General features: G+C 46.5%; 2 protein-coding genes across 2 annotated transcripts; both read left to right on the forward strand.

Annotated features, from left to right (window-relative positions):
* Positions 1-11,589: 11,589 nt before the first annotated feature.
* Positions 11,590-20,723, forward strand: LOC149352505 (uncharacterized). Its single transcript, XM_089577179.1, has 3 exons — positions 11,590-11,719; positions 16,377-16,902; positions 20,276-20,723. The coding sequence occupies exons 1-2, from the start codon at positions 11,708-11,710 to the stop codon at positions 16,887-16,889; spliced, it is 525 nt and encodes a 174-aa protein (XP_089433305.1). The 5' UTR covers positions 11,590-11,707; the 3' UTR covers positions 16,890-16,902; positions 20,276-20,723.
* Positions 20,724-48,523: 27,800 nt separating this feature from the next.
* On the forward strand, positions 48,524-49,400 carry LOC149352506 (uncharacterized). The gene is made up of 2 exons (XM_089577180.1): positions 48,524-48,694; positions 49,008-49,400. The coding sequence occupies exons 1-2, from the start codon at positions 48,524-48,526 to the stop codon at positions 49,398-49,400; spliced, it is 564 nt and encodes a 187-aa protein (XP_089433306.1).
* The last annotated feature ends 18,100 nt before the right edge of the window (positions 49,401-67,500 follow it).

Here is a 67,500-nt window from a genome sequence, read left to right on the forward strand (position 1 = left end):
GGCGAGCGCGAGTCCAAGCCCTCACTCGGGAGTTCGGCACAGCATACCCCACAAGACGCCATCAACATCAAGCAACGGACGAAACAGGCTGAATTCATATCACCAGCTTGATCTGGGATGTGAACTCGAGCAAGACCGCGGAGAAGGCCGCCATTGCATTCGCGATACAGAACCTACACCATAAGTACGCTAGTGATGCGGAGAAAGATGTATACGCAGTGAAACAGACGCTATAAAAACCGTCATCACCGACTCGTAGGCAGCATGCCGAGCATACGCATCGCGCATCCTACCAGCACATGCAAGGCACATTCTAGAGCACTGCCACGCCAGCTGCTTCCTTTATTCGCATAGTTTGTGTCCAAGGCCATACCACTCTCCCTGACATTGAGCGCGCACACGCGCTAGATCGAAGTCTGACCCGCCAGGCACCAGCGGAGGATGAGGCTAGAACATCAGGTCTAGCCCGGACTGCAGACAAATAAAATGATGAGGACAAGAACCCCTGCGGGGCCTCCAAGCCCAGAAGCGCTCATTTTCACGAACACAAAGACATCCACCACCCCACAAAACCCTCAGTAGGGCCGAAGTCATCGCCTGGGGCCAGCTGCAGACTATCACGTACCGTAAAATTTTTCACAAGCACGTTTTCTTCTCCACGCAAAACTCCGAATGCTCTCCGCAATTCACCTGTCCAACGGGATCCTGAACTGAGGACTCCGCCTATCATGGACGGCCATTAGTAACTTTAAACAAATGTTTTATGACCCCCCCCCCCCCCTTTACTAAAATCTGCAGTGACAGAGCGGTGTTCAGATTTTCGTAACCCTCTTTAATATCTAAAAATTCCATCCACAGCAGTAGTTCTTGCGGCCATTCCGATGCATTAGGAGACTACAAACAAGTTATTCTTTAATCGACAACCTTGTCTAAAACCGTTCCACAATACCTCAGCTTCTTCAGTCCATCCTTGGAGGTGATTTCTGATGGCTTGCATTGGTATTCTATAGAGCACCGATGTCACCGTTAAAGGTCCATAGGATTTAGTGGGATCTTTTTCACCTTTGATCTGTGTATCAGTCTAATTTTATTCTATCTCCAGCTTGCTGGGATTCCTTTAGATTTCAACATGTCTCTTAAAGCAGCGTACAGAGTCTTGCTTCTTCACAAAGCAATGAGACTAGACTAATTTATATTTCGTCTAAGCCTGCGCTGTATGAAAAGGGACCCTTCTCGCCTGCTTTTTGCAAATTTAACTGGTCTATGTCAATGACAGAATTTTCCTCTTCATCACTGCAAACCTAACCTCTTTTGGTAACATGCTGCAGTGCCTACGGAGCCGAAATCGAACCGTCTGCGCTGTTTAACAACAGCGTGCACTTTGCTTTGTCGCTCGGCGCACGAAATTTTATTAGCTTTATTAACTTTACTTGAATAAAGAAAATTACCAAGGGAATTAGTATAATGATTTAAATTACTGACATCAGTCGCGGTTGACAGTTTATTCCTTAAAAGATTATCTTTTTTTTCAGGTATCATATTTTTGTAAAGTTTTAAAAGTTTTCACTTGCAACGCCTGGTGTAAATCTGCAACCAGAGCTCATGCAGCTAATGAGGGCACAATGATGTGTCAAAAACGACGCAAGAGATGATGCATCAGCTCAACAAGGAGAGATAAGTAACCAATCAGAAGTGAAAAAGAGCAAATTCGAAAGCTAGAATCCAAGAAACGTATAATTAAAATTACGACTAGGAACAAGTCAGTCGTAAAACTTGCCAAGAAAAAAAATCAGAAACCGAACACCTCGCAACTTTAGCCCCTATATTTATCCAAAAGAAGCAAGCCCTAAAAGAGCCTTTACTGCAACGAACTCTATAAACAAAACCCTCGAAGAAAAAAATTGTTTTTTGACGAAAGGAAACAGCCTGCTTCTGAAGTTATCGTTGCCATTGTGACAGGCTTTAATGGCCAAATATTTATAAATTTATTTTTAGCCATTGCTAGGAATTCGTTTTTCTCAAAGCTGCGAGCACTTCCAGAACTGTTGCAGTGCGGGCACAGAAACCAGTTTGCCTGTGGTCCGGTAATTATAATTAAGACTAATGTAATTATAATCACTATAACTTAATCCACAGCAGGAAAAAGGTTTCTTCCATATCTCACCAATTCACACCATCCTGTGCCAGTTGCAGCCCCCTTATCCCCGCATACTTGTTACTATCTGCCGCCCCCTCCTACGCCTGTCTTCCCTTGGGTTCCAGTCCGTTACCCTGAACTATTATCGGTTGTTTTGCGTTCGCATTACATGCCCTGCCTGCTCCCACTTCTTCTGTGCACCGGCACAAAAGCAAAAAGTAAAAGTAAACAAAGAGAAAACAACAAAATTTGGCTTTGCTGGCTCGACCAAGAATAAAAGAGCTGGATAGCGGGCATTACACATAAAAACAGATTTACGTATCATTTCAAAAGCATGAATTCCCATTTGATCTCCCGCATGCCGGAGGTAGCCGGTTTTGCAAGTTTGTATTATTCAGCACTGCTCAAGACTCGTTTATGCTTTCGGCTGGCGCAAGTGCCACAAACCATCCTGCTTTTTTTTTTATTGATGCAAAATCATACAGGACCGTTAGGCACTTAAGCGGGGGGGGGGGGGGGATACATAACAAAACATGGTAACGAAAAAAAAGCAGTAAGTCATACAGATCTCGCAAAAATGAATGAAGAAAAGTGTGTACCTCGGTCTTGAGGTACCTTTGCATTCTAGAGACACGATTACCACAGAAAGCTCCGCAGACATCTCTCAGAAGCGACAGCAGCGCGGTTACGTTCTCTTTCAAAACTTCATGTCAGGGCCAAAGCGGTCTGCACATCTGTCCGATTTGAATTATAGATGGACCCATCAGCGCAGGCATTTTGGACTGCGAACGTTACGCAGAGCATCAAACGACAGCCCGAAGAGTTTTTTTCTGTTAAAATTGAGACATCCAATATATACAACTGAAATTTGTGGTCTGAACCGCGGTCAAAGTAGAAGGAAGCCGTTCCAAGAGACAGGACTAAAAGTCGTGTTGCCATAACCTGCGAAGCCGAGACGGTTGCCGCAACGCCAAGATTTGGAAGTAATAATGAAGAGTGAAAGACGAAAATCTGACCTAAAATAATATTTTTATGTTTCGTTGGTCGAGCATAAATGTTGATGGATTGCTTTCGAAGGCACATCTATTCTGAGCGGAAATATGCGGAAACGTACCACGTTAGCTTAGTGGCTTTGATGTTCGGCTGGAACCCAAGGTCGCCGGTTGGAATCCCGGCCGCGAAGGCCACATGTAGTCAAAACGCAAGGCCGTCCATGTGCTGTGCGATGTCAGTACACATTGAGGAACGCCCAGATAATCGGTCATTCCGGAGCCCTCCACGACGGAGTCCATCATAGCCCATGCGTCGTTTCGGGATGTTAAATTCCAATCTCGTGAATACTGGAAATATGCGAAAAATTAAGACAATAATGTGACAATGTTCATGGCGTGCCTTATATTAAGTCCTGCAAAACAACTTATACTGTTAGTATTAGTGCGAAAGCACTATTACGAAGTGCAAACCCCGAGCAAGATCTTGCGATGTTTGTAGGTTCGTGCCAAGTGAACGAAATAAATGAAATAAATCAGATTAATATCAGTGACTTGGATTCGAGTCCGCGGCGGTGCGAACAGATCAGCTTCGCTGGCCGCTGCGCGAGAGCACTAGGCTATCGCAGCAGCCGAACGCGCGCCTCCTGCTAAACTGCAACACTCTCTCGCGCTGTGCATTGCACATCGTCTTCTCCATCAACTAATGCTACTATCAAACTATTTATGCTTTGAGCTGTGTGGCGGTAGTGACAGAAAGATGTGCGCTGCATGCGTTGGCGTGGACAAAGTTGTGGCAAAAATACAGCATTGGCGTATTACGCGTTTGCGTTAACAACATTGGTGCAGAAACACGGCACTGGAGCATAGGCCGCTGTCGTAAATTGGGTAAATTTGCAAATGACGATGAAAAGTTGGACACTCATAACTGGCACTCTCGGTCAGTAGACACCTCAATCGCGCTTTCCGGTACGTGGCGATGGTGCCTGCCTGCAAAAATCCGTGCTTTCGCACAATATTTCGCGCTCAGTAATGCTAAACCATGGCTCTTTCTTGCCCCAGCTCTTCGTGGGAAAGGCTTTAAGGAAAAATATCCACATGTTGTGGACACGATGTTCAATAACTATTTTTCGCGGCCACTACACATAGGCAGAAGTGTTTTAAAAATTCTGACTAATTTTAAGATGTTGCTCAATTTATTTCATAAACTTTTAAACTGCTAGTGATGCGCGCAAATTTCTATCTATAAAAAAACTAGAGTTCCATAGGAACCACAATAGCAATTTTTTTTTGTTGCAAGAAATTTATTTCGAATATATTTTTCTGGTTTGGAACAAAGAGCTCGAAGTTCGCACGTGTTTTGAACATGCTGCGCATCCACGCTCACGCTCTCGGCGCGCGTTCGAGAGTCCAGGATCTTGCTCTCCTCAGGGAATTTCGTGGGTTTGCTCCAAAGCGCAGCAAAAGCGTTCGAAATAAAGATATTTCTTTCTAAGAAACTGCACACTCTGAATCCTTATTCGACAAAGTACAATTTCCTGATGGACAGTTCTGGCACGCTTCCAGTCTACGAAGACGTAATTCCGCTATCTTTAGAAAGTGATCAGAGTAATGTTCGCTTGTCGGAGTAAAGCGCTTATATGCTGATTATTGCGTGTTGTACCATACTACCCCTTCTGTTCAGGATCACAACCTCTTAAATGATTCTTTTGCCAGCGTAGCAGATGTAAATTAAGTTCAGTAAAACGATCTTTGTGCCTTTTGTTAGAGAGAGAAAGGAATTTTAATGAGGAAAAGGTGGAGAGGTCGGCCGGTGGTAACATGGCCCTGGCCTGCTATTCCACAGTGCCTTTTGTTAAATGCTTGTCTCCTTTCCTTTTCACATATTTGTTTGATTGTGTGCCCCTAAATAAAGTAACCGAATACAATTAGCTCGGACTGCTTTTCACTCCCAACATGTATTGGTCGAAGCACATCAATCTGCCATGCAGTAAAGCACTTCAGAGACTCGGGCATCCAGGCGCACATTACATGCAGCACCACGTCATACAAAACGTTTAGCTTACAAGACACTAATCCGACCGCTTATGGAATGCGGTGTGGTTGTTTAGAATCCATATCAACAATTGTCCTGCAAGAAAATTTCATCATGCCACTTTCAACATGCCGGTATTCCGAGTGCCTCAGGCATATCTACATGCTGGTTAACTCGCTGCGCCTCGCGGTAATGAGCACCTAAAACAAATTTTTCTACACCTCCTAGTTTATCAACTAGGCGCCATCATAGTTTAAATATTTATCCCCTTTACGCACACTCTGATACATATAAATACAGCTTCTTCCCACGTACCATCGAAAGCTGGAACTCCCTGCCCGGCTAAATTTGTTCACTTGCATTACCGCAATTTTTGACTGCCATTGAATGTCACTTACACCTATGCTTTGTTCATTTTATATTCTGTCTTGTTTATGCTTTTATGCATGTATGCATGCTTGAATCGGCATATATACACAACTGTTTTTACCATACATCCTATATCCCCACTTCTGCAATAGCCCCTGTGCGGCTGCAGTATGTATAAATAAATGAAAAATAAATATTTGTCGCATAAATTTTCCTATATAGCATACGAAAGCGGTGATGCAGTTGCGCAGTTGTGGCAGAAACGATCATCGCGTTCGACAAGAGAGAGAGAGAGGGAAAGGCAGGGATACGTTCGACAAGTCTCCCCCTTATTTCAGGGAGATCACCTTCACCTGGGTGAGGCCAATTTTAATCACATCAGCCCACAAACCAAATTCTCGTGAGTACCTACTGACTAGCCCGCCTTTATAAGGTTTGCACATGGCAGCGGGACCACGTGACAGTTTTAGCAGCTGCATTGAATGTTGAGCAGTTAGGGAATCCCATCCATATTTATCGCTATTCCAGACGCCTAAAACAGTTTTGGAAACCTTTAGCTACAATCAGCGCGGGTATTCTCGCAGCACAAGCTATGAGAAGCCAAGAAAAATACGTTCATCACGACCGCTAAACAAAAATTGCGGCTGACATAATTTCTAGCCATTCGTCAGGGTACTATTTCTAACCTTACATCCAGAAAATCCGGCGCCAAGGAAAGGAGCCATCAATATGAGAAAATTCTCCGTAAGTACAGCCGTTGAGCGAATACCGCTTCCACCTTGAACTCACCGCGCTCTGGGTTGTGCGAGAACTTGCTTGGACGACAGGCTTTAGGCTACGTACTCTTGGAAAGCAAAAGGGTTGTACACAACTGGAGCTTCCGTTATACATCACTGCGGCGCCATTTTCCGCCATTTTCCGCCAATGCCCCTCTCTAGATAGGCGACGGGCTGACTCTTTTTATCTGGAAGCATGTATGTCAGTTTGTTCGTCGCGATCCGCATCTGTCCTCCTTCGCGAAAATGGCGAGAGACGTCACAAAAGCAACGCGCGACGCAACGGTGCGCGGTGCGTGGCACTTTCGCTCCCTCCAGTAGGTTCCGCATTGCTTAAACGCCAGTTTTAAGCGGAAAGTGCTTTTATATAAGTACCATTCTTGTGGCTTCAGTGCAGAAGATATCAAACCTGCGAAGGAGCGTTTGAAACAAGGGTTTACCGGCTGCCTAGCATTCCTACATTCCCGTCTCAAAATTTTCCGGCTCCACACACGAGAAATTAGGAGAAATAAATTTGCGCGGAGGAGCAGTTGAGCTTTCTCCCTCTCGAAAGCCACAGCGAGGTCAGGGTTCGGCTGTGAGCACCAAGTGCATGGAAGAAACCGACGACGAAGACCTTGGTGAAGTGGGAAAAGTAAACTCCAGCGACTACTCAAATTACGAACTGGAAAAAAAACGTGGAATACATGTGTATCGTCACCATTTCAGTAGTAATTCGTTTTAAAATGATAGAAAAGGTGAAAGTGAAGAATCTTTTACAAAATGTTATCTGTGAACCCGCCTACTTCTCGCTGAGAGAATAGGGCGTTCGAACATGCAAGGAATATCCTGGGAGAAAAGGCAAAGTTGATGAAGTGCAAGCGGAGAATGAACTGAACACCGAGTTGCTGCCTGCGAGAAACAAGCAGTGACGATATTAACAAGAGCGACATCAGTGAATTCTCATATGGAAGCAAGGCATCAAAAATCAGAATGCAAGCTATTTAACAGCAAAATATCATCCAGCGGAACTCTCTCCGATGGACAATGATTGTATGAGCAATGACCAACTTTTAACCAATACACGAACTTCTCCTTTCTTTCGAGTCGCATATCCTTCAATGTCATGGCCAGCGGCTCCCGTTTCTTCGTGTTTGAAATGTACACGTCCCTCAAGTATTTTCAAAGAGAATCTAGTTCGATCATTAAATTACTGATTAAGCCATATTTATGTGTGACAAGCACATTTTTTCCTTTTTTTTCTATCCAGCTTTTTTCTTGGCATATAATATCTAAACACATTTCAACATTAGCAGAAAAATAATTAAAATATGCCTTTTTGTGCAAGCTGGTTGATATCTTTCATATCAGAGGGATCTGTACAAGTGTTTCGAAGGACTCCTTTCTGGACGAACTTGCACATAGAAGTATTAATATGCGAAAAAAAAGCGAACCATCCATGTTCGGCGAAAGAGTGTCACATCGAAGCCCAGTTACGAGAATTTTCGGCAGGGCATCGATTCAGGTTCTTAACTTTTACGTAATTTTCTGGCTTATCCAAGCTTTGTTCTAGATAAGGATGGCAAATCTGGCACAATGAAAAATTAATCTCTGGACTTAATGGGGCTTGACATTTCTTTTTATGTCTCTTTAACACTGGATATATAAAAAGGGCCACGCTGATTATCACTTGTTCTCATCAAAATCTAATACTAGCTTTCTGAATTCATTCTATGACTCTGAATTGAAAAGGAAGTTTTTTTCTTGTCCGGGGAACTTTCATATAACTTTCATATTGCCCTCCTGCTTGGTCTTCAATGACTGCAGTATGTTTTAAATAAAAAAAAATAACTAGGTTCTGCTGTATGAAGAGAGCAATATTGCTCATACGTAATTTAAAGAAACTTCGATCTTTTACGCATGCCGACTCTGAGCCAACACAGTATGAAGCCACAGTATGTTCGTCCGAATGAAGGAGATGAATTCTTGGTGAGAGGAAACAATGGTTCAATTGCTTAAGTGCAAAAATATTATCTTTATATACCAATACATACCAGGTTTAATGCGAACAGAGAACAATTCCTAAAACTAGGGAATTTCAAATACATATGTATTTCAAATCTCTTCAGGAACAAACTGTGAGCCCCGGTTGACGTAAGTTCCTATAAAAATAATCCTATTTAGATATATAATTAACGAAAAGTCACTACATAATTTTTAACTAGAACTGTCTGCAGTTTAATGCAAACGCAGAGTTCGGAGCATGGACAATACAATGCCACATCAGTTTTTGAAGGAAGAAAAAGGCGTTCTGTAATGCTGTGCAGCGCAAGTTTGTCAAGCATTTTTCAGCACATAACCGCAACTGGACATCACAGCACATAACCGCAACCGCATTGGAGATGAGCATTGAGTGTTCTGAACACTGTAGATAAAACTCTGTAAGATAAAACTCCGCAGCATAGTGCAGAAGCAAGTACTTCACTGTTTCGCACGATTTTGTTTTGTAAGAATATTCACACATGCAGCGAATATTCGTAAAAATAACCGATTCGTATTTAATACGGTTCAATCGCTATCCAATTTATATTTCATTCGCGTTCTAAATACAGTATTCATATTAGATTAGGTTTTGAAGAAGTGCTATTCGCACATCCCTAAAGATGTGCCCGATTCTCTCGCACGGCAGCGCTGTAGACTATTACTTTTTCTTCATTTAAAAAACTTGTGTGGTGCTGTCTTGCCCATGGCATATGACTCCCCAGTGGCGCTAACTACCAGACTGTGTAAATATAAAATTAATTAGTGTACTCCAGTTCATGTTCGCCTAATTATGACAATTTCTAAAGTAACTGACGTCCGCAGCTGCTGACAGATTATTTATAAAAAAAATTTACATCGTATTTCAAACTCTCTATTTTTCGGAATTATCGAAAATATTCGCTGAAACATCCGGTACATGACGATATTGTGCATTCTGTATACTGAGGTCTATGTTATTTTTTGCTCAACCATTGTCGCTGCCCGGAGTTCACTAATCAATTTTGTTTTAGCTAAGAAGGGTAAGGGGGTGTAGGTTGACAGCCTGCGTAGCAATCTTGCCATTGTTTCCGTTTTAGTGCTTGAAAGTTTCCTTGCCAGGTTACATGCTTTCACGAGTAGGTGCTCTGAGGCGCACAGCGATACAAAAGCGCAGGCATGTGGGTATAAACTGAAGGTGTGGAGTATGTGACTCTTTGAATCTGCTGTGAGATAGTTGCTGATGCCGTGATGGTTGGCGTCCGCTCATAAAACAGGCCAGCGGCACATGTTGGGGAAGGTTGAGAAGTGAAACCTATGCTCTTTATTTTTTAACCATACCAACCTATTTTGGCACTTACTGGGTAGTGTAGTTTCTGTAACCGTTATGCATTAACATTTTTATTACGAGTTGACGACATAAAAGGCATCCCAGTGTGGACCATGTTTTCCAGACGTCCGCTACAGATGTGCTATACAAACTAACGCAGCTTAGTCGCAACTAAGCAGGGCACAGTCATACGCATGCTATTTGTGCGGTCGTTCTATGAACTTCGTGCGAATCGTTAATATACAGAATGCTCAATTAGTGACAGCGAACTGCAGCTTTAAGCTATTTTGTGCTCTTTCTTTTTTCGAGAACTGCAGCAGAGTTGCAGCCTGTCCATTGAAACGCATGTATATTGCTGCTTAGCTCCTTTCCAGTTGCAAACCGCCGCGGTGGCTCAGTGGTTATGGTGCTCGGCTGCTGACCCAAAAGACGCGGGTTCGATCCGGGCCGCGGCGGTTGAATTTCTTTGTAGGAGAAATTCTAGAGGCCCGTTTACTGTGCGATGTCAGTGCACGTTAAAGATCCCCAGGTGGTCGAAATTTCCGGAGCCCTCCACTACGGCGTCTCTCATAGTCGTAGTCGCTTTGGGACGTTAAACCCCATAAAACCAAACCAAACCTTTCCAGTTGCAGTGTAACTTGGGCTCATGCTTGAAGTGATGACCAACCTACAGTGAGACCACAGTTTTCAGTGTTCGCGCGTTATCACCACGCAGATCAATTATCAACGTGGACGCAACTTTGTGGACCTGAACTATCCCTAAAACACGCTGCCCATTTCTGCGTTCCAATAAAGGAATTGTGCTAGCTCCACGTTGTTAAAACACTGTGTTCGAAATGACCTGCAAGATTTCTCGTCTCCTGACGAGGAGCTGGTTATTAAAACTGCATGTGTTCAGAAGCGCCCTCGAGATTTCTTGTCTCATGGCGATTTTTGGTAACATAACTACAAATGTGCATGTGAACTTGGGAGAAATCACATATGTGCAAAAGTGCACCATGAAGGCGTCTAGTTGTTACTGGAAGCAGAGAACAGAATGATTCATGGCAGAATCTCCTAGCTCAGCGCCGACTTTCGTTTTGAGCTATTTCAGCATGACGCCTCCGAATTAGCAACGTTGGATCTGGAGGCTCGCTCGAACGTGCAAAACACGGCAAGCATCCCTCTATAGTCAGTGAGGCCTGCGGAGGAAACTACGTCGAATGCGTACACGGCAGCTGAAGCAAAATAAGAGCCATGCCTCGGTGTCATGCAGCACACATTACAACGACATAAATCAAAACGCTTGTATCGCGCGATAACCTTCGCTCAGCCCCCCAAAAATTTCACGCGCCTCAGCGTCGGGATCACCACCACGCCCAACACTTTACACTAGACCTAATGAACGTGAGCAAGAACATTAGGAAAGCTGCATAGCTCCAGAAATGGAGATGCACAACGTTCGATCGCGGCCCTGCCTCGCAGGAGTGATATTCTCAGGGGAGGAATACTTGCATGCACACAAGACAGCCACCGAGTCTAGGCACGTAAGCAGCAGGAGGACCACACCCAGCGCGCCCAAGCCCCAGCAACGTGCTTGAGGAGCTCGCGTCGCGGCAGCTGCCCGGGAGCAGCAACGGCAGGCCATTAAGGAAGCATCCCCGCGAGGAGCAGCGCGGACGAGACTCGCCGTCGGTGTGGGTCAACGATGGCTGTGAGGAGCGCAGGCGTCGCTCTCGGAAGACCTTGACGTTAAGGTCAGCAAGGTGTGACCGGCGGTCCGTTACCTTCTCGCCGGCATCGGAACGTGAGACGCCTGCCGTGGGACGCACATCCGGAAAGGAGAAAGGCGCCCATGAGGAGGGGGAAGAGCACGTTGACCGCCGGATGGCGTGGATGCGGCTGTGGATGGCCATGGTGAAATCTCCTTTCACTTTCATGGCGGTAAAAAGAAGGCCCGGGAGAGGAGGAAGAAAAGCAGGGGCCGGTGTACGGACCCCAACAAGTATATAAGCACGGAGCTCGGACAGAGCTGAGCAGAGCACTCGTCCTATTCGTTGTGGTAGCAACGGTGGACCAGAAACCTCGAGAAGGATGAAGCTTTTGGTGAGTCTGCTCCTTTCTTCCCGCCCTTTTGTGGTCGCAAGACATGTCTGCCTAAGCCGATGTGTGGGATAAGTGAAGGAGAGAGTAATAGTTCTATTGAAAACATGTTTAAAGCTCCGCCATTCAACCGCCAATCGCCTCCTGATTAATGAGTAATTAGCCGACATTTATGAAGGTTATTCTTCCAGCACACGTAAGAGTATTTTCTGGAGCACACTAGGCCTTCCACAAAATTTTTATAAGGTTGCAATTATAGCGAGTAACAGTGTGAGCAGCAGCGAACGCCTGGGTAATGACAACAATTGAGCGTTTTCTGATGCATTTAAATAAATCACGCTTTGCTTAAACTCTATCAGTTCTTCCCCAGAAGCACAATGGATGGTACTCTGACCGCCATTCGCTGATCTTCTGGATTTTCTCCCCCTGGGGTGGTTATTTAACTGGTCTTGTCGAGTTCAGTTTTAGAATCTACAAATTGTGAAAAGAAATGAGGTATTTAAAGCTGAGGAATATCCTCGCACTGTTAGATTTAATTCAGACTACCCTTCGATTGCATGGATTGCATTGAGAGACAGGCTTAGAGCAGTCCAATAGACCGGCGCAGTATAGTAAGTATTCCCTGCTTCTATGAAGGGCAGCTGAACTTCCATTTCATCGTTTTAAATGAACCGAGAAATGTAATAGAGGAATTGCTATATGCTTGAAAGGCGAAACGTTCCTGGATGCTTTTTTTTAATCAATAGCGCACAAATAGAAGAACCTGCGCCAGAAGAAACATAACGCTCCTGAATACTTAAAGAACAGCGCCTGTTTAGCAAGGCTAAGTATAGAATTTAATAAATAAGAGTAATAGTCAGTACCCTGAAAGTGACGTAAGTCGGCCATTCAGTCGCGCATTGCCCAGAAACGCTGGGCGCAATGTAATCGAATAATGTTCAGGGTAGGCCAAATTCCAGTTATCTACTTGGAATTTCATTTAAACGGACACAGATGACAACTTTATCAAAGAGCTGTTTTCAGTAATTTATTCTCTGGTTCATTCTGGCTATGTTGACGTTTGCCCTGGAGCAAAAAAATGCATTTATCGGCAAAATAAATGAATTTGGAAAATTTCGTGAAACCTGGTTCAAACTCATGATGTCTCCATCGAAAAGCACCAGTTGCCACCGTCTTGAATTGGGTGGCGCAGTAGCCAAACCTGTGGAATCCGAGCCCAAAAATCGTTGTTCACACGACCATTTTACTGGCGAAATCGGCCGGTCATGGGGACGCCTGTGTTCCGTTTTTGATCATTACTAGCTTATAAAAGCTCCGTTTTCGATGAGTGGCCGTTTGTGATTGAATGCCGTACTATATAGATGCAGCCCAACTTCAGTGTGTCCACAGAGTCCCTTTAAGATATATAACTGAGTTGAGATTTCCCGCGAACGATCTGAAAATTCCTCTGCGTGTTGCCGGGTGATACATAAAATTACCTTCCTGAAATTAGGCTTTCGCAGCTTTTATCATGTACCTGACTTCTGGCTTACTTGTAGGCCTTCTCAAAGTTTCAGGCAGTAAAGCTTCAGTAGCGTGCACACCGAATAACGATTCATAAAATCAGCATATCACCGCAGGGTGGGCTCAGTGGCGCCTTGAAAGAGCAGAGAGCTAGAGTTTCAACGATAGAAAGGTGTGGAGGAGCACCGGAGGACCGTATTCTTAAATACATATACGTCACCGAAGGAAAGGGTAGTGCCGGCGGGATGAGGAACTGCAGGCTGCGCAGCCCTGCATTACGTAGTGAAATGCGCAAAGCCGTCGCGCCATCTTCATGTCAATGGCGGAACTTGAATCTTTTGTAGCCTTGTTCGAGCTACACGCCATAGCTGCAGATGGCAGCTCTGACGATGACGACAGCGAGCAGCGCATGCGAAGGAATGTAGGTCACTGAACCGCCTTGGAAGCAAGCCGCGAAAGCGAGCTGCGAGGGGTGTATCTCTTTGCAGCGCCATCTCGAGAAAACAAGTTTAGGCTATCCTCAAGCCTGCAAATACTGCCGGCAGATGGAGCTGAGTACAACTGCCCCAGCTAGTATTGAGTTAATATCCACCTGTCATCAACCGGAAATGTGGCTGAGGCCGAAAGCTAAGGTGATATTTAATTCATCAAAGACGCCGAACATGACTCAGAAGATTTGGCATTTGTGTTTGTGCCCTAGCGTAGAAATGCCAAGGCTACAGTCCACTGAGAGTTTGAAATGCCCAGGTAGGAAAAAAAAGAATAAACCTACTAATATATTGCAAATATGTAAGGCATAAAAAACTATCTAATAAAAGCAGAGCCACGATTGATACATTTGCGTATAATTCCTCCATTTAGGGAATGATATTAGCCCTTATTTAATATATATTATAATGGTATGGCGGTTGTCGCTCTACTCGAAATTTTCCGGTCCTAGCAAAAGTATTGCGATTATAGGCGCTGTGAAATAATTTACTGCGCCCCTCCTGGTAGGCTACCTGCGGTACAATTTGCGCGGACAGAATGTGGATGTGATGGGAATGTGACTGGCCCCTAGCACGGTCCATACGATCAACCGCACTTTGAAGGCTCCAAACAGTTTAAACCAATTGCTTTCTAGAGGACATTGCAGAGAAAAAGTCTTCGCTCTAGGACCATTTTCCGGACCCGTTTACGCAGTCAGCTAATAAAACAAGAGCTTCTATAGATGGTCTTAAATTTTAACTCCCCTGTTTAATAGTCCCTCTTTTAATTCTTCCGCCCTAGATATTTAAAAGAACTGGCCAAATGAAAGTAATTTATGAATTCATTCGACATGAAAGATGAATTCTCTCAAATGAACATGAAAAGCTGCCATGCCACCGGATTTCGCTACTTTCGGCTTTGCAAAACTTTGAAGAGCCGTGGAAAAAAAAGATCTTACTAACCTGCAGGCATCTGGAACACTGAGAACGGAACACAGGCGTACGAGGGGCGCCGAATCCAACCCGGTTGCCTCAAAACGTCTTGGAAAAAACGTCCACGCAATCAATAACTGTACGTTAAGAGGTTGCAATTTGTTTCGGTAAACGACCCGACTTTCGCGGGCTTTAATCGAGGGTGGTAGTTAATAACTTTTACAGCTTTTCAGAAATTCACTAGAGCTTTGAGTTGAAAAAGCGTAAGCAAGTCGTACGTATGTTCTTCGCGGTCTGTTCATTCCATAAGTACATCAGGCATGTAGCCAATAATTTTTCGGGAAGGGCCCAAGATAACTTCCTGCACTGAGCGGGTGAGGGAAGGGATACTAGAGGTACACTTCCAACACGCGCACTGCCAAGATAACTGGAGGGGTTGAGCTGGACTTCTGAGGGGGGCTCCACAGGGCCCCCCTCTTGCATATGTGCCTGACACCATTACTTATTTTAAAAAATCATGTTCTAATTCACTGCTGTTATTTGTATTACACTGCGCGAATAAAGACTTCTGGAAAGAAGCTAGCAGGAGCGTGGTCGTGCGCACGTCGCACGTTGATATGGGTGCTCTGCTGTGAATTCACATTATTAGCGTTTTTACTTGGGTACCAGCTTTGTTTGGTTTGGTTTTATGGGGTTTAACGTCCCAAAGCGACTAAGGCTATGAGAGACGCCGTAGTGGAGGGCTCCGGAAATTTCGACCACCTGGGGTTCTTTAACGTGCACTGTCATCGCACAGTACACGAGACTCTAAATTTCTCCTCCGAAGAAATTCAACCGCCGCGGCCGGGATCGAACCCGCGTCTTTGGGGTCAGCAGCCGAGCACCATAACCACTGAGCCACCGCGGCGGCTGGTACCAGCTTTGTATTCTTGTGAAAACTTTGTCATGGTTAGCTGATAAACCTGTTTAATATGCAATGTGCAGAAACGTCTCCTTTTGATTTCGCTAGCAATTTATGTGTTGTATTTAAAATATTTCTCGCAAGGACGCGCGCGCGCGCGCGCACACACACACACACACACACACACACACACACACACACACACACACACACACACACACACACACACACACACACACACACACACACACACACACACACACACACACACACACACACACACACACACACACACACACCTGCCAAACCAAAGCGCAGGCGTTATTTATTTCCTTTTCTGCGCCCAATATGCATCTGCACATCTGTTGTGCGTGACTGAAAGAAAAATTCGGCGATACAGCGATACATAAAGAAAACTGTACTTGCGCAATTAGAACGCTGCACATCACACAACTAAATTGTAAACTGTGCGATTTAACGTCGCGAAGCGAAAAGCTGGCCTGAGGGACGGCGCAGTGGAGGGCTGCAGAAAAATTTGGGCCACCTGGAGTTCTTTACCGTGCGCTGATATCGCTCAGCACAGTAGTCTTATTCATCTCGTCTCCATCGAAATGCGGCCGACGTGTCCAGGATCTAACCCGCAACCCTGGGATCGGGGATATCATGCAGCTGCACGTCTGTATCGCATGCAGTGTCTACCGTTCCGTTCTCGTTGTATTCACCGACTCCGGAACGCGAGTCTGCGTTTGCAGACTAATACCTACAGAATGGTTTAGCCTTGGGCAGTACGGCTGAAACGATTTATACCTGAACAGAAAACTGGGGAATTGCACGGCTGATGCGTGGTCTCTCTCAGTTGGCGCTGACTGTGTGCGGGCTGGCCGTGAGCCTGGCGACCGCCGGGTTCCTCGGCGGCGGCGGCAGTGGCGGCTACGGCGGAGGAGGCTTCGGAGGCGGCGGCGGCGGACCCTGGAGGGGCGGCGGCGGATTCGGCGGTTTTGGCGGCGGCGGCGGCGGCGGTCCCTGGAGGGGCGGCGGAGGCCTTGGAGGATTCGGCGGAGGTAAAGGAGGTTTTGGCGGAGGTGGCTTCGGAGGAGGCGGCCCGTGGAGGAGCGGTGGCGGCTTCGGAGGCGGCGGCGGCGGACCCTGGAGGGGAGGCGGCGGAGGCCTCGGTGGTTTCGGCGGCGGTCTCAAGGGAGGATTTGGCGGAGGTGGTTTTGGTGGCGGCGGACCCTGGAGGGGAGGTGGCGGCTTCGGAGGCTTCGGCGGTGGTGGTGGTCCCTGGAGGGGAGGCGGCGGTGGATTCGGTGGCGGCGGATGGAGGGCCGGAGGTGGCGGCTTCGGCGGAGGCGGTCGCGGATGGTGGTAGATGTGTTACGCAGGTAAGCACCATTTGTATTAGTCCAAGGGAAGCCACACAGTTGCTAATCTTCAAGGCTGACGCCGAAGTTAAATAGAACGAAAAAAGACCACAAACGCTACTGCAGCTGTTACTCGTGTTATAACATTCGGGCGCAAGGAGGCCACAATTAGTTGTCGATGTCCTTCTTACTCTCTGATACATGCAATGAAGTTCATTTCACTATAATGTGCTCAGCCCTTCGCCTGCGCATCTGCACTCATCATTAACTGCACACCGTAATGGCTGCAGCTTGAAAGCGAAATCATGATATCAAAAGAGCAATCATTTTAGGCGGAACGCAGGAAACTGACCCCTGCCTCGAACGAAGACGTTGTCTCGAACATGCTTTCAAAGCCGTCTTGAGGCAGACAGCTTGTCTGACGCCATACCACTACCTGTAAACAGAGGGAAAAAGAGCCTTCCCAAAACAGGCAAAATATTCCGAGGCTCATCTGTAATAGCGCTTCCGCAAAGGCAGAACAACATCCGCTTTTTTAAGCACCGTTCGGTGCGGCTTTCTTTCAAAGGGTCTCTCAACGCCCACTTGCCAGCAGTTGAAGCGGCCTCAATTGTGCCCGCCAATTCGACGAAGAAACCAGGTCGGCACCCTGCCATATACAGGCGCCACGTGACGAACGCTTTGACGCTGGAAGGTGCGAGAGACAAACTGCCGATGCCTCGGGGCCTGTGTAAGTCACGCCGGAGGGGGTTACGCCAAATCTGGCGCGCGCGGCACCACCTCTCCCTGATGGCTGCTGAGGTGTCCTCCTTGCAGCGCCGCGTCAAGTCGACGCGCTAGGGGCAGCGCTGAAGACAGCGAGAAATTGTTGTGTCATAGGTCGGTCGGCCGCTGTTACGCATTCACTTCCTACATACCATATCTCCCTCTCTATGGCGGCGAGACCTGAATTTGCTGTAATTGTACCAGAAAGGTTAAGGGATGAGGTCAAGCGCGAGAACAATGATGCGGCCCCCGGACAAAGGACGGCGCGGACGAAACAAAAGCCTTCACGCAACAATGCCGACAACGCGCTGAGTGGTATGGCGGCTGCCGCTCTACGCGAAAGCTTTCGGTCGTAGCAAAAGCATGACGATTATAGGAGCTGTGAAATAATTTCTTGGGCCGCTGGCTTGCAGGCTATCTGCGGTACAGTTTGCGCGTACGAAAAAACAACAACGCTGGAATTACTCAACGCACTAAAGTGCGCGTGAAAACGTTGATCGGGATCAACAGCGCGAACAAAAAGCATCGCAGTGAGTTTCCTTGCACCCGCTTGCGTAGTACAAATAGCAAGAATATTCTGTGCTTATTTTCTTTACTCCGATACGCGCTGTCAGGAGCTTCGAAAACGACGAGCGATGAAGTGCTTTATAACCGCTGGCTGCTCCATCGCCGCCGCGAATGCCAACACGGCAGGTGTTTCTATGGTCCGGCAGGTAGAGTAGACCCGTATCTTTATGCAGCACAAACGGTGGAAAATTTTGAGCCGAACAATTACGATGCGACCACATATTGCTTCCGGCCTCGCAAAAAAAATGACCCCAAAACCCCAGAAACAAAACCGCGGGAATGAAAGCCGAAAGGCAGAGAAAAATGAAGCGAACGGGTCGGCTGGCTGACATAACACACCGGGAAGACAAGGTAATCACTCGCAAATGGTCGGGCTACCCGCGGCGTTCGGCGTGTTATGATCGCCGTACGCATCCAACCTGGATCGAAAGGGGCAATCTGCCGCGTTCTGGCAGGTGCACGGTGGCCGGAGAAGAATATTGACATCGAGGAAGGAGCGCTGACGCACGCACGCACGCACGTGCACAAACGAACGCGTGGACAAATATACGCGAAAGCAGAGAAGAGAAAGAAAAATGGTACAGCGAGGGAAGAAAAGAATGAGGCACTAAAGAATGGTCGACACGGGGTTTTTGCGGAAGCGATTAAGGTACGCAGAGCCGCAAACGCGAGCTAGGGGAAGAACGTGAGCCTCACATAGTTTACAGCTTAGGCCGCACCGCCCACTCACTCGCTTCTGTCCTCCACAAGTGCAAAACTTTCGACTACATTCGAACCTTTCCCTGAAACTACGTCGCTTAGCGTGCGTGGTTCCTTTCTACAAGAAGCGATTCAGTGGAAACGTTGTGCTCCTCACTCAGCTTGTCATATGTGCAGTGAAACGAACTGATGAGTGCGTTGCTGGGATCCTGTCGCAAACCTGCAGGCATATACTTGTTGGTGAGTTTGTGCGGGGCACAAAACTGGAAGAACAATAATCGACGCACGCATACCGCGATGTCGAATTTCAGTACATCCTGTTAAAATGTTCTGCCACTTAGTACGGCGCATAGCCTAAGCGGCAGGCCCCTGCCAGACTGGAAAGGGACGAGATTCATGAAACGTTCAATCCTCTACGACCGTATCTCAGGGCGGCACTGTGTCTTAACGAGCAGTGAACCGCGATAGCTGATTATGCCTTTTGCCGCTGGTGTAGCCTGCGTTTTGATATGTTTTGTTTGATGCTGATAATTTACCGGTCGATACGATTAATGAAAGAAATTCTGAAAATTTGGTCCACCTTCGGTTGCTTTTTTCCTTCACAAGGGTGCTACGGGAGAGCAGGTGAAGGGGAGGGGGGTGAAGCAAAGGCTGTATCCCAGGAGATAGAAGATTTTAAATTTTGCGCGCGAGTTTTGAAATCATTGCGGCATCTGAGCACTCTTGTTATCCAAATGGACAGTAAGAGCAGCGTTGAGGAAATAACACGGTATATCAATGGCGCTTGCTGGGCGCCTGCCAGCCAATGTGCAAGAATTCGAGATGCAACCTGGGGCTTTTTGGCAGACCGGAGGGTCAAGCGGCTTTCACTTGCACCGGGCGCCAGAAGACGGCAAAATGCGTAGAAAGAGGGCACAGAAATGCATCAGAGTTAGAATGAGAGTTTAAGCCAACAGCGGAACCATGCGGGCGTTGGCAGCTCCTCTTTTTCAAGCTGTCATCTGACAGTTCAGACTTCTACATCTAACTGTTTCACTCTTTCGTGTTTTTATTCTGGTACAAAACGGAGGAATGATTTTGGTCGGCGCCTCAAGAAGAGGGCTTGTGCAGAAGGAGCTGAGTGTAGAAATACTCATCGCCTGTGCGCCGGCGAACTCTCTAAGGACCCCAATCGTTCGCCCCACTTCTGGTAGGCTTTCTGATGCGTGCAGTGCGAGGAGCGGGCGATGGCGACGTCCGTTTCTTTTCTAGTTCATTTTTTATCTTCCTGCCTTTACCTGCACTCCGCTGCACACCGTGGCAGCCGCTTTGAAAAGATTCGGGTCCCTTTCTCATTTCTGATACGGTGCACGTCTCGCCGCAGTGTCTCTGTCCCGGAACCAAGACCACCTTTGTCAAGAGGCTGGAAAACTCGCGTTCATCGCCGCTACCGGAGCGCAGGCGCCGCACCACATGCCTAACCGGGACCGAGAGAGACACCAGCCAGCGGACGCCGACGGCACAAAGAAGCTGGACCGCGTAAAACAAAGCCCGCCACCACAATGCCGACACGCTATCTCTGCCGATTTTCTCCAAAGCTTTCGAGTTCAACCAGCCTCGGCTCAAGCCTGTGAGAGGGGAAAAAAAAAACGGGAGAATGAGATCAAAATAACACTGAACTAAGAAGACCATGCGCCCCTTCTGGTTTCAGCCTAACTGAGACGTAACAAGCAACTCATTTTTCGCTACCCAGGCGAGATATAATGATTGGCACCTCGTCTGGTTTCGCATAATACACGCGCTTTTTCTCTCGTTTGCGCAGCTGGCGCGGTTTGCCCACCTTTTGAATAAAGAGCAATCTTGCTTTTATCGTTACACGCTCGCTGGTATTCATTGAGCACCTCAACACCAGTGCTATAGTCTTTGGAAGCCTCTGACGCCGGCTTCGCCTTCCTTCTTTCCTGTGTTCCATCCAGCAGGGAAGAACGCGTGCTGGCCAGTCCTCTGAAAGAAAACGAGCGGTTTCTTTGTGCTCTTCAGAGCACTGAGAACAAAGCCCTTTTCCGGCATTGACCGTAGATGCAAACTGAGAGCACTGCATTCAGAAAAAAAAATAAAAAAGACGACCTCATTGATAACCTAAACACAAAGAGAAACGTTGAAAACCGCAAGTTATTTTTATTCATGGCCCGCGCTATCAACTAGAACATTCATTTATTATGCAAAACAAAAAAAAGGAAGCATAGAGGCACTGATCTTAACTGTAATTTCTGATAATAAATGTGGCCGATCATTACTCGAAAAGGGGTCGGCAGGGTCTAAAAATAGCGGGAGAGATTTGCCGTGTATGAACTCTCGGTCACGCGTGCAGGAGATCTTTGGCGGCGTGGCTTAGAAATTAAAGGTCATTTCCTTGCCATTTCGGTTTTTCGATGCTCGCCTAAGCCACGCCGGGAAAGTGGTCTGAGAGACTGCCAGGCCATTGATATATGCTATTTCGGGCAAGATAAGCGTACCCTCTAAATTCCCATACCTGCCAAAACGAATAACTGGTTTAGGGCTTAACGATGACCACTGTTTTTCATACTGCGACGACTAAAGGTTCTCATCCTGTCGAGGACACTTACGCTCGAATGAATTCGTTCATTTTTCTACATGCATTTTCTTTCCAAGGTCAAAGAAACCAGCAGGGTGAATGGTAGATGTGCGTTTAAGCCGGACAAGGAAATTGGAGATCACAGTAAGAACCTATAAGAAAATAACTTTCCACCCAACAGCGGCTGTGAAAGACCACAATTTAGTGGTAGAGCATAGCGCCTTACCGCAGAGCCGTTACTTGATGTTGGCTGTGGCAAACATAAACCGAAACGAGAATGCGTAATAAATTTCTATTTATTGAGAACTCCACAAGATTTCTAAAAATTGGCGGCAGTTGTTTTGGTTCGCAAGCATGATTGTTGTTACGAAGATCGGCTTGTTATCAAAGTTTATAAAGCCCCACCAATGAAAAAAATAACAGGAATACAACACAAGGTGAACGGTGGAGAACTGTTGTCTTAAGGGAGTTCATCACTTAATGCTCGATGTGACAGATATCCCGGTTTCAGCGATGCTCAGAATCGCTTGTCCATAAGTTGTACGCATTTACCTGTCCAAATGTAGTATTCTCACGAATATTTCGAGGCTTTTCGGCAGTTTTGTGCTATGTATCTTTTAGTACATGATAAACACTAGTTCAGCCACAAACGTCCAACAAGCCGCATTCCTTACCTTAAGCCGCTTACCTGTAATATGGACCTATACCTGTGAAAGGCAGATGTACAAGGGCTAAAGTTAGCCCGTTCTTTTTCTTTGGATGCCATACTGGTTATAAAAGATACATCGAAACCAATATAGAAAAACATCCTTGTTTTAATGAAAAACTAACAACCGTTGTGCAAGTGCCGAACAATTGCAGTATGCTTAATTTTTCTGCAGAAAGAGCAGCGTATGAATGCAATCTCTTCGGCTACGACTTCTGCGGGAAAAATATCGGGGCCACTCCTGTATCAATCTACAAGATATTTAACACGGCACTTATGGTTTGTGCATAATCTATATTGCCTTAATAGTAACAACTTTCTCAATAAACAACACTGAAAACAACTCCTTATAGTGTGTTTCAGTTTCGTAAGAAAACCAGACTATAACGAAAATGACACAAAAGAAAAGCACCCGTTGAATGGCAGCCACTCCCCCCCTCCCTCCCGCCTCGCAACTAAAACAGTTTATTTCGAGGAGGAGCGTAACGCACTACGGGCATCATAAAAATCGTTAGACAGGGAAGGCTCACGTTGTCAGCAAGCACAAGAACTGGCATGGAGTCCAGGGGTATTGCTTACTTGATCTGTTAACTTCCATATTAATCGATTAAAGCGTTAGTAAATGGTGAAATCTGTTCCCAGATTTATTGAAGCCCTTATCAAATTTTTTATCTACAGGTGCGGTCAAAATAATTCGGAGCACGCTTCGGCGTTTGAAACGTGTCCTGAAGAGAAAATACAAAGATTTCTTTGCTTGATACGTGAGCTCACAAGTGCCATTTTCTAACATATTCATAAAGTTCCTCCTAATTTTCTCCAGTTAAAGAGTAGGAGGAGATTAATCGCTAAAGCGCGCTCTGTAATATTCTGCCCGCGACTGTACTTGATTCCGTAGTTACATGGAGAAGCGAATTTTAAGAGATGTGACAGACCAGAAAGCCGTCAACATCTACACGGGGACTACTTTTCGAGCATTTAGTGGCAAATATTGGTCAGGCTGAAACGTTCTGGGCAAACATGGTAATGGCCTCCAGGAAACTTAAGCATGACCAGTGAATGACAGGCCGGGACAAGCAGGTATTACAAAGCTTAAGCAGAGCTTAAAAGACCCATCTTGTGCCGTTTTGTTTACGAAATTCATTGTTTGCCAAAACACCGATGATTGGGCCTAGTTGATACGTCGTGTTTAATCAAACAGCTCTAACCTGAACAAATTTGGATGAAGGAGAAAGGATACAATTTGGGCAAGCGCTCGTCATATTTCTATTCTCGGTCCTTCATTCAAAATTGTACAACTTGGCACTATGCGATTCTACAAAACTGTAGTTTACACCTTCCACACATTCAGTGGCAATATTACATGCGATTATTTACGAAAGCTTCCATAACAGCTCTTCATTACTTTATCCTTGCATACTAGCTGCTGTTTATTAGAGCTAAATAAACTATTAATCCGCACGAAGAAAAATAGTAGGGTTCAGGAAACACGTACTTTACCCGACGCTAGTTATATTTGGCTGCCGTGCGTGGGGTAAGGGCAAAGAGGGGAATAAAGAAATTCTTAGGTGCAAAGAAAAGGAACTGTGAAATGGAGGAGGAGGAACGGTGCGCACGCGAAGAAGCGTGCCACACCATCACACCTGTCACGCAATCCCGCGTTCCGAGAACTACGGCCTCTAAAGCTTCCGTGTCATTTTAAAGCTCTCGTGCTTCGCCGATCGTAACCAGCGCCCCAGAAGTCTATGTTCCGGTTGGCAGCGGTTGTTAAGTCTGTATATAGCGGCGGCGGGAGCTTGTGTCTGTGCATTGTAGCCAGCACTGGAGCAAAGGAAGTGACTAAATGTCTCGTCGCAACCGCCAGACCAGCAGACACCACACGGAACTAAATGTCGGTCGTTCCAAAAAGAAAGTTACATTGGATCTTCAGTGTCACACCTAGCCAGAGTCGACTCAGAAGGTTTAATTCACGTCATGGTAGGCCAGAGAGTCAGAGCGGAGGGTCGGAAGATTCTCGGCGCCCGAGGAGAGCGTTTTCTTCGTTTTCCCGAGCCAGCGCAGACTCGCCCCGTTGCGTCCATTTTCGAGACCGTGAGGCAAAATACTAGACGCTCAGATAAACAGATCGTAGGTGGTGCGTTGGCGAGTTAATTTCCGAAATGCCACACTGATCAGGTACGCATACAGTGTTCTGTCTTGTCCTCCTGCAACGTGCAATGCTAAAGTTATGCTAGGCTTTAAAAATGCGCTGCGCACAACACTCCATGCAGCGTCGTTTCGGGAACAGAGGAACATCCCAAAGAGTTATGAATTGAGGGGCAGCACAGAGGCTGATTCTCCAGATGGTGACGTTGTGAAAAGATTGGGTGTCTTCCTAATGTATTTATTTTCTATTCGAGCGACGAGGGACAAAAGGGAAAAGGTTTGTAGGAGGAGTTTCACTGGTTTCGTGCTCCGAAACGTGCATAAAGATACGAACATATTGGGCATGCCGCAATAGGTAGGGAAGAACAAGTATATGTTATGAAGAATAAACTCAAAGACTTGAAAGAAATGCTTCAAAAGAGAAAAAAATGAAAATACCGGCACTTTTTACAATATTTTACAATATAGTTTGGCCTATGTATACTCTCTCGCATATGAGGGGGAACTTGTAAACCACCTGCGCGACACACGCCGTGAAACGGTTCTCGTGCTGCGTTGTGCAAACGTGATTCCTTTCCCTTCCTCGAGGAATGCGCGAGCATAGTTCCGCAATCTTGCAAGGAGCAGAAAACACCACACTCACTCCCTGCTTGGCCGCAACTTTTTTGATGTTATGGCTCACTTTATGCACGTACGGCATGACCTCGAATTTCTTGCGTTCAGTTGCCCCTACGTCAATCCGCTTCGTTCTTAAGGTTCTGAAGCAGCGATTTAGCCCCTGCCTTCAAACGGGGTTTAGGAACCCCGCGGCTTCGAAACCTTTGCATTGAATGTCAAGGCTGCTTTTGATAGCGTGGTGGCAGCTTTTTTCAAGTGCATTGCGGAAACAGTTCATAACTATCCCTTTCTTTACAATCTTTGAGTGTGCAGAACTGAAAGGTAACAAAGCTTTCTTGCATCTAGGCAAAAACATCCAGGCCATGATTGTATTAGCACAGCCTCGGTGCGCTTACTCGAGAAAGAATTTGCTTTTTTAGGTCGATCACGGTAGATGAGATTTCTTGTCTCCTTTGACCTGTGATTTGTGATGCTGCTGTTGCGCATGCTCTGCTGGCTTTGCTGGGACTATGTATTTTCTAATAAACTTCAGTTGATAGTCCAGCCATTGTGGCGTGTACACTCCTTCTCTTGTCCCTCGTCTTTTGTGACTGTTTTTTTTTTCATTTACAAGTACAAACTGGCCCGCATTTCAACCCTTCTGCAGTACACATCCTGCAGCTTGAGTACCATGACTACTGCTCTTCTATTATGCTTTGCTTCTGCAGCGGGCGTTTCGAGCGTCAGTACCGCCTATGAAGGAATTAGTGGCGGTCGAGTTTCCATACCTAACTGTTCCGGCCACGGCCTTGGCAAGAGGGGCGATGCTTCCGGATGCAGGATTCGAGGGAAAACGGAGGAGAGAATCCAAGCAGCGGGAAACGGCAAAAGCCGAACCCATACTCTTGATTACTCCGCTCCTTTTGCGCGCCGAGAGACATCCCTTGGGGATGTCTGCTTCGCTCGTGAGCCGCTTTCTGGTCACCAAGGAGCCCTTTGTGACAAGGGGTGCTTTGAGGCCGCATTAAATATGGACGACTTTGCGGCTTTATTGTTTCGTACAGCTTTATAATTCAACAGAGGCCCACTTATCTACTTGGCAAACGAAAGTCAAATGTGTTGGCCACAGGAAAACTGCAGAAAGCTGCAAGAGACGTGTAGTTCTCTGCTGTTGACTTGAGCGAGTTCATACAGTCGCGCTACACTGTTATCAGGGGGCGCATAATAGTTAATAGCCGGGATCGTACTTCCTGGATAGTACTACCGAATTAAGACATTGCGAATGACGACTGAATTCAATGTCTAAGCTCAGCATTGTTTTTCGAAGACTCAGTGTTTTCCTCTGCTATGCACTTTATTAAAGGAATATATGACTTTTTACATGTCGAAATCACACTCGAGTAAGACGGTACATTGCAGTGGAAAACACAGGATTAATATCACCCGCCTGGTGTTTTGTGAAGTGCATCGAAACTTGATCACACTAGCGTTTATCACTTCGCCTCTTTTGAAAGGCGTCCACCGCTGTCGGCAAACAAATTAATGCACCCGTGCTGTGCTTAGCAGTAAAACACTGCAGCCACTGAGCCAGCACCGCAGGTGGTGCGCTCATTATACCGTCAGCTGCGGATTGACCGCCAAATGAACGTGATCAGCCACCTGAAAACACAGTTGTAGCGGAATCTGCACTTGTGTAACTAACCATGTGCATCTGGGAACAAGGAACGTACATACGCACTGCCAAAATAAAGCCAGCTGTCTTTTCTCGCTCTAATGGTCTCACCGAAAAGGGTGTCCAAATTATAAAAGGCATGAAGAAGAGCAAGCCATCCAATGAAAATTTATTTTTGGGACTCTTGAACTACAGAACTTCTACAGTTGGTGGGAGATCACCCATTAAGGTGCTCATGGGCCGACGACTGCGCACCTGTCTTCCTGACTTCCCTGGCATGCCACCAAAGCAAGTTAAAAAGCGTGAGCTAGTTCAGTCCGGATCGCCTTTGACCCCACTACATCCTGGCGACTGCATCCGCATCAGAGATAACCGCTCATGGAACCCCAAGGCGCAGGTTCAAAGCATGGTCTCGCCACGCTCATACCATGTCGTCAAAGAGGATGGCAGACAACTGCGCAGAAATCGACATCTTCTGCCTTTGCAACAAAGGTACCAGCCGGAACAAGTGCCAGAGGCGACTTCCATCAAATCGGAAGACACACACACAGCAGCGAGTGCGTCAGCATTATTGACCGCGAAGTCAGAAGCCCTGGATCCCAGCCCACCAATAAATCCACCACGCAGTGATGCACTATGCCCTTGCGCGCTACAGTCAGCACCAGTAGGCCCACGACGTGCTTCAAGGACACGTCGTCCATGCCATAAGTTGATGTAAAATGTCTCTTTCAGACAAGCGGTGTGATATGAGAGTGGCTAGCTTCCCAAAGAATGGGAGATGTAGCGAAGTCGGCACTTGTGTAACTAACCATGTGCTACTGGTAACAAGGAACCTACATGCACACTGTCAAAATAAAGCCAGCTCTTTCTCGTCTTGACAACCAGAGTGTGATGTTTCTGTTATTCCTGCGGTCCGCACGGCCGTAGACGATACAATAGTCATGCACAGAATATTTTCGCAATCAGCCACAACGCATTTGTCAGTAGTCAGAAGTTCTGCGGTTGTTTTCGAGCGTTTGAAATGGGACATATGGCCCAGCCTTCTAGGAATTGATGCGGGGAAGTTTTATTTAGTGAAAATTTCACTTTTCAATAAGGGAACATCATTAAACAATCTGAAACGTCTGCAGTGTGAGATGGTCATTTTAGTACATGGTCGCGAAATAAAATTGTAGTGCCTGCCCATATCTATCGAGATTTTCTTTACAGGCGATAAAATTATCTGGATTGCACGTAAAAGGGGCATGAAGTTTTTCTTCGGTATCAGTGCTTTAGAAATGAAGGAGCAACAAGAATAAACAAAAAGAAGCATTCTGGCGGCCTAACACGGCGGAGTGACGAATATAGACATCCGAAGTAAGTACTGCGGCGATTATCGGCGCAAAAAGGGCATGTAATGGTGCGGTGGTGATAAGGTGTGCCAGCGAAAGACATATTCCTCGCCCAAACTTCCTTGACCAATCCGCACGTCCGCAGGAAATCAGCGCAACAAGGTGCTACGGTGCCATACAAAAGAAATAAGGATGAAAGGTTAACAGGGTCTGCGCATGAAACATTCATGGGAACCTTGTGACACAGCGGCGTTACCGAATCAGAAAATAAAGAGAAACAAAACCGAATCTCGCAGTCAGCGCGCCAGCCCAAAAAGAAGCAGCGCGCTTATACCGACTGCAGCGAAGGCGGTATGAGGTGCTCGGCCCGCTAATGTGGCGCCTCGGCGTTTCTGGTAGCGAAGGTGAAGCAACACCAGAGAGCGCGGAGGGTGCACGAGAAGATTGGGGTCATGTTTGTGGCCCGCGCCATTTGCTCTGCGCCGCTCGAGTGTGGATCGGCCGGCAGGTGCCGGCGCTGCTTGCACGGCTCCAGCAAAGCAGACACGCTGGTAAATCGTGTGCTTAGTTATTATGTATCTTGTTACTGAGATATACGGCGATACGAGAGAAGGTAGGGTAGAAATAAATGAATAAAATGAATGGCGTGGTGTCTGAGAAGGATGCCTGAAGATGAGTTCAGATTCTGATTCGCTGCTCGAGTTGTAGTGAAATTTTCTGTATAAAATGACTGCAGCGTTCATTAAACTAGGGTCAAGCTAGAGTAATCCGATGGTACTCGGCGTAAAGTAAAACAAATTAAACAGGTATTTCTGGATAACCAAGTAACTAAATTCCGCAGAACAGTGTAAAGGTACTTCTTTTTATTTAACAGTGATTCGAGAAAACGATAGCAGTATAAGGATGTCGAAAGAACAGGCTGTATTACGGAGTTCATTGCACACACAAGATCCTTGAAGGAGCTTACTTTATTTTGTCTGCCATGCTACTGAGAAAAGTTGGTGGTTTTAGGAGGACAACAATATAGTGCTGAGAATATCAGGTAAAACTACTACTTCGTAGACTCGACAGAGCGCTTGTCTAGAGCCCTCGAAAGCCGCCGTGCCGCACAAAGGAAGTGAAAGTTTTAAACATGCGCTCAGTTCTAGAGGCAATGTTAGCGCTGAAGCGAAGGTGCACAGACACGCAACATGCCTGGCAAGCGCACTGCGCCAATTATGGGGCAGATGAGCCAAGGTTTCACTTCTTTTGTTCTGAAACACACCGCTCCAGTGATCTAGACAAGCGTGCTCACGCCTGTACTGAACAGTGGTGTAAATACAGGTTTTGACTCATCTTTGGCTACATGGTATGAAACTGATAGCGTTCTTATAGAGACTAATCTGAAATATGAGAAAAATGTAATGCATATGCTTACCCTTATGTTTATTATTGCCGCCCATGTACGCAAGAAGAAAAAAAATCCCTGACAGGGTATCACAGACCCTCAAATACAATTTTGTGTTGTTCTCTATCAGGTGGTTCCATCTTTACCACCTCTCTGAGCTCAGTAAACAAGCGCGTTCTAGTGGAATGCTCCTTCGACTCCGAATCGGCTGTTTTTGGCTGCTCCCTAAAAGCTGTCATGAAATCATGGTCGTACTCCCTTACCAGCACTTTCTCTTGCGAAGATGAGCTAGTTCGTCGTCTGCTCACCGCCTATCCATAGACCAGCCGACGCAAGGCCCTTTCAATTCGCCTGCACTGCATCAACTGGTTCCCGCTGTGCTGCACTTTGCCATTCGTTTCAGCGGTTCAACATGGTGTCCTCTGCACGACGGCATGCGTTTCAAAAAATTGCTGAGGCTCAGCTTGGATAAGCCTGGGGAATGCGAAGCATATTAGTGGCCAGGCTTGGTAATACATGGCTTTCCTTGGTTGAATACTTGATCATTTTAATACAACCACTAGAAGCCTTCGTCGTGGGGGAAGACAACGGCACGGCTACCGCGGAACGCCGACTAACCCCGAGACACGCGTTGGGTGAGCGCCTGGATTGCCACGGAAGCCGCGTCTGCCTGCCCGGTGGAGCGAGCGTTTCACCTACACCGAGTGTGAACGCGCGTTCGAAATGCGCGGGAATGCGCGGGTGTGACGGCTAGGGGTCCCACGGCGACGGCGCGAGGTGGAGGCCGGCTCTCTCATCCCATGTCACGTGCTGTGACGTCACGGTGTCACGCGGCGTGACGGCACCTTGCTCAGTAGTCAGTCAGCCGCCATGTAAGCAGACGATGGCGTGTGCGACGATGGCTTACGCGTTGTTATAAACGGCGAAGAGTCTCAAGTTATTCAACTCGTCGACAAGAACGGTGTTCGACTGGGGCCCGACTAGTGCGGAGCGTCACTGGGGCCCTGTTGAGTAGGCCTCCACCGAGAAAGCAGCGACGGAGAGAGAAGACGGACGTGGCCCTCGCCGGTACTTTGCACCTATCGAATAACACGTCACCGGATTCTTTGTTTTTAGACCAACAAAGCTGTAACGACAACAACGATACTTGACATCGAATATGTTCAGTCAAAAGCAAACACGTGCATGCATTATGATGCTCATTGTTGTAACACTAACGCCACACGTAGCATGGCGCGCACACACCTCTGCCGAGTTGGATAAAAGAGAATACACCTGAATTTCGCTCCGGCTGCCGCGAGGTGCGCAGTGCTCGTCTATCGAGGATGGTTCATGGCTACACCACGCTACGATGTGCTGTTTGAAAGTCTTTCACGCGGTTCGGTATGTTGGCAGCCGCTGAGGTGGAGGGCGCACAGATGACTGCAATTTGCTGGCGACGCCAAAGCTAGCAGGCAACCACGCCTGCACTCGACCATTCGTCTTGAACGCAGCCAGTGCCACGCCGCACTTTTCTTTAATTGCGGTAACATATGCTTCGGCAACAACGAGTTATATATATATATATATATATATATATATATATATATATATATATATATATATATATATATATATATATATATATATATATATATATATGAATATATATATATATATTATTTATATATATATGAATATATATATGAATATATATATTTATATATATATGAATATATATATATACATATATATTTCATATATATATATATGAAAGAAGCCAACAGCCACAGAAACCAAGGAGCACAGGGGATTTTTTTTTATTTAAATTAATTTATTTTTTTTGTGGTGCTGATCAAGTAAGAATATTACTGAATATGTTGTCGCTTAAAGATAATTGATTAGAAAAGCAGAAGAAAAAACAACCACATGCCACCGGTGGGATCCGAACCCACGACCTCCGAATTACGCGTCCGGTGCTCTACCTCTGAGCTACGGCGACGGCTGTCAAACCTTCTGCTTTCGGGGGTATTTATGTTTACAAATAACCTAACCTTGAGAGTGTTCATCAGCGCCACCCACGTTCGTAAGCGGCGGACGTGGAACGTCCTGAGTTACCGCTGGTGTGACGTAGGTACGTGACGCTGGTGTGACGCTGGTGTGGTGTGATATATATATATATATATATATATATATATGCACGCAAGTGCCGGATATAAAGGCCAACAAGGGCCGGTGTTAGGGCCCATATGTCCAGATTCATGTGTCTGGTGGTCAGAAGAGGTGGTAAACCTGAATGCCAAGGTGTCGCTTGTGTGCCATCCGAAGTCCAGAAAAAGTTAGCTTAAAGTAAGTTAACGTCACCTATGTAGTTGTAGCGAGGCAGGAGGGGCAGTTCAGAAGCGGAGTCTGTGATGTCCGGGAGGCCCTGATCTCAGGCGTCAGCGCAGCACCCACCCGGATTTTCCTCAACGTCACTTCTGAACGGCGAGTTACACTACCGGGAAGATTGGATCCACGAGGGGGAATTAAAGCAAGCGTGGAGCGGCAGAGAAATTCCTTTTGGGGCAGTACTGCATATAGAAACGGGAATGTCACCTCCAGTGGATGGGACGCATTGTCAGCTTCCCTACGATAGCGCGAGTGCATGCGTCTTCTCTTATATACTTACTCAACACAAGCGGTAAGGGCACCTACGGTGTGCAGCCTGTCCCCTGTGCATCGTTGTCGATGTGTGCAGCATTGTGAAATCATAACCACACCGCACTAGAAATGCCGGAAATGGCGCTGCACGCTCGCGGCACCAGTACAGTACTTTACAGGACTGATGAAGCGCGAGCAGAGGAATCGACCGGACCTCTTAAATTATGCTCTGAGCCTCCTGGCTGATAGAGACTCGATGGCTGTTTCCTGCTCGACAACAGTCGTCAGCCCTCCAATACATCATCGAGTTTCTCGACGCATCAGGGCTCTCCTCGGGGCTGGAACTCTGCTTGAACCGCTTGGACTACTCTTCCAAATTCACCATGGCACCAGACCGCAGGCAGGACCTCTCGTGCGCGAATAAAAGCGAATAAACAGCTGATATGTGAATATACGGCAAACAAAGGCTAATGAAAACGGTTCAACTTAAACTGAGGAAACGCAGCAGGCTATGGAAACGAAAATGGTAGGTATAGCGTTAATGAAAGGTGTAACGCGTGTTAATGATATCGTAGTCAAAATCAAGTAGAAGAAATGGGCTTGAGCAGGGCATGTAATGCTATGGCAAGATAACCGATTGATATCTTGCCATAACATTACATTAGTATTACAGAGTAACGGACTGGACACCAAGAGAAGGCAAACGCAGCAGGATGCAGCAGAAAGTTTGGTGGGCGGATGAGGTAAAGAAGTTTGCGGCATAAGGTGGCCGCAGCTGGCGCAGGACAGGGTTAATTGGAGAGACTTGGGAGAGTCCTTTGTCCTGCAGTGGACGTAGTCAGGCTGGTGATGACGATGACTTCAAATGCTTATAAATACAGAAAGGGTATTTGCTTTGGTCACAGTCAAAATTTAAGCAATTCCAAATCGATATGACAGAAAATAGGAGGCATTCACTGCCTCTGTTACCTTCAACTTTGAACAGTATATATTCAGTACGAGGGAAGCCTAAATGGAGGGCTCCGGATGAATTCTGAACGCCTGGCGTTTTTTAACGCACTACCATCGCGCTGCTCACGGGCGTTTTTACATTTCGCCTGCATCGAATTACAGCTGCCAGGACAGGCCAGGATTGCATCCTGCGACCTTGGAATTAACATCTGAACGCTTATCCCCTGAGCCACCACACCATTTGAAGCTGCAGTACACCAAATCTAATAATAGTGCATTCGTTGATAAAAATGAATGCTCTGGTTACTCGAAGAAAAAGTTTTTTCAGTGTTTAAAGCTCAGCATATTCCGTGCCATATGATAACACGCCTCCTATTTTAACAAGCACTCCCCCCCCCCCCCCCCTCCCGTGCAAAAACGGGGCTGTGGTTCCGTATCCTGTTGCAACGCGCCTGCAGAAAAAAAAAAGCCGAGGCCCCATCATGTGCAGCTTTGTATAGCTCGTTGTTGACAAATTCGCTAATGTTATTACGGAACGAAAGATATTAGCTGTTACCTAAAATTTTCGAGAAGAAAAAATTGCCTCGTAGGTTTCTGCTTGAAAGTTAAAACTATTGTTAGCCCATTCCGATATATATTCAGACCGGGCCGGCTTCGCCCTTACGTAGCTGGGTAAAAACAGCTGCTGTGGCTCAGCGGGTATGGCGTTCGGCTGCTCTTGCCACCGTCGCGAGCTCACTCCCAGACGCGGAGGCCGTATTTATTTGGAGGTGAAGTCCGAACGCGCCCGTCTGTTGTGCGATGACAGCACACAGTGGTCTAAATTAATCCGGAGCCCTCCAATACAGCGTTCTTCATAGCCCATGTGTCGCTTAGGGGCATTCAATTCCACAATTTACAATTTAAGAACTTGTTTTTTTTTTTGGGGGGGGGGAGGGACAAATTCGAAACGCGTGACGTAAGTGCTTCTCGTTATCTTTCCTTTCCCGCTACCTTTCCCTCCGCTTTCTATGGCGCACTGAGGCTATGAGCAATGTGGGCAGTTTATTTTTATTATTTTATTTACAAATACTGCAGGCCCTTCTCGGGCCCATGCAGGAGTGGATACAAAGGAGACAATACAGGGGAACAAGTTAGGTACATATATGATACAAAATAAGGATTCATCATCATAGCGGCATCGTGGTGGTAATGATGACAATTCAGGGAACCGAAAAAAGCGGGTTCAGCACGAAAACAAATATAGTTACAAAAAATACAAAATGAAAGTCAGCATCATAGTTTTATCCCGGTGGCATCACTGATGAATCAGTAATGCCGCCGTGATAACATAATGCCACCGTGAGACATGCTCTATGAATGATTAAACTTAGTTGCAGTTTACAGCAGCCGAGGGTAGTTTGTTCCAGCTAGATATAGCTGATGGAAACAAATAATATTTATGAGCATTAATATGGCTTATGGGTTGATGAAGTGCTTTCTCATGGTTAGTTCTCGAAGAGTGGCGAAATGGTTCCTGGAGGCATGCTTCTCTTGATATGTTCAAATTACCGTGATGAAGTAAGAACGGAAATTTTAGTCGATGTTGTTCTACGCTGTGCCAAGCTGTGAAGATCTGCTTTGTGAAGTAGGTTAGATACGCTGGAATGTCTGGAAAAGTATAGACCGTTTACAGAGAGCACTTTGCTCTGTCCACGACAGATGGCGCCACTCGGAGGTCGGCCACTTCTGGCCTTCGAAACCGGCGTTAGCAGCATCGGCGCGCAGTGCGGAACGCTGCTGCGCAGCTTGTGTACGAACGTCAAGTGACTCTTAAACAACCCAACAGTGATACGAATGTCATGAAAATTGTTGAATTAATTTAGCTCTGAATGAATTTAGTTGTTTGTTGAATTAATATCTAGAGGTAATATCCCTGTGATGCAGTGTCTGAAAAATAGACGCGCTTGTTACATAACCGAAACCGTGACACAATTGCCGCCGTTTTCGGAGGAGCTGTCTTGCGAGTTCATGCTCCTTCCGAGAAGAAAAGAACTTTAGTGTGTTATTCCAAGAGAAAATGAGCAAAATAACAAACGCCGCACGCCAGTTTATTTCAGCGCCAGCAGTAGCTGCGGGAATGGCAGAACGAGCGTACATGCCTGTCACCTTTCTCACCTTCGACAAACACTGATCCAATAGATCGAATAATCGGTGCTTTTTTAGACCTTTGCAAGAAGTGATTCCTCGAAGTCGGCACACTGCTCACTAAACTCCCGTGCGTACTTAACGCTAGCACGGTGGAAGAGGCAACTGAGCTTTTGCAAAAGTCCTCAAAGGAGGCACTTCGACATGCAATTCTGTCGCCCAGTGCAAAGCTCTACAGAAGTGCGCTGAAGCATGAGACAACGGTGAAATTTATCATGACCGAACTTTGTATATTTCCGCTTATTCCGGCTGGCTACATCTGCGGGGGCTGAACTCCGGAGCACTTTTCAGTTTTACTTAGCAAGAGAGCACGGTCGAAGGTCAACGAGTGTCTGAAGAAGCCCTCGACGAACATTCGTACTCTTCCTTTGGAAGCCGGAATGTTAACGGAGGATAAAGTAAATATCTGGACAATCGGCCGGCGATAACATGCACGCGTACGTTCGGTTGTAAGCCGCGTGCACAGTGCTGAGCAGCGAACATTCTTGGTAGCTGTGAACACTTATTACTCTATTCGGCAAAAATATCCAGCTCTAACATGCAAGCTTTCAGGCATTGGCTCGCTTTTAATCTGCTGTCCAACAAGCTATGCAGTCCACCAATAGCGTTAGGAGGTGAATTGCCTCAATAAATATGAACTCGCAGGTAGCTGACCGCGGTATGTTGACACATTCGAGCCGATGCGGGCAGTCTGAAGGAGATGAGTAAATAAACTGGTTGAAGCAAACATTTTCCAGCTCCAACTCGTTCTATGCGCACTCACACGTAGTTTTTGTGCCGTCCGGTAGCTCGGTATCCATAGCGAGAGTCGAAGAAAAGTCTTGCAGCCGGGCATCAACGCGCCGGCAGCCGTCGAAACGAGAAGGCCCGAAGGCCGGCGATGGCGGATTGGTCACGTGACCAAATATGGCGACGCCCATGCTCCCGCGCTGTAAAGCGTCTATACAAAGCGTACTGCTAAGTTTTTAATGGGTCTAGTTTGCTGGTGTGGACTGGTGTGGACTATTGCTGGTGTGGACTCCAAATAATGTCACAATATTCTGAGGTTGGTCTCACGAGCGTTTTATATGCATTAAGTTTTACATTAGGAGGAGCGTTGCGTAATCTTCTTCTGAGGAAATGCAGCTTTCCTTGGGCATTACGACATATGTTTTTAATGTGCTGTTCCCAGCTTAGATTGCTTGATAGTGTCACTCCTAGGTATTTTATATAATTAGTTTTCTCGATTGGGACACTGGCTATAACGTGTGAAAAATCCAGTGGCGTTTTCTTGTTGCTAAAAATTATGCTTTTTGTTTTAGTGGCATTGAGTCTCATTCCCCATCTGGTGCACCAAGACTGAATAGCCGATAGAGATTCATTTAGTTTAATCTGATCTTCTATAGAATCTATTACCTTATATACTACGCAGTCGTCCGCGAAGAGTCGAATTTGTACCCCAGGTTAATGCATGAATGGATTTCATTGATATAAATTAAGAGCATTAAGGGGGCGAGGACTGAACCCTGTGGTACTCCTTAGTAGACATCCAAGTTATCAGATTCAGAATTTTTCAGTTTGACACACTGTTTACGGTTTTTCAAAAAGCAGTCAATCCATGTAATGATGTTGTTTTCAATACCTATAGCCCGCAGTTTTGTGAGTAATTCTTGGCGAGGAACTAAGTCAAATGCCTTAGAAAGGTCTAAAAAAATGGCGTCTAACTGACCCCGTGCATTAAGGGCATTTGCAATATCGTGCGTTATCTCTGCTAGCTGTGTGGTTGTTGACAATCGTGATCTAAAGCCATGTTGTCGACTGTAGAAAAGGTTAACTTCTAGGGGATTAATAACTGCTTTATAAATAATATGTTCGAGTATTTTAGAGCAAGAGCTAGTTAGCGAAACCGGTCTGTAGTTATTTAGTTATTTACTTATTTATGGAAAACTGCGGATATGTTGCATGTCCAAGAAGGAGAGGAAAAATATATAAATGAAAAACAGTAATTATGGCATCGTACAACAGAAAAAAAAACAGCGAGTGCATTTGCTCTGTAATCTATAGAGCTGTACTGAACAACATGACAAATTTACTCACAACACAATAATATGGTTGAGAAAACACTGAAAACACAAACAGCTGTCGATCTAACAACACATCAACCAAGAGACGGCGGAAAAATGTGGAATATTAGGTAGAGCTTTTCATTCGGAAGTTATCCTTGGGAAAAAAATGAGAACTTATATGTACTGGTGTGCGCAAAAATAGGTTTAAGGCTAAAGCTACGCTTATGGTGGGAGGCTCGTGTGAAATCTTTGACGACTTCGAAACAAAAGGGGAGCAGAATAATACTATTGTGAGACATTCCAGCGGCTAAAAAGACAGGGACGAAGGTAGACGAGAAAGGACGAACGCCGGATTTCAAGTGAGGTTTATTTCACAAACAGCTATTATATACAAAGGGGGGCGCAAAGAAAAGTAATCTGTGACAAGATAAAAACCAATTATCCAAAAAATGTAGAAGGCGCCAGTGCCATGCCACTCATGTTTGCCACATAGGTGCAATTTCTATTTATGGCCTACCTGGCTGAATCAACCCGTTTGCCTGCAGGTAAGCTATTTCTTTTGTGCGTAGCACCACAGAAGGGCTGCTGACGCAGTTTTCTTTATCATTGATAATGCTGAACGCTTCAAAAATTTCTCGGCTCTTTTGAGTCTTAAACTTACGCATCACACTTGTTCTTTCTAAAAACGCCTTGCATGCTGGTTTGTGTGAGCAACGGCGAATGTGGTCAGCTAGGTGACCTCCGCCAGATAACGAGTGAGCTGTCCGGCGATGCTCTAGCAAGCGTTCGTTGAGGCAGCGTCCCGTCTGTCCGATGTACCCTCTGCCACAGGCGAGCGGGATGCTGTATACCACACCAACTTGACATTCAAAAAGAGGTTTGATGTGCTTAATTTTCACATAGGCCCCTTTTTGGCATCATTCACCAGGCGGCATATGCGTCACAGCTTTTCCGGGGCCGAAAATACAACACGCACGCCACACTTGTCGCCGACCTTCTTGAGGCGGTGTGAGACCTGATGCCAGTAGGGCACAACGACAGGTCGCTGTTTGGTACGTGCGTTTTCGCTTGGCTTGCACCACCCACCAGATTTCACCTCGCGAATCTGGGCTTCCACCGCTGATGCCACAATTTCTCTTGGATACCCAGCCTTATCCAATCGCCTTAGTTGGGCATAGACGCTGTCACGCACTTGATGCTCGCACGTTTTTGGCAAGAGCAGACCGGACGCAATTTTTTGCTATAGCTCTTTTCACGAGCTTGGAATGGGCCGAATCTTAGATAAGAATTTGTTTCTTCGACCGTGGCTTATACTGCCAGCACACACGCCTTTCTTCAAATATAAGGCACACATCAAGGAACTGGATGCGACCTTCCTGCGGTAATTCGTGAGTGAACTTCATTCCGAATGCGTTATAAGCAAATATTTCCAGAATGCTGCTCACATTGATACCTCTATCCTGAGCATCAGTCACGTTCACTACCACGAGGCAGTCGTCAACATACCTAAATACTTTCTGCACGTTGGCGTTGTAAAGGGACGCCTGAATACGCTTGTCAATAGCAGATCAAAAAATATCACTTAAAAGTGGTGCTAGGCAGGAGCCTATGCACAATCCTTCATTTTGAATGAAATGGCGCTCATTAAAGGTGACAAAGGTGGATGACAGGTAAAATTTTAAAAGCTATAAAAAGTTGTCGGTAGATAACTCTGTCCTGTTCTGAAAGGCCACCGGCCCAATGTCTTCGATGAAGTTCCTTACAGCGCGGAAAAGCTCAGGATGAGGTATAGAATAGAACAAATCTTCAACGTCAATAGAAAACGCTAACATTTATTTGCCTGAAGCTTCAGATTGAGAGAAATAATGAATTTCATCGTTAGAATTCTTAACCAGAAACGGATCTTCTAGCTGAATATCTCTAAGTTGCTTCTGGAGGAACCTGGACAGGGTGCCCTGCCAAGATCTTTTTTCTGTCACAATAGCCCTAAACGGTACACATTCTTTATGTGTTTTTGCCGAAAAGAAAACACTCAGTGATTTTTCATCTGCAGCGTTGATGTTCTTTCTTAGTAAATCCAGGTTGAGCTCTTCACATAAAGGAATAGCCTTATTCTTCGCCTTAGCTAACGACGCTGTTCTAGGAACGAAGTTTTTACACATTGCCTCATTTGCTTTTTGTGTAAACAATGTTTTTGGCATTACAACAAAACCCAAACAAATTCTTAACTATGATTCGGCCCATTCCAAGCTCGTGAAAAGAGCTATAGCAAAAAATTGCGTCCGGTCTGCTCTTGCCAAGTTGTGCGAGCATCAAGTGCGTGACAGCGTCCATGCCCAACTAAGGCGATTGGATAAGGCTGGGTATCCAAGAGAAATTGTGGAATCAGCGGTGGAAGCCCAGATTCGCGAGGTGAAATCTGGTGGGCGGAGCAAGCCAAGCGAAAATGCACGTACCAAACAGCGACCTGTCGTTGTGCCCTACTGGCATCAGGTCTCACACCGCCTCAAGAAGGTCGGCGGCAAGTGTGGCGTGCGTGTTGTATTTTCGGACCCGGAAAAGCTGGGCCGCATGTGCCGCCTGGTCAATGATGCCGAAAAGAGGCCTATGTGCAAAATTAAGCACATCAAACCTCTCGTTTAATGTAAAGTTGGTGTGGTATACAGCATCCCCCTCGCCTGTGGCAGACGGTACATCAGACAGACGGGACGCTGCCTCAACGAACGCTTGCTAGAGCATCGCCGGACAGCTCACTCGTTATCATGGCGGAGGTCACCTAGCTGACCACATTCGCAGTTGCTCACACAAACTAGCATGCAAGACATGTTTAGAAAGAACAAGTGTGATGCGTAAGTTTAACTCAAAAGAGCGGAGAAATCTTTGAAGCGTTCAGCATTGTAAATGATAAAGAAAACTGCGTTAACAGCCCTTCTGTGGCGCTACGCAAAAAAAAAAAAGATCACCTGAAGGCAAACGGGTTGATTGAGCCAGGTAGGCGATAAATAGAAGGTGCGCCGATGTAGCAAACATGAGTGGCATTGCACTGGCGCCTTCTGCATTTTTTGGATAATTGGTTTTTATCTTGTCGCAGATTACTTTTCCTTGCGCCCCCCTTTGTATATAATAGCTGTTTGTGAAATAAACCGCACTTGAAGTCCGGCGTTAGTCCTATCTCGTCTACCTTCGTCCCTGTCTTTTTAGCCGCTGGAATGTCTCACAATAGTATTAGCAACCAACTAGCCCAACTTTCTACGCTTAAAGAGCAGAATAAATTTATCCTTTGTTGGGCCCTTTATTCAACCGCGCTTTCATATTCATTCTCATGTACAAGCTCACAAGAATGCTTGGGTCTGGCCTTTAATCCACTGTGCGCAGCTATTCAAGTAGTGTTGTTACAAGAGTAAACAAGAACCCACTCAAAAGCGGAAGGAACGTGCGCATCAGTGCGTACGCTCATGAATAACGGAGTTTAAGAAATAAAGCGGTGTTGCAGAGGCTCAGGTTTTGTCACGGGCTGAGGGAGATAAGAGATCGAGAGTGTGTGCAGGCGCCATTTTCCTCCTCAAAGAGCTGTCGTGGCGCCGCAAGCCGGTAAACGATTCCCGCATAGCGTCTAAATGCTGCGAAGTACAGCGCCGTCGGCGTTTTGTGCCGTGCCCGAAGCGGTGTATTCCATCCGCTTGCTCATAGCGAAGAGCATGGACAGGAGAAACAAGCTTACGAGCGAATGAAAGAATCAAGAAGCGCCACCACAACATCCCACGACATTTGAGAGGACACTTAAGCCCCTATTGGTGTGAGCGCTGATCCCGGCAATATTCCGCACGCCGGCGAAATCTGCGACACAAAAGGAACCGTGTCGCCATGTCATTACTGCTGCTGTTGGAAAAAAATGTCACAAAATGTGAAGCGGGTGCAAAAGCCCAGTGTTGTCAAAAACTGCGCCCATGATATTCCTTTGAGGCAACGGTAACCGTTTGTCTTGCATCTCTTGCACTCCTGTGATTTTATTGTTGCATTAATGCTTCCCTTCTGTTTTTATTTTCATCTGCTCTGCACTGGTTTAGAGCCATAAAAGTGCATTACTGAGTCGATAAAGAACCCTTTGACAGCCCACTGTGTTCCCTTCCTCGTCCCGTTATTCGTCGCTAAGCGCAATCAGCACCATGCAGCATAGTCTTGAGCGTCTTAGTGCGTGCGGACAAGAACTGAAGATGGCAGCGCCAAACTCAACTCAGCTAAAAATAGCAGCGTTTACGGCTAAGTTTCTGTTTGGCATTAAGGTTGTAACACAGCGACCCGGAAAACACTAATATGGGGTACCTTCAATCGGTCGCCTTTCCTTCAATGGTTTCGAGGCATGAATGAAACATGTAGCATCCAACAATGGAGACACTCTCAGGCATCGGATCGGTGTGCACTGGGACGAAAATACCCAGCTGGTTAGTGTGACGGCAATAACTAAACCGTCGACGCTGAGCAAAGTAAACGCCGCCGTGGTGGCTCAGCGGTTATGGTGCTCGACTGCTGACCCGAAAGACGCGGGTTCGATCCCGGCCGCGGCGGCTGGAATTTCTTTGGAGGAGAAATTCTAGAGGCCCGTGTACTGTACGATGTCAGTGCACGTTAAAGAACCCCAGGTGGTCGAAATTTCCGGAGCCCTTCACTACGGCGTCTCTCATAGCCTTAGTCGCTTTGGGACGTTAAAACCCCATAAACCTGAGCAAAGTAAAGCGCAACTGGAGCATAACGGCCGACAAAAACGCTGCATTTGATCTGCGCAGTGCCACACTTCGTTTCTCATTTCTGAACGTAAAAGCATTATCTCCCGCTCCACGACAAAATGTGTTACACGTTGAGAGCGCGTCTCAAGTGCTGGAACCGAACGCGCGCATCCTCGTGGAGGGGCTGCATGCGCCCTGTGGCGTCACTGGGCTCGTTGTCTTTGTTGGTTTTTGCTACGAAAACGCGCCCGCGCAGGGGCGCGCGAGCGGATGATTTCACCGGCGAAAGGCCCCAGCGCCGACGCGGAAGTCCGCGGAAAGAAGACGCCTCCGGAGCTCGAACGTAACCGAAAGCAATGGCCCATGATGCATTCAGAAGCCGCCCGGACGTGGAAGATTACTGTCACGGTTGAGCGCCTTCACGGCACGGACGCAGCTGCGTTTTGGGTCACGCCGGCTCCTTGCGCAGGCCTGCCGCGTTATAAATAAAGAACAGCGAGAAACTCACCGCTTTCAGTGCACATCGGCAGCAGCCGCCTCTCCGTGCATATGCACGCGCACCCGCCGGACCTCCCCTATCGTAATCGTTTTTCATTTTTTCTTTCCCCCGTGCGCCCCGTGTTTTACGCGCAGTGCACATGTGTGCGCAGCCAGCGCCCGTTCGCTCGTGTGCTGGCGGAATGGAGTAACAGAAAGGGAGGTGTACGCGCGACGCATCGTCGAGGCGATTGAAGCGCGACTACGACATCGTCGGCCCGAAGATGGCCTCGTTAACCACTAATGCTCCATGCGTACCATCACCTGCGCTCCTCTCGCCTCACGAAGAGTTCCATGTGAGCTATTTTGCGCTAAAAGGTCGCGAATTTCTCATAATATTTCTTTTTCTGGCTGAATTACGGCAGCAAGCGCGCAGTGTGCACTTTACAAAACGTAGCGCACTGTGGTTGTGTGCATGAATGTTGTACCTGACTTCTGTGCACGACCATTTGATTTTTTTTCACTCTGCACCGAACTGCAAAATGTGTAACATTAACTGTTTGAGACTTTATATCAAACCGAAACTCTAGTTAAGTGCTGCCATTCTGCATTTGGGCTGGTGATAAGAGGGCAACACTAAGCGGGTATTTGAAAGCGATGACCGCACGAAAAAAATTAAGATTGGCTGCCGCATGGCGCTGGTCGAAAAAAATGCGGTGAAACGCGACTTTCTCTGAGCGACATTCAAACGACATGGTTTGTCAGGTACATTGTGCTTTAATGAACGCCCTAAATATAAAAGAAATAGGTCAGTTTAACCAGCGCTCAATTTTTTTTGTTTTGCTCAGCTGCCGTAAATTGCTTCGGGCTGAATGTTGGCTTGTGAGCACCAATCGGCAGCCTCTAAGTCGTAAACTTGCGTCGTCGATAGTGACGTTCCCCAGTCTAAGTGCTCTCGAGCTCTTAGCCCTAATCGGACATGGTTTGTTCCTGTCGTTTCCCGCCTGTGCACGAAAACCATGCCCTTCATAAACGCATCGCCGCTATCTTTGAAGTAAAACCGGCGCAGATGCGCATAAGGAATGCCACTCGGACAGCCACAGACACCACTCTCTCTCCCTTTGTCTTTTTTTTTGTATCCCAAAAGAAAGTTTTAGAGCAGAGCGGGCGCTGACTGCACTTTCACTTAAGGGAAGGATGTATGTCAAGGACAGTCGAGCTATAGGCGCGTCGGCCGCTGATATAGGCTATACTCCAGCAGGTCTTCGGAGCTCTTTTTTTCTTCAAGAGCATGCCACGCACATATCGAACTCAGCATCCACATCGCATAGACCACAAGGAATGACAACGGCGGCAGAAAGCGAAAATCATAGTCGGCGCCTAAATAAGAAGGAAGTTTTCCTTCTACTGTCCGAAAGAATTCCACAGCTGTCCGCTGGCATTCGTACCGCGGCGCTGCAGGCACACTGGGACAACCGGCGGTGCGGGCGGCGCAGGTTTGGTAGAGAGAGAAAGATAGAAGAGCGAAACACAGGAAAGAGCAGAAGGAACAAAACAAAAGCTGCACTTGCGTGCCCTTCACTTGGCCCGGCGTCTCTCTCTCGACGCTTAGTCAAATTTGCTCTCTTCGCGAACGCGCTTGGTTGTCCGCGGGACACCTCACTCAGGCAGCTTCTATTTCGGGCCAGCCGCGTCAGACTGAACCCCGTGAAACAGGGTTTACGTCGGTGGCAGACACCTGTTCGGAGTGGGCACACCTTAGCTTCCCGTTCGTTACATGTGCGCTGACATCTTCGCTTCTTTGCTGTGCGCCGCGCGCTCACATCGACGGCTTGCGCGAGCGATGAACGGCAAATGGTGCGTGCCTCTGTTTGCGCTGGCCCGGTACCGTGCGGAGGGAGGGGAAAGGCTTATGAAATGGCGCCCAAACTGCTGTCGAATTTTGTGCTGCTCTTTCGAACCCGCTCGCCGAGTAGGAAGGGGATTCTATTTTGGTTACCTGCGCTGTAAGAGATCGTAAGAACAGTGGCAGATACACGTTCGCGCAAAGGAACAGGCGCAAATAGCAACGGCGCGTCTGAGCGCTATTTCCGCGGCGATGATGTTGAATTCTCATGCAGCTTATAACCCGGCTTTATTACATGAAACGTAACAAAGAAATTAAATAAGATAATAAACTGCTGAGCAAGGACCTCCGCCTCTAGAACGAGCATGCAGCGAGCACTCCTTACATGACGGTGCATCTATAGGTTGACATTGTTTTTACGCAGTAGTGGCGAACTGTTTTAGTATATATTCTACTTACTGAGCAAGAATTCTGCCCCAGAAAGCGAAAGCGGAGAGCTGGTCATATGCTGTTAACGACCAAACAAACTGCGAGCTTAAGGATGGCAGGATGGCTCAAACTTCGAAGGTATCGTCACGAGTTCGAATTCAAGTTTTTTTTTTATCTAGAAGCGCGCGCCAAGGGTACATCATACAATGTCCCTTCTAAATGAGACCTAGCTGACGTATGTTCTGAAATATTCTGCCACGACATGCTACGCGCGAGACACTGCTGAAAAAAAGTTTATGGATCTAGCGCACGAAAGCTTTGAATACATCAGTCATCCGATTTTGCGGCCCTGGCCAGTCAGTGTATTACAACGAATGTTTTCTTTGTCGAATGACTCATTATGTATTGCATTGCCCCAAACGTTTCGTAGGTGGTTTGAGAAAAAAACAAAACACGATGAACAAAGCACTACAGCCCGGTGGAACACGTGACATGACCGGTCTGGACCGAAAGCAAGAAGAAAGATTACACTCTAACACAGATCCACGTCTAATATTAATAGCACCAATAAATTATCCTTCAGCCAAAGATAGTTATTCGAATATAAGCTCATCAATTCTCTTCTGATCTTTCCAACAACGAGTGTAAAAAACTCCACACAAACAATAAAGCTGCACACAATAAAGCAGCACACAAGCAAGAAGCTTATATTCTCTGTAAAATCGCAAATCACTGGTTCCTTGTCACCCTGAGCGCGGGGCAGCACAGTAGAACAGAAAACAGAAAAAGAAAATAACATCAAGGTTCACGAGGGCTGCGGTGCGCATAATGAAAGACACGACCAAACTGGCGAGAATATATGAAAAGCCAAAATAGCAGAGGTAGCGTGCAGTTTCTACAGAAGTTAATCACCAGAGTTTGCAATAAGACTTTGAAATATTTAAAAAATGCAAATATTCTAAGGCACAGCAAATGTGAAGTACACACCTTCTGGCGGAAAACGTGTTAAGAAAGAACATTAAAAATAAAATGTGAATTGCGAATTTCGGGGTTTAATGTCCCGAGGCAACACATGGGCTACAAGGGGTGCCTTAGTGGAGTGCTCTGGGTTAATTAGACCGCCTCCAGTTCTCTACTTTACGCTGACATCTCACATCACACGATATTTATGAAGGCCAGTGTACGCCTATCGCTTATAATTTCAGGGTCTTTGGAATGAGCAAGAAATAAGATAAGCAGCAAGTTTAGCAGACCAAACAAACTAGTTCGTCTGCACCATTTCATCACCTGACATTCGGTGTATAGGCAGAGCATGACGTGCTACCAGCGTGGAACCGGCATGCATAGTCATTCCAATAATAAGGAATGACAAAGCGGGGCGTCAACACCTCTACTGTTGGTGTCCGGGTGTAAGGCTGAACGGTTGTAGTCATAAAGCAGACGGAATGCTAGAATTTCCCGGACAATATTTTTACGGCAATTCTTGGAAACGCCTCGCCCATATATCGTGGAACTAGCTAGACAGTAATGGAAAAAAAAAGGTAAGCGCCATTACATGTGTGGTCAAAGAATGTGGTTCCTCATGTGGTCCCTCACCCGTGTAGGCCGTTAGATGACAATCTTTTGAAGCATTCTGAAGTGCACTTTCTGCGTGCGCGATGCACAGTCATCACTCCCCCCACAATAAAACGATACTACGCGTCGATAATACTGCCTTCGATCCCGGCCACGCCTTCACGTTTCTCCCGTTCTCCCCGTTTTTCGTACGCACGCATATGTGGCTCGATAATACGCATCTGGCTTTGTTTCAGGTCAGAGCACATAAAGGCAACGAGCGAGGCACATGCGTCGCGACCGAGGGATTCCAGGCGCAGAGGAGGGCATCGAAAAGCCATCAGGAAACGCTGGCCAGCCCGCGAGCGCGCCCTGGCCGCAGACGGCAGAGACACACTGCCAGCTGACCCCATCGCGGCGAGGATTGACACGGCGAAAAAGACACAAGGGAGCCGCTGTCACGGCCCGCTCGCGCACTGCGGCATCCTTGTTCTCGGCTTGCCGGCTTACCACAGATGACGAACCGGGAAGGCGCGGTACAATCGACCGTGCCCGAGGGGGAGGACTCGGAGAGCGAACAGACAGGTCGAAACACCCAGCTCGGCAAGAGATCCCCGCCGCGCGGACAAGCGTAAAGACCGCTTGGCGAAAACAAAAGTGACCTCTCTCGTCCGTGGGGTCATGTACAAAGGGACGTACCCTCTGAGCGGAGGCCTACGAATAAGATGGGCTAGAGGGAACCCTTCTAGGTCAAATCCCCCGAGTCGGACCTCTCCTTTGAGCAGACTGCCATAAGCCGCGCGAGGGAGGGACTCGTCGGCGCTGACCCTTCTCACATTGCCAAGGTCACGTTAAGCTGCACTGCCTCCTACGAGCCAGCCCCACAACGCGGTCTACTTTCTCTCCCTATTTCATATATAAACGACGTCATCAGCGGTTTTTCTCAATGCAACGCGCACAGTGGTTGAGTGCTGGTCTCTTGAGAACGGCGTCACCACGGCCTTCTGCGGCACGCATCGACAAAAGAGAAACCGCGCGGCTGGTGCCGTCGCCCGATCCTGGACATTGAGCGAGCCCCCGATATGGAGTTACTCTCGGCAAGTCAAAGATCTGTGCTCTTGTCCTAACTTTGAGGCTAAAACATTCGCTATGACAATGAAGAGGTGACGTGAAGACCTCCATCTCTAGCTGTCAAAGCGAGTCTTTAGCCTTGAAGATAAATGTCGTTAGTGGTTTGGTTGCGTTGTTTGTGACATCAGTAGGTTATGCGGTAAGATACGATTAAGGGTATTTTTCATGTATTCATTGTTGATTTTAGGGTGCGCGTCCACATCTTTTCTGCCAGATGAGTTGGGGCTGTCATTCAGACACGGGTTTTTGTGCCCGGTTCAGATGAAGTTGGACATTGTTTCTGGTTGAAGAGCAGGAAGTGGATTTGTGGTAGAAACTGAACTATGCTAGAATGCTAGACATAGAGCAAAGGTTTCTATTTATCACCAGTACTACTTTCACAAGGACCGTTGAGTTCTCGGAGGTGACCTTACCGGTTTTTCAGTGCCATAAATTTGACCGGAGAACATCTATGCTCTCAGTGTTTTTATTTCTTAGAAAATAGGCAGTTTGACAAAACGTAGCTATATATAAAATGACTTCAAAGGACGCCTTTAAACAGATACACAGAAAATGCGGCAAAATGCGACATGACATACCTTTGTAACGAATTTATTGTGTATTTAAGGGGCGGTATAGACTTCCAGGTCCGTATACGAAACCTGAAGGTTGGGAACGAAGGTGCATGCAAGTAGTTGCCTTCAAAAACATCCAGTTCTATATATTGTAATGTTGCATTAATATATCTTTTGGGCTGGAATAACAAAAATACAGTACTGGTGCTCACTTATTAGTGCCCCTTATGCCACAGGGATGTCACGTTTCAAAAGAGGGAGATGATTCCAATAATTTCAAGTTAGCTCCAGGAGGATCAGCAAGAGTTCATATTGCTGACCATCGTGTGCAAAACAAAGCGCTTTTTTGGTACCGAGAAAACAATGCTTTTGCCTTTACGAGGCCATCAACATCACAGCCCAATCTGACCAAACATATCTCAAAACCAAGTCAGGCAGCTCTATTTTGTTCCTTATGAAGGATTTAGTGGTACCGGTCTTCAGTATCCGCCTCTCTCGTGGGTCTGAGATCAACTTATAAGCGTAGTTTATACTTTGAAAACGTCGTCGTCGCCTTTCCAGTTGCTGCTGTCCGTGCTTCTGGCCAGCCATGGGGTCGCAGGCTTGCGCGGCTACCGTCTCTTTAAGGGCTCTTTGGGAAGCGGCATCAGCCAGCGGCTCGGCGGGGGAGGTGGCTTGAGCATGGGCGGCCTGAGCAGTTTCGGCAGTTTCGGCCACTCTGGCGGTGGCTTCGGCGGAGCTGGCTTCGGCGGTGCCAGCTTCGGCACAGGAGGCTTCGGCGGAGGAGGTGGCTTCGGGAGCGGAAAGCGACAGCAAGTCTACATCGTCGAATACGTACGGAGCAATCAGAAAGTGAGTGACTCTCTCCTTATAATATTGCGAAATGGATACAGGCTGTTAACCATAATCATCATCACCGACGAAAAAAAGGTGAAAAAAAAACTGCTTCGAGAAAGGGGCGCCGCAAAACTACCTCATGACAGTAGAGCAGAATCTTGTGTGTACGAGGAACTTCAAGATTGAAATGTAATGCTATTTTTTGACATACTGTACCTTTCTGTGATGAAGAAGCCTACTTCAGCGTGTACACCTATCGAAAAGCAAGTTCACAGCGCGTACAGCGAAGTGACTAACTGTGGTACCTCTCTTCAAAATGGCTTCGCAGGGACATGGATCCGGATTCGGCAAGGGATCAGGAGGAGGATTCGGTTCGGGACCCGTATACATCATCCAACAGATCGGTGGCGGGGGCGGCGGCTTCGGAAGTGGCGGCTTCGGAGGCGGCGGTTTCGGCGCAGGCTGGAAGCCCGGCGGCATGGGAGGATTCGGTGGCGGCGGATGGAAGGCCACTGGTGGTGGAGGCTGGAAGGCGACTGGGAGTTCTACTGGCACATGGAGCACGGTTGGAGGCTTCGGTGGCGGAGGCTGGAAGCCGGCAGGTGGGGGAGCAGGGGGACCATGGAAAGCAGGAGGAGGCAATGGTATCACCGACACTTATGTGGTGATCACGAGCAAAACCAGTGGCGGTGGAAGCGGGGCAGGCGCCGGCTGGTGGTGAGCTCCCGGAAGCTTGCTTCTGTGAACTTGACGGATCTCTCTCAGGTGAGTACGTCGCACGAAGCACTTACACACAAGAAAAAGAAATTCGCGCACTGTGACGTCACGACCGTTTCCACCAATTGAAAAGCGTGACATTTTCTGTCGACAACTGCTGCTTACAACGATGAGACATTAAAGGCTTCCGCCTTAATAGTCTTGTAAATGGATTGAGGGATGCTGAAGGACCTGGATCACAGATGTGCAGAACACGTAATAACGTTAAAAAACTCCAGGTGGTCTTAATTAATCTGTAGCCCTATCTACTGCGTTCCTCATAGCCCTTGTGCAGCTTTTGAACGTTCAACCCACCATACCATACCATACCATACCATACCATACCATACCATACCATACCATACCATACCATACCATACCATACCATACCATACCATACCATACCATACCATACCATACCATACCATACCATACCATACCATACCATACCGTACCGTACCGTACCGTACCGTACCGTACCGTACCGTACCGTACAGTACCACAAGCTGGTGTGTCAGCTTTCTTTACCAAGGCTCTCAAGGAAAGGGCTACTGCTGGGCACTAGGGCTTACTACAGAAATACTTTGTCCTCATCTCACTTACCATGCATTTACTGTTGTTTACTGCAGGTACTCCAACACGAAGTTTCTAGGACCCATCTAGCTCAACGCATCTGCAGCGGAGTGTATTCTCCAGTGAAGCATGAAACTCTTTCTGAGCTGCGACATCAGAGTCATAATGCAACGCAGCTTAACATATGCCATTTATTTTCGCGGGAACGCCCATTGCATCCGTTCAAGCAAAGAAAAGCCAGTCAAGTCAACTTGCATCTACATCTTCCGCCATCGCGTTCCATGACTGATGACTGGACTGAAGTGGAGCTTGGTAAAGCTCAAGAGGCAACACAGCCATCGTAGTTGAAGAATAAAACGGCATTACTTTTAAAATCTGCACGAATGACTTTTCACGTGAGTTTTGCACAGCTGTAAGCTTTACGAAGAATGAATACCAGGAGTGACCTTCAGCAGACGCTGTTTCTTTACACGAACAGTGATGCAGAAAACGCGATCAAAATCATTGCTGTGTTAGCTGTTTTAAGTGGGAACGTCTGTAGTCTATATGTAGCGGTAATGTAGCGACAATGCAGCCCTGATATTGCGGCTACGTCAAGAAAGTTATCAGATCAGCGCATCCCGTTCACTGTAAAATGCTAAAGCCTATTTCCTGCCTTTGCGGCGGAGAATGTTTAAGAGGAGGGCGCACCAAGGCGGGTGAAGAAAAACGAATTCTCTGGCGTGTGACCTACTGCGGCAACCTCTGGTAGCCATCGGCGTTGATCTCTTCGTTATTGTGCCCTTGTTCAATGTATTGCTTTGATGGAGCGAACAGCACCCCGTGACAGCTTGTGACGCTGAGCCGCCGAGTTACTGACGAATAGGGCCAGCATTGTGAGCGCAGCATTTGTGTCCAGTTCGAAACTTTTTTTTGAATTCTAGAACTGTTAAGATGGCGAGAGGATAAAGTAATTTTCATACGTCGAACCGAATTTTTTGCTTTTTGGGAAAGTTGTACTTTTTATTAGCAAGTCGCTTAAAACTTCAGCATTAGAATTTTAGTGATACGCCTTTTTACACATTGTGCTCTGAAGAAAACAGAGGCACCTTTATATGCAAGTCGTGTCAAGTCTTTGACGTTAGGAAGTTATTAGGGCATAAAGATCTTTATGCGTCTAGATATGCAGTTAAACACGAGCAGTCAGCTCTAGTCAACTGGTCATTCCGTCTCAAGTGTCCCGGGTGTGAAGCTCTACCTTTTCGGATCTCTTGGAAAAAAAAGAAATACTAATGTGTTTGGTTTCAAGAGAAATAGCTAGTGGCCCAAAGTATTTTTGATGTGAAAAAAATGTTGGGTTCTTGGGCACCTTTTCAAATTGAAGTTGGTCTGAAAACAAGCAATCGGAAAGTCATTATAAGAAATCAAGTTAAGAAATCAAGTTCGCGGCACCTCACAGCTATTATTTTTTTGTATTTACTAAGCATGAGCCACCATATTTGACAAAGCAGGTTTTATTTAGTTTTCTTTTATCTTTAATTCGCATTCTCTAAACAGTCCTTAATTAAAAAATTTTGTGAAAAAAAACGCCCTTCCTTTCCTGACCTTTCTGACAATTTTTAGGTTGGTAAGTGATCTTAAAATAGAGAAAAATAAGCCTTGGCGTAGGTGTTCAGACCCATTTCTGTCATGAAATTTACGGGCGCACTTTTAAGCATCAAACAAACCAAGTTTAATCGAGTTAGAGGAGACGCACACTGCTGGGCTGCAGCGACTACCTGGCATGACGTGGCAATGGACTCTCCCCCGAGTCATCCGATTTCTAAATGCCCGGTCTGTCGGCACACTTCGTCCAATGGACCCTGTCGAGCGCTCCCCATCGAGGCCCATTGATAAAGCATTTGAAAGGTCGTTCTATTTTGCCCTTAACTGCGCTGGGCTGTCAAGAACATCATTTCTAATATGTACAGTGCCATTGTTTTTGGCTTCAACTCTAAATTTAAAATGTAAATTACCCTAAAGCCATCAAATTTTTTTGACAGAAAAACTTTGCAATTAATCAGTTACTATTACATCAAAAGCACGTCATTTTTTTTTGTCACATGAATCCGATCAGATAGAATGTTTGAGCGGCTTAGACGAAAGACACCGCAGTTATCAGCTTCAGTGGATTAATTTAGGTGGCGAGGTACTCTATCGAAATATACTGTCCATGCTGAAATTCCATCGCAAAGGCTCGTAAAATTACAGGAACGAAAGAAAAATCTACACTTCCTTCATGCTCGCTCGGGCGCCTGTACCGTCCCCAACGTTTAGAACACGACGTACAGGTGGGCTACACATAGCAAAAACACTTCAGCGCGTGGTTTCAGGGCTCGTCTAGGCTGCGTGAGCACCCAGTGAGACAGGGCTGAGATCTGTGACAGCTGCGCGACTCCAAACACTTCGAAACTTAATCCCACGCTGCGCTGCATAGTCTGTTCAATTTTGCATGGTGGAAGAGGGTATCACTCTGCCATCAGGTGCGAATGTAACGGTGGGGGTCCTTTCGCCTCGACTTCTTTGTTTGTTGCCTTTACAGGAGGGAGACGGACTGCGCCGCATAAAGGAGCTCAAATTCTGGAATACGTCCGTCGGTTAGTCACCTAATTAGGACGGCTTGAGGGAGTCCGCTCTATTTGAGCACACCACGCACATTGCCGCAGGTTTCCGCCTCTATTTTTAAAGCGTGCAAAACGAGCATCTGTCATAAAAAGCAAAGAGACCTAGCCGTTCAGTGGTCCTTTTTCTACGTTTTAATTATGATTGCCCCCGACAACACAAGCTTTTGTCCAACAAACGACTGCAGGTCTTCCGTCTACGAACTAAATCCGGGTTGTAAAGACTATTCGTCCCCCCCCCCCTTTCAAAGTTTTCATCACAGCCTGGAATGCATTCATCGCTGCGCCACGACGGCGAGCGCTGTCTTCTTAAGCACAACTCGCTTGCACGCCTTCTCTTGCTGGGGCTTGTTAAGTGCAGAGTTGTTGGGCGTGAACCGAATAAAGGAACGAAAGAAGCGACGAAAGTTTTTGTCCTGGCTGCATCTACAACGCCCGGGCATCCGGTTGAGCTCACACGAATGTGCAAACACTTCACTGTTGAAAGGCATTTGACCTCTTTTCGGGCGGCTCTATTGGTCCCCACAAGAACTTGGCCGTAACTGCCTCTATGACGTGACTGCCTACCTTCAGTAAACTTTTTGGCACCACTGGCCATTGGCTTTTGACATGCAGAGTTCGGAATCTTTATTTCCGCGCTCTGTTGCTATGAAGACCAGAATAGCTGTCACGCCGCAGGTTGAACGTACAAAGGCGAAATTCAGCTTTAAATACTTCTCTCCGCTCTTTCTAATAAGAGCATAAATAGAAACATGCTTCTTATTTAGTCACATAGAAAGCACTGCTGAACTGACGGCAAATAAATGAAACCATACTCTCAAGCCTATTTGGACGAAGCTGAGGTTTGCTCTTTGATCTATATGCATTTATTCTCGCTGGCAACTGATTTAGTATGCGTAATTTATTGTTACGATATTAGACAGGAGCTCAGAGTTACCACATCTGTTCGTCCAGAACAAAAACAAAAAAAAGTCGACTGATACATATGAATGGCCTGGCTGCTCAAGTAGCCGAGATGTCCACAATTTTTATTGGTTGCCAAGTATATGGGCCCGAGTGCAAAATTTTGTTCGGAAATGAAAGTTAGTTGAGCTGACACCTTGCATCCAAGAGAACAATATAGACGTTAAATATCCCCAGGGGTCGAAATTATTCCGGAGCACTCCACTACAGCACCTCTTTCTCTCTTCCTTCTTTCACTCCAACCTTCCTCCTTTCCCTTACGGCGCGGTTCGGCTGTCTACGAAATGTGAGACAATTACTGCGTCTTCGTTCCCTCAAAAACCAATTTTAATTTACAACTTTTATGGCTTGGCTCTGCGGATGCCTGGCACAGGCATTAATCTCCAAACAAAATTTTAATTGAAGACCTATGTTGCGAAACGGGGTTTGGGTAGGTCGGCCCGCCGTTCCGGTTGCTTCTCTTTGAGCTGGGTACTTTTTAGGCATAAACAGAAAGCCTAACCCGGCAATGCTGTCAGTGTGTGCCTTCCAACCCTCTGTCTCATCTCTGGTAATGCAAAAAAAAAAACCCTCAAAGCAAGGGCAGCGCACTACAGATGCAGTACGTGAACAAGGCAGCTGACGATAGCTTCAACGGAAGGGAAGATAGAATAGCTGCATCGGCGGGCGTATTGAATGGAAACAACATCGTTCGGGGAAAGCAGTTCTTAGAGCAAAGCAAGTGTTCCTGCAGTGAAGGCAGCAGTGATGCTTGCCGTATCTTTCAGGGAACAAAGCAGGCCATAGGTTATTTGTAGAAATTAAGATGGAGGTTTAATTCTTCCTGTTTGAGATTTTCGTTACGGACCGAAAATAATGCCCAGGGGGGAATTACGCTTACGTTTTGTGGACACGTTTTATCTGATAAGGACTAACCATTCAACTACCTTCAAAAAACGTTTACATTTTGAAGCAACTGGCAACGAGAAAACGAAAAATGCAGAATGCGCAACAAAAGTGTTGTAATTATTTTGTTTCTTGTACGTATCTCATTACCAGCGATAAAAAGGTTTTTACCTGTAAGGATCGCGATTAGAACCGTCCGTACGATTGGAATCACTCGCCGAACACTGTAAAAATGCGTGTAAGCACTGGAGCACGTAAACAGAAATTTGTTACAGAACTCAAGGAGCCTCTACAAAACTTTTAAGCACGCTTCTGATTTCCAAGTTTAGGAGTCATGGTTAGGTCACTGCTATCGTGGCGGCAAGTGTACTTTTCTACTACGGCGTTTCGTCTTACTTTACACTTGATAGAGAGCATTGAACGTGAAACTGCAGTGCTATTACAGCCAAGGCCAAAAAAAAAAAAAAAGACGGTAGTTTCACAGCCCCTTCCTCAGCAGCCTATTACAGCCCCGTGCCCAAAGCGCCCTGAAGCCATGCATCTTTTTATGGGAAGGTTTTCGCGACAGGAACAAAAATTGAAGCAGATAGATCGCCTACGCGCAGCTATATTCACTCTGGAAACGTAGGCGGGGCAGAGATGTTGCTCCGGGTCGAGTCCTGCCGGTGTTATACTCCATCTTTTCGCCCCACCTACCACGGCCGAGTCGACAGGGGCAGTGTTCCGCTTGCCTGAGGCCACCATCACAAGCTTCTGATAAGCGGCGAGGGACACAATTACGAGAAGGCAGCAGCGGCTCAGGCAGCGCCTAGATGCGTCGACGCAGGCCCGTGCGGACGCACGTTCCAGTGACCGAGTGACAGCGCGGGGCGCACGGAATGCACAGCGGCCGTTCGGGTCCGTCCGCTCGTGCTGCGCGCGCACCGCCTATCTTTAGGAGGCCCGCAGCGGGGGTGCCGCCGGCACGCCCGAGCTACGTCAAGGTCGCGTCCAGGGGCCGCTGCCCTGCGTGCCAAGAACCCTGCCTGGCCTCTCGCTTCTGGCCAAATAGCTTTCAGTTTCGTTGTGGCCTTTTAAAGCGTTGGGATGAATTCGAGCTTCGTTTGCTTCTTTCCGGCTGGCGCAATCTATCTTCTCCCATTTCTGCTGCGCGTTCGTACAACCGCTCACTCGGCACCCTTCAAGCGGGGTCATTGGTAATTTTCTCATGTGCGCTTCTTTTTCTGTTTCTTTTTTTAGCAGAAAAAAAAGCTTCTCTGTGTTTTGCTTTGTCTTCCTGTCTGCGAAACGTCTGAGCGTTTGTCGCCGTGTCGCAGCAGGAGGTTATGCTAAGAACGATGATACGACCGAATTTCGCTTAGACATCGATGGCATTTTACGATGTTCCATTAGTGGAGTGAGAGACTGGAATTCAGGCCTGCTGATATTTGATGATAAGTCAGAGCTTTCGGATATTGATTATTGCGTTCTTCTTACGTGAGTGGAAATTTATTAAAGATTCTCTTTCGCGTAACGATAAGAGCAGACAGGACATACATCAATTCAGTTTATGTCCCTTCGCTAAACTTTTTCAAGGGCGACGCATTCTTAATACATATTTCTGTCTCCAATAAAATGACTTCCTGAGCAGTCTTGAACCAAGAGTATTTTTTAGTCCCAGAAGTTGTCAGTGCAGGAACAAAGAGAATGCATTTATAATAACGGCGTTGCGGTGGCTAGATGGTCGTGGTGCTCGATCCTGGCCGTGGTGTTCGCATTCATGCCAGAGACCTTTGTGCTGTCTGTGCGATGTCAGTGCACGTTAATGAACCCTAGATTGTCGAAATTTCCGGAGCCCCCCACTACGGCGTCCCTGATAGCCTGAGTCTACATTCGTAAGAGGCAGACAATCTTCTACAATAGACCTAGCTTTCGCGACAAATGTCTCCGGTTGTACTTCTACCAAGGCCCCCGACACATGGTGATCCTAAAAATATTCCTGTCTTCATCACCCCCTCTTAAGCCAAGCCGAGAAGAAAAGAGAAGACATTCATGATCGTCAAATGGAGGGATTTTAGAGAGCTACGCAAACAACCTCCTAGCAGTGGTGACTTCCTAACCTACATCTCCAACCGCGCCTCTATGACCAGAGTAACCTGCGCCATCCCAGCATCTACGCCTGTTCCCGACCTCAGACTTCTGTCACTCAGTGTCGCTCGTCGTAGCGCAGAGCGAAAAGCCATCTGCACCCAAAGAAAGAAGATCTGGATTGCATGGCGCAGTCTCCAAGGTTGATGTCGAAGAAAGGCCAACAGACGCAGGAGGGAAGGTTGGATGGCCATATGCAAGACGCTTCAGGGAGCCCGCGATCCACGCACCGCCTGGAGACTTTTTAAGTCAATTCTTCCACCGAAAATTCAACGAAACCCTATCCTTGGAGCAGCGGTTTCTCTAGGCATCAACAAGCGGAGATAGTTTCGCAAGCCGCTGCTCTTCATCTACCCTTTCATCACTCAGCCCACCTCAAGCTGACCTGGCTGCTGCAGCTGCATTTTCTGCAATCAACATTACTCTTTCCTGTGAAGTAGCAGTGTATACCTTTATACATACCTTGTGCTACTATAAAATTAGGTTTGGTTTGGTTTATGGGGTTTAACGTCCCAAAGCGACTAAGGCTATGAGAGACGCCGTAGTGGAGGGCTCCGGAAATTTCGACCACCTGGGGTTCTTTTACGTGCACTGACATCGCACAGTACACGGGCCTCTAGAATTTCTCCTCCAAAGAAATTCTAGCCGCCGCGGCCGGGATCGAACCCGCGTCTTTTGGGACAGCAGCCGAGCACCATAACTGCTGAGCCACCGCGGCGGCTCTATAAAATTACCTCTCATCAGCTACTTGCTGCCTTAAATCGTTCCAAGCGGAAATCAGCTCCAGCTGCTGGTGGAGTGACAAATCGAATACTCCGGAATCTCGACAGTTCTGTAAAGGCCCCCTCGTGGATTCCCTCAACGAGGTCTGGACTACTGGTAACATTCATGATTCATAGCGTCTAGTCATTGTCATACCAATGCGCAAGGGAAAGAAGCCACTATTCCAACTATCATCATATAGACCTGTTATTTTGACGTCGGCCATCTGCAAAGCTGTCGAATCCATTCCCCTGGAGACGCTTTCATGAATTTCACGTACAAAGAACTTCCCTCAGATCAACAAACATGCTTCCGCAGACACCGCAGTACTATCGACTCTATCGTCGACGCAGTCTCTACGTTGAAGATGCTCGCGCTCAAGATGACGCCTCTATCCTTGTCCTGTTGGACGTGACATCTTCCTTCGACTCACTATCCCACTCTGCCATCCTTATGGCTCTAGATGCCTTAGAAATCGAAGGTCCCCTTAAAAAGTTCGTCCATTCTTACCTCAATCAGTGGCCCATCAAAGCACGAATTGATACCACCCTGAACACCACTCGACCAATCGCCACTGGTACCCTCAAGGCTCTTAGTCCCTTCTTATTCAATGTTGAGCTCGCAGCTGACCTAGTGTCCTTCCTTCTGATTCTCCTTACGAAATACGTGTCTCAATCTACGCCGACGGTGTCGCACTCTGGGTGCGTCGCCCTACACGGGGTTTTGCCCAAGCCTGAAAGCATCTCCAAAAACGCTATCTGCTGTTGAGAAGTATAAGTCACTCGCCGGCCTTACACTCTCAGCTGAACAGTCAGAAGCTCGTCTCATACGCCCCAAAAAGTCACCTGCCAAAGTAACGAAACTAAAAGTCAACAGACGTACTTTAGCCTGGCGCGAACAGGGCCGCGACTTGGGCCTTATAATCGGCATTCGACTGTCCTGGTCACCTGCAGGAAAGGTTCTCGTACCACACATTCACTGAGTTGGCAAGTAAATAACCAGACTTCTCGCTAGCGGTCATGGTTGCAGCACTAAATGGGCAATAACACTCTTTGAATCTGAGGCCACGTCACGCATACCCTATGCCCTCCCCTTCGTCTCTCTCCGGCGCCCTCGTCTTCGCAAGTTGGAGATGCTCCGCCGAATCTACATCAGGAATTTTCGGGGCGTTCCCAGCACCCCACAAATAGCCCTCACTCGGAAAAAAAGCAGGAGTTCTCCCTCTCTCTCTCTCCTCCCCCTATGGAGACGCTTCAATTGCATTAATTGAATCTACAACCTACTTGAAGGCACATCATCCTTTTAAGACTTTCCTCACGCACCTCATCGCGCATGGGTACTCCCTGTGAAGCATTTGAGGATCTCCTCGATGAAGACCTTCCTCAACTACGCGAAGTGTCTTCCCCTCCTCCCACCTGTCCTCTTTTTGTCGTGGCCACTACACTGCAAGTCTTTCGTAAACGTCGGGCCAGGTGGCTCCTCCCCTCCAAGAGGCCGCAGCCACGCTACTGCTCGAAGAACATGATAGGCTCCTCATTTTCACAGACGGGTCTAGGATTCCTCTTACAGGACAGGCAACTGCTGCCTGCCTCATTTCATCGCTCAGTATCTCCAGAACCAGACAGCTAGGCTTCGAAAACACATCAACTGCCTCAGAGATAGCTGCTCTCCATATTGCTGCTGATCGGATTCTTCACCCTCAGTGTCCTGTCTCCATCCTGTCTGACTTCAAGACAGCTCTCATGAGCCTACAAAGGCCAAAACGTACATCCACACCTGCAGCTCTCCTTGAGGCCCGCCTCATGGCTTTAGAACATACCGGGGTAGACTTTGCCCTCGATCGGCTCCCTTCCTACGCAGAAATTTCAGGCAATGATAAGGTCGACGCTCTAGCTAAGACAGCTCCTGCACCCTCCCGTGAAGTATCATCAGCTGTCAGAATTCTTGATTACCCACATTTTTGAAACAACGCATTCTCGTATCATCATGGCTCTAGAGTCTCTGCAGGTCTTCCTTTTAAGAGCCTCTCGGCCAACCTTACCAAGCGGGAACGCTCCCTTCCACTTCGCCTCTTAATTGGCTACACCTGGACAAGGTCTCGGAAATTCAGGCACGGCTTAGCGTCAGACCTTATCTGTTCACGATGCGGTGAATCCGACACTCTCGGTAACCTCCTCCTTGCCTGCCCTGCTTATGACAGCCAACAAAAAATATTAATACATAGCTATCGACAGCTTGGTTTGTCTGCGGAAAGAGAATTACCTTCTCTTCACCAGGCGGCACATCCTTCGAGCCTGCCAAGATCTCACCGTCCTACCAATTCATAGTCCCACTGATGATGCCCTGTTTTCCTAGTGCATTCCATGCAGTACCTATCCCCATCATGTAATTTTGGAGTATGACAGTGCTTGGCGACTGTTCTGTATCAGAGTGAAATGGCAGCCTATGTGTTGTATGCATACATTCAGCAGTGTGCAGTGTGCAGTGTGACAGCGTATGCGTACATACACTCCCTCCTTCACGCCCTAGTGTTACAGAAATTTGTGCATTTCATTGTAGTACTTCAGTAATTTCCCAGTGTGCATGCTTGTTGTACACTACTTCATTTCAACCCAGCGCATTGTGGCAATACATAGCGACATTTCACATTTTTCCACTGTGCAATGACTGTATATATGCATGTAGTACAGCCTTTGTCAAAAGTTTAGAGCCCAGGGGGTTTGCTTCTGGGCTGCATTGTTTTGCTCGTGATGCGACCTCAGCGTCCCAAATCTCCTGAAGGCAAGAAGATTTTTGGTACTGTTCCCTCCGATACGTAGGACTTCCACAAATGCTGCAGGAGCGCCACAATAATGCTTACAAGCAAACCCCCTGGGCTCTAAACTTTTGACAAAGGCTGTACATCCTGTTATGCCTTCTCTGCGCATTAGGAATGTGCATAGTGACAATTCTTACTGCGCCACAATACAATGACTGTGTTTGAATATGTTGTACATTCATTTCTTCCCTTACTATGCAGTATGTCAGTGCACAGTGCATAGTGAATTTCTTTTGCGCCAGTCCATAATGCCATTTTTCCTAGTGCCACAGTCCAAGGAGAGTGTATGCCCGTGTCGTACATGCATGCTTTCCCTCTGTGTACTTTAGGGCATTCAATAGTGTGATTCTTTATAGTCCAACACCGCAATGACTGTGTTTGTGTGTACTTTTTATAATCAATAGCGGCCTTCCTCATAGTCTCACAGCGCAATTACTGTGTTAGTGCGTGTTGTACATCTATTTCTTCCCTCACTATGCAGTCTGGCAATGTATAGTTACTTCCTTTTGTGCCAGTGGATAGTGGAATTTAACGTAGTACCACAGTGCATTGACACTATGTGTGCGTATTGTACATTGATGCCCTCCCTCACTGTGCTTCTTGACATTCAGCAGAAACATTCCTTATAGTCTAACACTGTAGCTTGTGTGTGCGCGTACGCACGTTCATTACCTTTCGTCACATTGCAGTGTGAAGGTACATAGTGTCACTCCTACTTTAGTGCCACAAGAACCGCCGACAGAATGCATACGTGTCGTCCATCAATTATGCTGCAGAGTGCGAAGAAAGCATTCACCTTCTGTGCAGTACAAGGGACCTTCTCTGTTCTGCTTATGTTACAGTGCAATGTCAGTGCCCTAAACGTGACATTCCTAAAAGTGCTCCATTCGTGGTGCGAGACGCACACCTCAAGCAAGGCCATCCAGTGCTCCCTGTGTGGTTAAATCTCTGCATGCACGTCGGATGGTCCCTGTCTCTCAACGAGTCCTCCAGAGAGCGCAGTGTCCATAGTTAAGCACCCCCTCGGCGCTTCATTACTCATAGCGCTCTCCACACAAAACCTCCCTGCCAAGCTCCTGTGCGGCACGCCTGGTGTGTGTTGGGCCTTCGTTCACGGACCTCCCTCCCCCACCCCCGCTTTCCCACCCTGCTCCGGCTCTGAGCAGTGATCCCCGCCGAGGGCAGCAGAAGAGGGCCATTAGCCCCTTCCCAATGAAGCGACAGTCATAACCTAAGTAGTTTTGGGATGTTAAACTCCGTAAAAGCAGAAGCGAAGCAACACTTGTAATAACCAGAGAAATACTCTCTTTTTATGGGAGCAGCACCATTTATGCCGTTCCTATGCAATAGATTTTCCCGGGGTCTCAGTATCAATTGCATTCGGCAGCTACTTATGCCTTCGTGGGTTAAATTCCGGCCATAGTAGCCGTATTACCCCAGAAGCGAAAGGCGAAAAATTCTTAAATATAAGCTTACCGACTGAGCGCATTAAACAGCGAAAGCTTATTGGCATTAGCGGCCGAAAGGTATGGAGTGGCAGGCCCATTTTGAATTTTCACAGGTGGTTGCCCGGTTCGGCGTCCAGAGGCCCGTTTTGGCATCTATACGCTCACGTGCATACTCGGCCTTCTTCCGCTTGCGGTCTTCGGTTCGATCGCGTACCCGGCGCACTTCATGGACTCCAGGGCCGGCTTACACTAAAAAAAATAGTCCAATATCCAGTATTGTCTTATTAGCAGTCTAAACACTCCATTGGTTGTTAGGAAAGGAAGTGGGCATAACTGGCTCAATGGGTCAGTGAACACTTCAATAGCGCTTTGAGACAGGTGGAGATGGTGTGCAACTAACACTTCCCGCGTAACGCGTTTTACGGCTGCTCTTGTATCTCCTAAACTGCTTATGCTAAATGGCTTGTAGAAAGCTATTACAACTTTCACTGTAAAACAAGAAAGAAAACTTACATTACAGAAAAGCATGTTTGTTTTTGTTGCGTACTTTTGTGTTTGCTGTCTTCCTGCCTACGGGTTGCTTTTCCAGCGCATGCTGCACTTTGGCGTCGGCTACTGTGTAGGAGACTTTGCTCGTGCAGTAATCTAGTTGACATCAAGCGTTCGTGGTGTCAACTTGTATTTTGTCCCTTGTCTTTTAGCGCTGATACCATGCCTCATTGATTTCAAAGCCACCAACTAGCCGAGCTGTGTGCTTTCAATGCCTTTTCATATCTGCATATCTGCCATTGCGACAGAAGCTTTTGCAGGCTCATACTTTGCCACTGTTGCAGTATGAATGATGTCACCGATATGCTTTGCATTGTTCTCCTGTAATACACCTCGAAATAGTCCATCCATCTTGTCTTTGTATCTTCTGTAAATGTGAGTTCGCTCCTGTCAAGACTCTTCAAGGGCTGACAGAAGAAACAAGTAATCAACGAATACCTATTTGAGAGCGCAGGCATGAGGGCAGGCGTGAATTAAATCACGAAATTATTCACAGCCCAAAAAAAGACACCTTGCAGTCCATTGTCCACAAACTTTGAAAACGTGTTTCACAGAATGCCTACATCTCAGGTACACAAACAAAATCACTGAAAACAGACTCCGTTGCCAGATAACTCGTGCATAGAGAAAAACTTCAACGACAGTTATTATTCGGACAGTGAAAGCGCTGAAAAAGACAAGGACGACTGAAAAGGAGAGACATCTCTCCTTTTCTGTCTTTCTTCTCTTTTTGAGCGCTTTCGCTGTCAGAATCGAAAACCAACTCGCCCACTCACTTCCTTTAGATAGTTATTAAAGAAACGTGGTTACAATTACATCAAACTTTAAAATTTTGATGTATACTAAAAAAACACAAACTTAAGTTGGTTCAGAGCAACCTTAGCTAGGAATTTGCATTTGTTGAGAGCAGGCGGTAAGCACTCTTGTAGTATTTGAGTTTATATTATATTTACAAAATAAGTAATGAACCTGAGATGACTGTTTCGGTTGGAGAGGGTATTTGCTGTTGATATTTATTGCGCAGCACTTTTCTAGAAAACCTCAATAAGAGCAGAAAAAAAGTGAAACGAGAGAAAAACGCAATTCACCCCCGAGAGAGACAAAGGACGAGAGAGATAGAGGTTCTTTAATAGAACAAAGATCTTAGCCGGCATTTGAAGAGCCCTAACATGCCGCTGTATTGGTAGTTCTTTCGGAGAGAAAGGCGATAAGAGAACGACGCAGAAAAAAGTTAAAAAATGAATTAAAAAAGTATAAAATACGCGGTAATTGACTTAAGCTGAATGCACATCGAAGGTGAATGCAAGAAGGTTTTAAAATGCCCTGCAGGTGGGCAGGCAAAAAGATCAGTGCACGGTGAAGATGTGCCAAGGGAGGGTACAAGAATATTTCACGGTTTGCAAATTAGCCTAATTCCCTCTAATATGCAAATAAAAAGTACAGAGCATGGCGCTGCTGCGAATGTCAAACTCAGGGACTTGAAAACAGTTTATCGATAGTGAAACTTCTGGGAAGATCTCTCCTTTGAGCTCTTAGTATGCTCGCTCATCTGCATAAGTTGAGCATTCTAAAAAAACAGCTGAACTGTTTCAGGTGAGTCATATTTATTACCATGGAGGTTTGGCTGCACCTAAGCGGTATCAGTAACTGTTTATGAACGCGACGTTCAGTCGGAGACAATGGTAGACAAGTTCCAGACGGCGAGGAAGTCTATGCGGAAGTCCGGATTTTCGGTTTGTGCCAATAGATGGAATAAATGCACAGTGATGAGATGGCAAATTTTATAGCCAATCTTTTTCTTCATAGGCGCATTTTTTCGCCATTAGCGACACGTCAGATGCTGTAAAGAAACTTTCCCTGAAGTTTCAGAGCTGGAGACCACTGCGGGCTGCTTCGTCCTGTTTTCGTTGCCCTGAATGTTACTGTGAGCTGAGATCTATTGGAACAGTATACAGTGGCCTGCGCGGCTGGCTCAGTGATGTAAGTATCCAATGTCTCGGCAGGCTGCCTGGTTATTGCGTACAGAGGTAAGGAATGATTGCAGTAAAGAAGACCACTTTCTTCAGCAGAGCCTGCCTTTTTGCTCCTTTTGTTTTTATGATGGTCGCACAAACTAGAAGCATATGGAGCATATAATCCTCAAGTGGAAAAGGGCGCATAGCCACTGTGGGGATAGGTATAACTCCTATACTATCGAAAAATGATTTCTTCTCGCCGTTCCTTTTACTTTTACATTTCATTCCTTTCGCTGCGTGCCACGAATCCAGCGCGGCTTGGAATACTTGGAATTTGGAATACTGCCAACCCCGACGGGTTCATTACAGGAGTGGGTTGAAAAATGAAGGAAATAACAGAAAACAAATACATATCAGGAAACAGAGTCAACAATCCGTATAAGAAAGAAATGCCTTTTCAGCGAGCACAATAAAATCTTCCAATGTTGGCTGTGCTGTAACACATGGTTGCAAAGCGTTCCATTCACGTACGGACTGCGGAAATTAAACAGCCAGCACGAGTTATTATTGCAAGAAAATTCCTCTATGATATTTGAGTGTACGTGTCTTGTTTGGCGCGTGTTTTCTTATATCTAAAAAGCCTGAAAAACTGAGCTCGAATGAGTTCTGAAGAAGTAAATAAAGAAATTTCAAGCCCTGCCGCTTTGTTTTACTTGCCAGAGTATGAAGACCAGCGCGCTGTAAAAGTTCTGTGGTTGAATCGAAGGGACTGTAGCGGTTAAATAAAAAACGTACAGCTTTTCTTTGGACCATTTCCAGTGAGTAGATATTGTCTTTTGTGTGTGGGAACCATATAATATTTGCCTATTCCAAGGTAGGTCTGATAAGTGTGACGTATAGCAAGGCGTTTGGTTTCAGAAGTCGCTTGTCTCAAAACTCTTGTTAAATCACAACTTCTGCATTGCCGTATTAGTTACCTTTCGCACATGCGCTGTCCAGAGAAGGTCAGAGGAGATTAGAACACCTAGATATTGATGCGAAGTGACACAGGATAGTGTGGTCCTGCTCAGGGAGTATGAAAAATCTAGTTTCTTTTTTTTCTTCGTAACACACATTGAAACTTTTTTCTGCGTTAATGCACATATTCCATCTGTCGCACCAATGTACAACTTTGTTCAGAGCACTATTAAGCTTAACTTGGTCATTAATATTTTTGACTTCTTGGTAGAGCGCGCAGTCATCCGCAAATAGTCGTCCGCAAATTGTTGATACTCCCGTTCAGCTTCCTTTGTGGCTGCTATTTAATTGTTTTATACTTTTTGCTAGAAGGAACACAAGCAAAGAAAAAAGTGGCACCCCTTCCATTTATTGAGGCTTTCGTAAGAGCGTTAGTGATATTAGGAAAGAGCAAAAAATCATGAAGCTCGTCGCGCACAAAAATGATGTCCAAAGTTGGCTGCTTGAAGACAACGTAGCAAAAAAAGCTTCAGCGGCACCGCAGTAGAGAATGCCGCGTACTTTCAGGCAATGGCTGCACGAAGACGTTGAAATGAAGAGCTTTTTGTGCATATATAACCGAATCGTTCCTACAGTTTTGGATGAAACCAGTTCTGCGATCGTTATCTTGAATGTAACACCGATTTTCGTTCATTGATGGAGTTTAACGTCCCAAAGCGACTTAGGCTAAGAGGGACGCCGTAGTGGAGAGCTCCGGAAAATTTCGACCATCTGGTGTTCTTTAACGTGCATTGACAACGCACAGTACACGGGCCTCTAGAATTTTGCCTCGATCAAAATCGGACAGCCGCTGCCGGGATCGAACCTGCGTCTTTTTGGTCAGCAGCCGAGCGCCTTACCACTGAGCCGCCGCGGCGGATTGCAACATCGATTTTTCCACAACCATTGCCCAGCAGGTTTTGAGCGTTTCTTGTTTCGCGAGTATGACTTACTTAAGTATGAGCTTACTTAATAAATTCTTTGCTAGAGAAATAAAGCAATATTTTGCCGGATAAATTAGCAGATGATTATGTAGCGCATACTTCTCCTGATGATGATGTCGCGGAACCAAGCATCGAGACACGGTTTACCGTCAGCGTTCCCCGAAAAGCTCTCAGGGCGCCTGAGCCAACCTTCACCTCCTTGTCTTTTGGTGCTACCTCAGGCCACCTGGTGGCAATATCTGCAATGCTGACAGCGACTATTTTTGATGATTAGAAAAGACCAATTCGAAAAAATTTTGTCCCATGTGCATTGTTCTTCGAGCATTTCCTTTTTATCTTTTGTCTACGGATGATGATGAGGTTACGCAAGTCATGTATATGCTTAAAACTCTTGTGATATTCGCAAGGTTCAATCCACAGCGGGAAATTAGCTACAAAAATATAATCGTTGATTTTCGCTGAAAATGTGAATTTATTTTTAATACGGAAATTTTCCAACAAAAATACGTGCTATTCGTTATAAAGTGAAAACATCAGAAAAAAATTTTTGAATAAAAGTTAAATTGTGATATTATCGTTTTTTGGAGAAGTCACTGAAAAATGGTTTACAGCAACCCTTAACTATTTAGAAAGGCATAATATTCTGTCTACTAATGAGCTGGCTACAGGAAAAGATATTCTTCAGCAAACTTAGAAAATTTATAGATTCTAGTTTTACAGCAACAGGTATATTTATGCACTATGCTAAAGCTTCTGATTCGTTAAACTATAAGATTCTTGAAATTAAAATTGGGTATGGCGTAAAAGGCACACCTTTAGCATTATTTGAAAGCTACTGAAGTGACCGTCATTAGGTTATTCAGTTTGGAATTTCGTAACCTAGTGCTACAGTAATTAATGTTGAGGCTGCTCAGCACTACTCCTTAGGGCTTTTTATGATATATTCATGACTTACCTATAGAATTAATCGTTGCTAAAACTGTACTACACGCTAATGACACAACTCTAGAATTACAAGATCACGATGAAAATTAGTAAATAAGCATTTAATGACAAACGGTACATAAACAGTACGTGGTGAACGCAGTTAACCTCATTCCAATGAAAATTATTGTTAGCAAGTCCCATTTTGGAAAAGGAACTGTTTATCAAAATGCTGAACAGGCCTATTCAGCATGGCTGCAGCGCTACATTTCTGCGTATTGCGATCTGTTAATTCCACGGCCGCTCTCTCATTCAGAAAGCCTCATACGGGCTATATGTGCGCGACAACCCTTGATAACCCTCTAGTGCCATGTAATTGTTCGTTCACATATTGTTTAGTCTATATCAAGTTTGGGGATGCCTTTACTCGTGATCTCTGACGATTATATATGCCTTTTAATAAACCCATCCTCAAATACCAG

The sequence above is a fragment of the Amblyomma mixtum genome, chromosome 3 (genome assembly GCF_055824585.1).
Source record: "Amblyomma mixtum isolate Tamu chromosome 3, ASM5582458v1, whole genome shotgun sequence".
In the NCBI taxonomy this organism is placed as follows: domain Eukaryota; kingdom Metazoa; phylum Arthropoda; class Arachnida; order Ixodida; family Ixodidae; genus Amblyomma; species Amblyomma mixtum.

What these genes read in the sequence shown, in the direction of transcription:
- LOC149352506 (XM_089577180.1), top strand. Translation starts at nt 48,524, where the DNA reads ATGGGCGGCCTGAGCAGTTTCGGCAGTTTCGGCCACTCTGGCGGTGGC. An exon ending in ACGTACGGAGCAATCAGAAA is followed by an intron (nt 48,695 to 49,007) that starts GTGAGTGACTCT and finishes ATGGCTTCGCAG; the next exon opens with GGACATGGATCCGGATTCGG.